Raw genomic sequence first — 72089 nt, forward strand, 5'->3', positions numbered from 1 at the left:
GTGCCTTATCTGACGGCTAAAAACAGCGGTTACGCGAGACATGCGAGATCGGGACACGAGATCGGGACACGAAGCTGTCCCCATTTTTCGCACTGCGCGACACGTGTCAACAGGCGGTGACCGCACGTCGGCTCTCCCGAAAAAAGGCCAGTGCTTCTCTCACTACTGCCCCGCGGTAAAATTATTCCCTCTAGTGCCAATTGACAAAAACTTGTCATTTTATTCAATGCCTAGGTAGAAACCAACGGCAGAAACGCTTTCTAGCCATAATACAATACACTGTGACGAAATACGTCGCACATGGCCAACGCGAGCCTGTGTATTTCGAGGAATACTAAGTTGAAAGCATCAACCATTGTTATGATTTTCAGAAACTCAAAACACGCCTACGAGCCTTGAAAACCGGCGCTGCACCACCTCAACTCGGCGCCACTCCCTGGCTGCTTGCCTACCGCGAGCCCACTAGCGACTGCAGCGCCACCTCGCTTGTTTGCAAACATGGAGGAGGTGTATATCATGGATATATATGTTAAACAAATATCGGCCTAATATCCTCCTCTGGGGAACACCTAATGAAGCGAGTTTAATATAGGATGTGAAATTATTTATTGCTACTTAGTGACAACGGTGACCAAGGTATCCTTGCAGAATATTAAGGGCTGTGCTACGGATGCCCTAGAAATGTAATTTTGCTGAAAGCAAGTCATGGTTCTGCGAGTCGAATGCCTTTGTTAAATCGACAAAAATCCCCATAACCAAGATCCTGTCCTCGATATCTTTACTATATGTTTTTTTTTGGCCGAGAAGAACCAATTCTGTAGAGCACCTTTTACGGAATCTATATTACGATTCTGTTATGAATCTTAACTTATCAGAATAATTTGGAAAGTGCATATGAAGGACACATTCAAGGACTCAAGAAGAAACCGGTAAGATAGGGATGGGAAGGTAATTGGTTAGACTATTTTATCACTCTTCTTGTAGAGCATGGACATTTTTTCTCTTTGTAGTTTGTCATGGAAACTACCAGTAGAGACATATGTATTAAAGATATATGTCAGGGGAATCGCAATTGCGTCTGCGACAAACTTTATTGGATGTACCTGAATGTCAGAGTTATCACAGCTGCTAGTATTCTTTATCTGTCTAATTATGGACGAAATTTCAGCCTCAGTAAAGGGTTGAAACATATAGAATGTGCACTACTATCCCTCAGGTAGCGAGAGTGTTTCGCTGCTACTGGAAAAAAGAACAATTTTATTAAGTATTCGTTGATAGCTCTTGCAATTAAATTCATTATTTCTGATTACTATTCTATTGATAACAACTTGAGTCAGTGTTAAAAGATCGCGTTAGAAACACCGAGTTGATTGTTTTCTATGTCCCACGGATCTGTAAAAATGTTATTGTAATAGTAGTTCTTTTCGCGTTTTAATTCTTTGTTGAAACTATTACGGTACTTTTTTTATATTGCTTAAGAGTCCCAGCCTCTGTAGGCAAGATATTTCTTGTACATAGCCTATTTAGCTATAATTTTTAAAAGCACGCCACTAGTGATCCTCGGCTTTCTACTTTTCCTGGGCGAGAAGAAAGCTTTGTATAGAAAATTGGCCTCGTAAATTGTTAGAAATTTTTTGACGAAGATTTCAAGACCTAGGTTTGCCTCATCGTTTCTGATCGTTTCTGTCTGCAAGACATTGTTGACAGTTGTTTAGATTTCCAGTGGAGATATTCTTTAAAACAGGAGGTACCGAGGCTTTGCATTGTTTTAAATGGCCAAGGTATATAGGTAAGTGGTCGTTGAAATCACAGTCTGTTACTTCAGACTTTGCGTTTGCTATGTTAGAACTAATCATTTCTTGTTGACCTCGCCGTTAGCGGTGCAGGACACAAATGGGGAAAGACAGACAGGTCGTTACTCTTGAGTAAAAAGAGAAACTTCAGCCAGTGCATATTGCGCCAAGTGTGTAAAGACGGTATGTTATGGTGAACCATCAGTATGTATCAGCATCAGAAAGTATACCTCAATATGTTTTGCCGAAAGACAATTCGTCTTTTAATATGTTACGCTTATGGACGCCGAAATACCCTGGCGCTCAATTGTGCAGGCGGGTGCAAAAATAAATTTAGCTCAAGTATATGGAAACTACCTGTTGACGGCTCTCAAGGCGCTCAGTAGTTAAGGACAGAAACATCACCATGACAATTTCCAGCTGCTCTTATTCGCGTCGCCTAAAATGCTTACGGTCGCTCTAGAGCACTATGTTTATGCATCTATTATTTGTGGCGTTTTTAATACAGCCGAAAAAGTTGAGGTGAAACTTAATATTTTCTAGGATCCATTTCCATGCGGAAACAAATTAGTTTAACACTGCGCTTGACAATATTTGCTGCACAACAAGGCACTTAATCTATGCAGCAAGAGACTACATTTGTATGCGTGCGAAGCCATGTGCCAGAGATGTACCGCACCGGCAAGTAGAATTGGCTGGACGGTGTTTGCTAAAATCTGCGCGCGTAGACAACCTGTTCTCACAGCACGTCGTGTGCCTTGAAGTCTCTGCAGTGCTGTTGAGTACAGAGCTCTTTTAGTGAGCAGCGAAGGTATTTGCCACTCGACGTGCTGGGAATGCTCTCAATGAAATGTACACCGGCGTGCAAGTGCTTGTGGGCAGCAAGATTGCCTGAAACGAGAAAAACATAAGAAGAATGAGAACCAGCCGGTGATAACCGATGTGAAGTACATAGCACCTTAATTCATGATTTCAAGAAGCCACAATGGCCCACTTCAGCACAGCTCGGCAAGCTTTGGTTTCCCTCTTTTACAGCATAATGATTAATGTATTTGTTGGAGATGTCTCAACAGGTAGCTTTTCAGTCACGCTTTGAGACGATTGCGTTTAGCCCGCAGCATAATTCCCTTTAGTTTTGCTTTCTCGAACAAGTACACTTTTTTATATTTTTGTGATGTCTCAGCCACAAATGTACGCAATTATCAGTCTCTTTAGGCCCCATATAGGCTATCAGTCTCTTTGGGCAACATATAGGCAATTAGTCTCTTTGGGCGATATATAGGCAGAAAATAAATAAATTAGAAATATAAATGCGAAAAAAGCACAAAGCGAAGGGCTGAATTTTGGAATACTGGTACGCATTTTTCGTATCAGTCTGAAGGGAGTGCAGCCATCAAATCTTCCGCGTCGCGTGTTTCAGTTTTTGAAATGGTGCGGTTGGCGTTTGTATACATGGAGCACTTCAAAGTATTCCCCTGCTACCAACAAATGATAATTAAATGAATTTCTTGTTGAAGCTATGTCGGTGGCTGTGATATGAAAGTCCTCGTTTGGTCACGCGAGGTAATAATAATCCCTGATGTTTGGATTTCATTGTCTAGTGGTCTTAAGCCAGCCTGCTTAAAGAGTCGAAATGACAACAAACGACGTATCAGGAACAATCGCGTGTTGCGCAAATAAACGCACGCGGTAGAATGCTTCTCCCAGCTAAACGGGCGCATTGTTCGAGCTGAAATTTCGCACAGAAGTGGTATTTTTCGGCAGAATTGTTTCATCCTACATTTCTCAATGTGTTTCTCAAAGTTTAAAAACGATAGCGCAGAATGCGGACGTGATAATTCGTGTTTATGGCCCCTCGTAAACAAAACAAGCTTTGCAAGCTCCATGCTCTACCCGTCGTTCAAACAAATATGCGGCATCAAACACCAAACAGCGAACGTTGACTTTGTGGATTGTGTTGTTTACACCCTCCCGTTGCCTTGTGGCAAGATGTATGTTGGCCAAACAGGCTGCTGTTTCAACGACTGGCTACGCCAGCACAGCATTATTGTTGGAAATTCTTCCGGAAGCTGCCTACAACCATTAACTGCTGTAATTGCCGTAATTGCGGTCAACTGCTAATTGCGTGCCATACCATCGGATGAAGTCGAGATCAGCTGACCCGGGAGATCACAGACGTACAGAGAACAGCATCTCTGTGAAGTACTTGTGTTAGCTCACCTTCTCTTTCATAACTAAAAAAAAAAGAACTGGCATTTCTGCGTATATCAACGTAATCCTGCACATGGTTACTGATTCTGTTCTGGGCAACTACGCACTGTTATCGCGCACGCGCTCTCTCATTGACACGGGATTGCTGAGGACATGTATAAACCACTTGCGTTCTCACAAAATAAATCAGTTGGAAGTAACGCTTGTCCGCGTCTGTTCTTTCTTCGCCCGTGTGTTTTTAGCGCTTTGGAAAATGTCATATTTTCACTACCTAGCCCGATCCGCTGGACTTCTGAACGGAAGGAGCAAAAAATGCAGACCTCAGACACTTTCTGCCGCATTGAGGAGATTATCTTCCGTAGTCGCTAACACGTCAACATGATGTTATAGCGTGCCGTCGTGGTCCTGCCGCAGAAGACGAGGACAGCCCCAGCACGCCTGCTAAGCACACGCAGACTGGATTTCCTAGTTGCTTAAATGCATGCCGGTGGCACGCTGTCCCGTTCCCGCCTGGCTGAGCGCGCCCAGCCAATATATTTGTGGAGACCCGACGACGACTTTTGTCTGCGATTCGTCTCCACAACGTTAAATCTGTCCACGCTGGATATCGCGCCAGGTAGGAAGTGGTGTGTTTGTCTGCTAGTTGCGAAGGTCGGGGCGAATGGACATCAGCACCACAGTGGCGAGGACACAGTAAATGAAGTGGAGATGAAGCTGTGGTGAATTGAGGGATAAACACTTGGTGCGTCGGACTGATTTCTTTCCTTCTTTACTATGACCTGGGGACCGGGATTGCGCAGCACTATGCTGGTTTTGGGGACGTGATTCTGCAATTTTGTTGGTTAGCATGGAGCAGGCAATAGGCAATTCGCGTTTAAGTTTCTTTCAGTGTGGAAACTCTAAAATCACCACCAAAACTTTTGGACCGAATCTTGAGCTGCAATCGCTATTTGATAGATGGACAAAGCTACGCGCACTGCACGCACAGTGCAGTAGCGACTAAACTATGACAATTTAGTGCCGCAAGAAAGCAACGTACCACAGAACGTGTTTCTGCGTGAGAGACAGTCTTATGAAGCGGTTCCCGGATGTCTTGGTGACTTCGCATCAGCTGTCACCGCAATTACTTCCGCAATTTGTAATATTGATTTGTATATTTTGAAAAGATAGTCTTTACTGTCATTTACTTTGAAGAGTAGTGCACATTCTCAAAAATAAAATACGCGGACATCTAGAGGCGCCTTTTATGAGGCCATCCTTGCAACTTCCCGCTAGTTACTGCGATTTTCTTTTGCTGCCGCCCAAGCAACCGCCATGCGAGAGGAATTGTTGCCATTGGAAACACAAACACCACTTCTAATTCTTCAAAAGTTCCAGAGAAATATTTTACTCTAAACGCAAAACGAAGCATGAGTACTGCTCCAGGCAACATTGCTACCGCATGCGCGTTAAAGCCTAAACGTTTCTTCAACATTCTCCACCACTGTGGATCCCAAAAATTCCTTCTGAAGCGCATCGTTGACACACGACTGCTGTCCGTATAGCAAGTCTCTTCTTAAGGTGAGCTGTTCACAACCAAGTGAGAGCTGCTTGCCGTGACCTAATGTATCTGAGCGTTACGAGGAGGTTACCGATAGTTGTTAGCGTGCTTAATGAAACTTTATACGATTTCAGCAGCGCGAACACGGTTAGGAAAAGACAGAAGGCGGACAGGACAGAGCGCTGAACTATCAACTTTATTTCAAGAATGCCCAAGGCCCCGCTCTTAAATACACACGGTTCCTCACAACGAAATCTACCCGCCCACTGTCAGGGATGTGATAGCAAAAAGAAATGTGTTCCCCGTTTCAAAAGAACATCTGTGCTAAAAAAGCATAAAAACCAGTTGACGCGCGAAATTGTTGAAGCTGACTACATCAGGAAGTCTAGGGAAGGTCGTGTTAGCACTCCTTCAATCTCCCTGTCCGAAAAAAATGTCGCCTTTCTCTCTGGTTTTATTTTGATTTCACCCGGTTTTAGTGGCATCTTTTACATGATTTCTTACGTTTTAGCTGTGTTAGTTGTTGGCGTTCATTCTTAGTTAACCTTTTAAGCAGTTGTTTTCGCCATTTCACCTAACAACCTCCGTTTCCTCGGCTTTGTTATCCCATCGTGTTGTAGCAATGTCATTCCTGTCTGTTTAGCTTTTTTTGCTTGTGTTTTCTTCAGACCTCATGCACCCTTAGCCCTGTTGTTCCATGCTTTTTACATGTCTTTCACTGGTTTTTAGTCTTTTCTTTGTTAGCGCTCATGCTCGTTGTATCCTTGATAACCCGGGAAAAATTGATAATATACTCGTTCGCGCTCTGATTGCGTTGTGCTTAGATAAATCCCCCAGGTGGGCGCTTCTGTGGCATGTGTATTTAAGAGCGGGGCCTTGGGCATTCTTGAAATAAAGTTGATAGTTCAGCGCTGTCCTGTCCGCCTTCTGTCTTTTCCTAACCGTGTTCGCGCTGCTGAAATCGTATGGATTCCCACCAACTAGCCCGCCAGATTGCGTTATTAATGAAACTTGCCTAAGTAATGGTGGTGTTACCAACTGTACTATAGGTGACGCCGGCTCTTAGTATGATGGTGAACTGATATTAATGGCTCAATGCAACTTTGGCCAAAGAGCGCGCTGCACAAGGTATTTTTATTTATATTTTCTTTACATTGTCGCAGAATTTCATCCCAGAGAAGAAAGCACGCGGCCAGGAGATAGCATATTTACCCACTGGAAACCGGCCTGTACCTGGCGGCTCTGGGGAATAGGAACCCCCATACTTCCTGTATACGAAACAGCAAAGTATTACAGCTTGCTCGCAAAGATTTGGAACAGTGAGCATGGTAGTGGGTACTGCTTTTACCCAGGGCAGTTTCACCAACTCAGGACATACTAGCGGCAATGTGTCCCTCATGTGGAGCCCCGTCCAGGGGTCTTTGAGATTGTAAAAACAAAAAACGAAAATGAAAACAAATTAAAGTCACACTAACAAATGCATTTTTTCATCCTTGCTCATGATATCTTCATCCTTGCTCATGATATTGTTCGGGCTGCTACAGGACACAGATGACCGCCAGCAAGAGTGAAGTGGGATTCCTCTGCGTATATGCCACTGTCCACGGAACACGGAAACCAAAGGGAGTGCGGGCACATTTTCACGTACGAGGGTTATGTAAGTACGTGTGAGTGTCAAGTGCCGACTGTACTAACGTGCATGGTGCATATGTATTGCGACAGTTATGAATGGGTGACAGCGTGCGCGACCTTCATTCAAGACGAGTACAAAATTGTTGCGTGCGAGTAATTAAATAAAAAAACAAGCATAGTGTGGTTATTTCGATCAGTCGCGTCAGATTTCGAAAAGAAACCCTGTTGTGATTGTGAATCTCCAATAGACACCCATGTACCACTGTGCTAGAATCTTAAGAGCACGAAGAGTACGTACAAAGCACCAAGCGAATAATCAGTACTATTCTTCCATAGCCACTGGAGTTCTCCCACAAATACTGTTCCAAACTGGCCCTAATAATGGGGTTTTTGCGCTTGTAGCAAATTAAATGAGAGTTTTTAATAAGTATAAACCGTGTTCTATAAAAGTATTTCTAAGAGTGGCTGTCTAACACCGTGGTAAAAGGGTTGCGCTGGCTAAAGTTAAAAACACCCTAAGATTACACACATCAGACAATATTGAAGCATGTCTTGAGATACGAAACACCCTCGAGACAGACTTCATAGGCGTGCTTTTTCGCGTACACTGTTGTTGACGAGACCGCTTAGCTCGTCGATCCCAGGTTAGCAATAACGATGCCATCGAAGCTCAGCACAGCCATTCATACCGGCCACGAGTTGCTGCAGCCTTTCTGCCTCCCTATGCTCTTCGAGGCTTCCTGGTTGGAGGCGACGCCGGGGCACCACGAATGCCCGCGCCGCCTCTCCGTACTGTTGGTGCGGAACCCCAACGACGACCGCGTGATCCACACCAGGGTCTGCGGTAAGCAGCTCCTCCAGCTCGGCCGGGGCCACCTGCTGGTCCATGCACTTGATCAGCTCTTTCAGCCGGCCGCACACGTAAAAGCGGCCGTCGGGAGAGTAATAGCCTACGTCGCCTGCAAAGGGAAAAAATATCGGCTAGGCAAAGAGTTTCGTGGTCGGCGTTTTGTACTCGACAAGTAATTGACGGTATTGGCGTTCTCACCTATCCGTCTCACCAGGACAAATAACAACCGAAGATCAAAAAACAGGCAAAGGACGGAGCAAAGGCAACGACGGTTGCTGAAATTCTAGCACCTTTGTTGCGAGAGGTTCACAAGAGTGGTTCATCATATATATGCTGTCCGACAAAAGGACGCGTCTACGTATGCAGGATAAACCCATCTCTCTGCATGCTAAGCTCTTAACCAGGCATGCCTCCCCTTTACTGAATACAGTTTTTCTCTCTCTCTCTCTCTACTAGAGAATCCAGTGGGAGCCTTCCTCACACAATTGCCCTCAAGTCTAGCTATCCGTTCGGACTCTACATTTTACCGCGTGACACACTGTTTTCATTTTCTAATGACAACAGTAGAACCAAAGGCCTGAGTGCAGTTACGCGTATTAGGAGAGATGAGGTGGTTGCTAGCAAGGAATTCATCATAGCAGTTTCCTTCCCGCGCCCTTTCCACATTGTTAGCATAATCTGTTAACATTTTCTTTACGCACCTCACGGTTTCCCCTTGATACAGCTCTCCCAGCATGAATGAGAAGTGAAGCATTTTTTTTAGAATTAGGCGAGCTTGAAGAATTCTAATCTATGAAGCTTGAAGGTAAAGCAGGCCAAGCTTTTTTTTTGCGCTATTACTTAAAACGGTGACGTAACCTCCAGTTGAAGCGGTCATGAAGTGCAGGCTTCTTCTCACAGCCTATCGTTGAGAGAAGAACCTGGGTATTAACGTCATACTGAGGAAGATTTCAGACTTGCGGTGCCTTCTCCCACCCACTCCCGTTCGTCGTCGGATGCCGCCAAACGACGCTCCGTGGACTCAACCTTCAATGAAATTTGATTTATTCTTTCGAGCACCCTCAGTATGACGTCATGACGTGGCCTCTACCCAGTGCTGGGCACTGCAGAGCAGCCTGAACCCCGTCAATGCTCCATCGACATTTGCTTTATTAGCATAAACAGACTTCGCATACTTTTGTTGCTTCAGTTTGGAGGCAAGCCATTTTGCCTTTAGTCCCGAAAGAGGACGAACGTTTCCGGGGAAAGACATTGGTCCCAAATGGCTAATTATAGTTTGTAGTAAATGTTACTAGAGGTATCTATCCGTGAGGAAAGTGTAACTGTACGTGCTTAGTGACTAGTCTGCCGGGGCGCTGGCAGGTCTGCCAGTCGTGCGCAGAGTACGGAACTGCTTAGTCAGCGGTTAGGCGACCGCGCCACTGTAAGCCTGTTTACTTTGCTGAACCTCAGTGCCAGAAGCATATGGAAGAAATGCAATGAACTAGAAAGTCTTCTTATCTCACAAAACCTAGACGTCGTAACCATAACCGAAACTAGCTGAATTAAGCAATTCCGGACATAGAAGTAATACCTAACACCAACGAGATAGTTCGACATGATCGCAGCATGAGGGGAGGGGTCGTAGCCATAGTTATAAAAAGGAACTAGATTCCACACTAATTCCATATAACACACTCATCGAAATGGTCTGTATACTGCTGCGGGTTTGTCATTTTAGCCCAAGGTTTAGGCGTGAAATCCTAAAGTTAAAGCGTCGCATCAACCACCTAGGATCGAGACGTATTAAAGCAGGTCCCACTATAGTGCAGTGCGTTCACACGGAGCACGAAAATAAATCACTCCAAGCATAATTTTTAATATCAAAATGCGTTATTTTCTCTCTTCATATACTCGAAAATTATGTGTACACTTAACATAGAAGACCCGCTAAGCAAAATCCGTTCGAACCGAAGGGAAATAAACTATCCTTATTGCATTGCATCAGCTTTCAACAAATACTTTTCTTCAGTTTTTACAGCAGACAATACTCATGACCCTGAATTTTGGTTCCGAGGCATTATCTTGCCAGACTTATTATTGCCTGTGGAGTTGTTGCTGCCCTACTTAATTTGTACAAAAAGAAGTCTCCACGTCGAGTCGGCATCTAAATTAGTTTCTTTAGCGCTATGCAAAATGGTTTAATAAATACCTGGCTCTAAACGAAAGCCATCTAAATTCATGTTCCAACTGACTGGAAGGTTGCAAAGGTCATCCCCATTCACAAATCTAGTGATAAGCTCTGTGTGACTAATTATAGGCCGGTTTCACTATTGTGTACTTCAGGCCAGGTTATGAAACATTTGATCTTCAAGCACTTGAGTTCCTTTACAAAAAGAAATAACTTCTTTTGTAGTAGACAACACGAATTTTGGCGTGATTTGTCGAACGTTACACAACCACTCTATACAACTAATGAATATTTAGCATGTCTAGATAAGTGTGAGCAAATCGATGCTATTTATCTCGACTTCACAAGTGCCTTTGATTGTGTTTCGCACTGCGTGCTGATGGTAAAGCTCCGACATCTACTTCAAAATCAGCGTCTTGTCCAATGGCCAGATCCGTATACCTTTCTGAACGACACCAGTATGTCCAGATACCTGGTTGCAATTCACTATCAGCTCCAGCTCTGTCAGGAGTCCCCTAGGGCTCCGTACTTGGCCCGCTATTGCTTTTTAAGTATTTAAATGACCTGACTTTTATCTCCCCAATGCGGTGCCGCTTTTTCCCAGGCAATGCGTTGTATACATACCAATTCAAAAAGCAGAGGATCACTGCATGCTGCAAAATTACCTGTCAGATCTTTCCAAGTGGTGTCAGACTTGGCAAATGTCTTTAAATACCTCTAAGTGTCCAGATATGACAATAACATGGAAGAAGTGTTTTCTTAATTGCACATAAAAAATTAATGGTACAGCTATTGGTCCTGTAAATGAGCCCAAATGCTTGGGAATTGCATTGAACCGTAACTTAAGTTGCAACTCACGCATCGGGCGCAGTCTTGGTCTTGGTATATGTAAATGATATCGCTGAGGGCATTGTATTCCTTGTCCGTTTATTTGCTGACGATTGTGTTGTGAATGACAAATTGTCACTGATCATAATGTTTTATATCTACAAACAGATTTAAAACCTACTCAGACCTGGTGTTCAACTTGGAAGATGAATTGAAATTTTAAAAAGTGCGTTCATGCCTGTTTTAACAAAAAGAAAAAACTATTGATTCCCGGTATATGATTAATAGAGACCTGATATGTAAAGAGGCTATATATAAGTATTTAGGCGTAACACTCTCACTTGATTGTTCATGGAATGCACACGTTGACGACCTGGTGCGTAGAGCAGGTAGGGCACTAAATTGTATTTAAAGAAACTCGAGATGTTCTCTTGTCCGTTTCAAAAATACTGCCTAACTGAGATGCGTAAGACCTCTTTGAGAATATGGCTGTGTGGTTTGGGACCCTTCGAGCTAGACGCTTGTTGAGCATACAGAAGATATTCAAAACCGCGCGGCCAGGTTTGTCTGGGGACGATTCAGAAGAAACGACCGCTTAAGGGCCATGAAAGATCAGCATAATTGGGAGCTGCTTGCCTTCCACCCGAAGAAAACTAAGGCTTAAATTGTTGTTTACAATCTATCACATTAAAACCGGTATTAATAAAGAAGACTACGTTAAAGAGCCACACTACGCCTCCAGGCCCATAGACCACAGCTCTAAAGTTCGTGAGTATCATGCCAGGACAGGCACTTACGCAAATTCCTGTTTTGTTAAGTCGATCGGAGAGTAGAGTCGACTAGCTGAATCATAAGTGTGCTGCGTGAATGAAGATGTTTTTTTCTATACTGTAACCTCCCCCCCCCCCCCCCCCTGCTCTAACGCCCTCGGGCGCTGTGGGCAATGTCTGAATAAAGAATAAGGTATAGTTTCAGAGGCGTCCACCAGGCTTTGGCTGTTAAGAAATCATTTGAAGCACTTCAGAACTAAAATGAAATTAGCAGCTTACACTGCATTAGTACACCCACTGCTGGAATACTCTCACGTCGTTTTTGACCCGCACTCAAAAGTAGACATAAATAGCATTGAAGAAGTTCAATATAAAGCACTTAGATTTATCTACAACGCATATGGAACACATGTTTCCATCACTAATCGACTGAGACGATCTAACTCCAGACAATTGAATTCCGCGGCAAGTCGCATCGCTTAAAAATGCTGCATAGCTTCTTTAATACACAAGCAACAATGACCTTTGATGACTACAGGCAATGTAACGCATCACGTCCGATACGCGGCAAACACAACTCGTCAATCGTTGTGCCACAGTGTCGAACGAAGCTTGCCAGTTTTCTCTTTTTTTCCAAAGACGATATCCGAATGGAACTTGCTTCCGCGTGACGTAGCCTGTTTGAGAAAGTTTGAGTCTTTCGTACCTGCTGCCGTGTATTTTTTGACAAGCGTAGTGTGTTCATAATTTTCCGCCTCTTTTTCTTTAGAAAACGCACTGTGTTTATGCTCATTCCGTGCTCGCTTCTTTCTTTGCTTTCTCACATTGCAATGTACAAAGATGTATCCCCGTACCAATCCTGTCTTGGCCACCATAAGGCAGATGGTGGTATTGAATAAATAAATAAACAACATTTGCGGTCACTACTCTCAATAGGCAGTAAATTTTCATAATATTTGTTGGTGCTACTACCTTCTAGAGGTAGCGAATGAGGTAGAGGTAGCTTCCTTGCAGTTACCACCCGCAGCTACTACCTACGTACTAGCCTACTGTATGTGACTAGCAGTTACCGCTCACAAAGTTAGTTACTTCACTGCCTTTTTAGGAGAGTAGAAGCTGAACAAACAGGTAAATTTGTGCCTATGAAGACCTTCAATCCGGTAAACAGATTTACAACTTTTATACAAAAGGGCGTGCCACATACTGAGTGAAATAAAAATAAAATAAGACAAATAGTGACGTCTCACCAGTGCGAACGAAGCCGTTCTCGAATGCGTCAGCCGTAGCTTTCGGATTGTTGATGTAGCCTTTAAAGGCGCCTGGGCTCTTCACACAAATTTCTCCAAGCTCGTGTGGTCCCAAAGGTTGGCGACTGCCCTGCTCCACGACCTTACCAAAGGAGAAGTGCGTTTTAAATGTCATGAGCTTTGATTTTCCTCCAAAGATACATAAGCGCACACGTCCAACCGATCACTATTTCTCACGTATGAATTCAAAGGACAATATTCCTCTGTACGCGATAATTGAGAGGACCCTCGATTCCATTACAAATGGAGTCTGTTCAGTGAAAGTGACGTTCTTTCCTCCATCTGCTAAAATTGGCAAGAACATATAATGAAATAAGTGCAGTTTGCAGCATGTCTTTGTTCCGCTGTTCATATTAGGGGTAATGAAAATAGATATCAGTGTTTTCTCTATACCGTCCTCATGGCAGATGCTGCGAGCAATATTTCCTCTCTCGGTTGTCAATTCACCGTGCACTAGGGCAGCGTAATGTGGATGGTTTAACTTCCGCTGCATGTTTAACTTTGTTTTTTTGTGCTTAGGTTACCGCGGAAGACAGCATTAAACGCTCATTAACATTCTGATTAGATAAGAAAAATGCTTCAAGGAAGTAGGCATTAGCACGAAATGCCTCTTGATCCTCTTGTTTTTCAATAAGGCTCACTTGTAAGTGAGCGCTGTGTTCGTCACTTCCCGTCTGTCCTTGTCTGTGCGCGCTACCAGTACCTGCTTCAATGGATCACCAAATAGCCCAACAAAGGACTACTCTAGGAAACCACAGGCAGGACTGTCGATACTACGGGACAGAGAATCATGACAGGGAAAGCGAGGAGGTCAGCGTGGGCTGAAATCTTTACACATTGAGTGGGGGAGGAACCACGCATAGCTGCGCTAATCATACTACTGAGGCAAAGGACAATACTGAGCTTCGCGCATGATAGCCTTGGATGCTTATGCTCCACTAAACACAACACAACAAGCAAAGGGGTTCAAAATATAGGCGAAAAACAAATGGCGTAATGAACAATAATGGCGAAAAGATGATACTGAATTGAAATATTGATACTGATATTTATATTGATATTGAAAGAGGTTTGGTTAGCTCCTGGCTAACAATGAGCCTTGTTAGGACTGTTCGTAACATAGCGTTATGAGCAAAATCACTCTGAATGAGTCTGATGTGTTACTGTCTCCAACACCGAATGCTTAATATGGATGTCAGTTGAAATACTTCGGCCTCCAATACCACAGACCTGATACAAGCCTATAAGTCCATGATAAAAAACTGCAAACGGCAAAAAAAAAACCCTAACACCTTAGCCGCAGTATTCTGCGATGGGTGTTCAAAGTAGTACCTTCTTCCACCGCGTGATGTAAAGCGTCGCCATCGCCATTTTTCATCTGTTTCTACTGCGCTTCCATACGCTCGGCAGCCACCAACGCTGCCGCCGAGGCGGCGTAATTTATCCGTTTGGATCAAGAGATAGAAACGCTGGACTATGTTTTCAGTGGTAGCTTTATGTACCCGCACACAAGGCGAAAAAGCGGCTAAGGCAAAGATGGCGCTAAGGCTTGTGAAAAGCAGGGGAGGGATGGTGCTTCTGAAGTAGTGAAAGCGGCGAGGAACGGTGGGCGCGCACCCGGCGCGAAAAAGAGAAACGACTGAACGCGGCGACATGTATAGCGTCAAAAGCGGCTGAGGAAGCCCAGCGCGCTCTCCGGCCGGAAAAAGTGGGCTCCTAGAGCCCCAAAAGCAGATAGCAAGACCATGTCCGCTGCCTCACTCAAAGAACAGAAGCTTGCGAAGATGGTGGCACGTTAAGCAGCCAAAGGCCCTGGCCAATATCGGTGCGCGGCTGCAACCATCAATGGGCCGTCCGAGAATGCCCTTCGGGTTTCTTGTAATAGATGTCATGTTTGCACACACTCATGATAACCGGATAGACAACGAATTTTGTGATGGCACAACGGGTGCCGCGCATTAGTTCAGTTAGCCACCTCAGTGTTGCCTGTGCATTTGAGCTCGCCTGAACAGCGCCATCTCCTATACAACCTGTACAGCCGCCGCGGTGGCGCAGTGGTTATGGTGCTCGGCTGCTGAACAGAAAGGCGCAGGTTTGATCCCGGCCATGGCGATCGCATTTCTATGGAGTTGAAATGCTAAAGGCTTGTGTTGTGTGCAATGTCATTGTACATTAAAGAATCCAAGGTGCTCGATATTATCTGGAACCCGAAGTCTCTCATAGTCTGAGTGGCCTTGGGACGTTAAATCCCATCAGCCAAACCTTCTCCTCTGCGGAAAGAAAAGGACCACAAGAAGTCATCAAAATGAAAAACTTTATACCACCAAGACTCTCGTCTTGTTGGTATCAAGTTTTTCATTTTGCTGCTTTTACGCGTCCTATCCCTAGAAGCTGCTCTCTTCTTCGGCGACCTGCAGCGGTGGCCAGTGGCAACGGTGTCCGGCTACTGAGACCAAACACGCCAGATGAATATTTCTGTGCAATCCTTGAACTTGTTTCTTTACTTATCAAATTTCTTTTTAAAACCGTATAGCCGAAAAATTACGAAGATATCGCACACATGAGAACACATGATTTTCGGAATACAGCACTACCTTATGAAATTTCGACTTTAAGAAAGCGCCATAACTGGTGATTGCTTTTGCCTTTATAATTATAACTTTTCTCTTAAATCCTCCACTTTCATAATGATTATAATAATCCGCGCTGAACACACGGCAGGACTATGGCCTCTGTCCATTACATCCTTGATTTTGGTGTCTTGAGTCAGCCACGACAACGACAGTCTAGCAAGCTTCCTGAGCCCGTCGAAAGGGGTTTGCTGTCATGGTATGCACTCTGACACCTTAATGGACCATGGGTTTTCATTTCTTTCTTCGTTACCTGTCCTGCCTATTGGCATAGCTTTTTAAGTACTCCTCAAGAAACCACCAATCCACACTTGCTTTCTGAAAGTATTTCTATATTTATCACGCTTAGTCTTTGTTTGCTTCTACTGATCTTTTTTTCAAAAATTTCGAAATACGTTCAGAGAAAATTGGTGCTCTTACTTGGTCTTGAAGCCTCGACAATTTGCTTCCTTATTCAATTGGCTCTGATTCATAGGGAAGCCATGGATGTACTCATTTCTGAGTTCGAACTCTGGCTTTCAGCTTTCCTAGTTACCACACATCAAGACACCGAACTACTTTACAGTTTGAATGGAAAAAAAGCTGTTGAAGTTCATTCTTTGAGACGAGAGGTTCGCAATTAGTCTGCCGTGCAGTTTTCGTGCAAACCTTGGAAAGCAGTCTGCCGTGCAGTTTTCCTGCAAACCTTGGAAAGCAGCAAAAAGCCAAGTTGACCTCTCTGAGCCACTTCTGATCCAAATCTTGCTCGGAGCTGTCAATATGGTAACTCTGTCCGCATTCTCCGAACTCGTTTTCTACTCTCGCTCCTTCGGTGAGGCTGCGACTGGACTTCAAACAAACGCCGACGACGTAGCTGCCGTTTTTGGAAATGAACCTTTACTGCTAACGCAGTGAAAGATAGCTGCCAACTCTTAAAGCCGCGAACAGGTTTCGAACTAGTGCCAACACACAGAGAACATCTTCGTTTCCCAATGCCTCCTAATTGGTAGCCTCTCGCGCTAAGTATTCTGAGCTGTCGTCTTCGCCATATTTCATCGCTTTGTTGTGCGCTGCCGAATGGCAACCAGCAGTAGTGCTGCCGCACTGCCGTGAAGTGAAGGTGGATGAGTCACGAAATAGAAAGTAACGCCTCTGTCACCAACGGCAGCTTTCTGTAGCCGCTAAGGAAGGTAAAAACGCGGCTGAAGCGTGCCATAAATCGGCACTATAACGCCCAAGAAAACCAGATGAGCTCTACGGCACATCATTCAACGAAAGCATCGGGGACGCTAAAGGCACCGCGCTGTACGAAAAGATAGGCGGCTGAAGGTGGCGACGCGTAAAGCAAAATTAGTGGTGAGCTAGGCTAGGTCTAGCAGATATAGGATCTTTGCGGTACACGACTGCTCCTACAACCACCCATGAGACGTCATAAAATGCACTGCATCTTTCCTGCTATGCATTTCGTGCTTTATACCTTTTCTCAGGCACGAAATAGACAGTTTTTCTAATCGCTTTCATTTCTTATTACTTTTTGGAATATGTAGCAAAACATACGGCTGCTGGTTTAGGGGGCCGCAAAAGGTCGCGCCGCGCTCCGGCTCCTCCAGAGCGCGACCCAGCAAAAGTCACACATAGCATTTACTGGGTGCCAGGACACACCGACATAGCGTGGAACGAACGTGCCGACGAGATAGCTCGAGGGTATACGAGCCGAGCTCCCTCCCAATCGGACGATCTACCCGACCGAGTCGGTCCTACGTGCTCAGACATTCTCAACTACTATAAGGGGGTAAAGATCCGCTATCCGCCGCCACATCGTGATCTAAATCAACAACAGGCAGTGTACTGGCGAAGACTGCAGACAGAAACATTTTCAAACCTGCATATCCTTAGCAAGATTTAGCCGACGCAATATCAGGACACTTGCCCGTGGTGTGGTAGCAAACCATCGTTGTACCACATCACGTGGGAATGCACTAAGAACGCTAGCTTTCGTAAAGAAGCGAGTGCGGAACACTGGAAGAGCCGGCTCTCCAGCGGCGATCTGGGTTCCAACAAGGTCAGATCCAGCACGCCCAACGAGCTGCGAAACTCTCCGGAGCCCTGGAATAGGGGCACCGAACCTGTGAGAAGAAGGAAGATGGACCTCTTCTTTCTCGTCAGCTACTAGCACAAGACCTTTCTAGAGCAATAAAAGTCTTTCCTATCCTATCCTAGGGGACAGCGATCATCAGTCTTAGTTGACTTCACGCCCCTTGAACTGTTTTTAATCCATTCTGTCTCATTAGCTAGGGCACCTTGTATAATCATTGATTAGAAAGCAAATTTCCGCAACAATCAGTAGAATTCTTCGTCACCCAGTGCTGCAGCACAGTTCCGTTTCGACTTCTGCAAGCCAAGCTACCAAGTTAACATAGAGTTTAAAAAATAGCTTTATATAGAGGCAAGTTATAAAACTCGATTTCTAAACCCGGCCATCTCATGCGCCCATAATTTAGCAGTTAGTAAACTGAGGCGCTGCCAAAGAACACCAGCCTTAACTATTGAGAAGGTTTTATGGCTTTTCTACAGCCTTGAGCTGCTGATGATGGTTGAAACGCTGATGCGTTTTCCTGTCACACTAAAAATTTTAAACCAAAAAGCTTGCATGATTTCGAAAAAGGAGACCCGCGGGGAGTTTCAGATAAGGTGCGGCAGAGCGGCAGAGCTATGATTTTATGAAAGCGACGAGAAAGAGGAAAACATTTCCATGGCCTTAGGAAACGGCGTCGGAAGCCGTATCCCACTTGTTCAAGAAAACGGGCAATTCTGTATTCTCTGCGCGCCGGCGCAAAACCCAGATTAGCGAACCGTCGTGGATGCATAATTGCGTCTTAAGGCTGAAGCTCTACGTTATATTCTTCTAAAACCATAAACGGCACTTTGGATAAACGCAAGCATTCTGTTCTTAGCTGCACTCCTCTAGATATTTTGTTAATATTCAGAATGTCATACACGGCACCCGAGAAAAAGAAGAAAATCCACTCGCTCTGTCTATGCGTTTACATATTCAGAAAAACACTTACCTTCATCTCAACGCAAGGTGCTGGCTTTCCGACACTCTCGTAGTCATCCAGTTGTGGAATCGAACAGGTGATGCAACCCGTAAGCTCTGTCATGGCGTACGCTGCAGAAGGAGGGGCAGTTTCCACAAATACTCTTGTGATAATAATGGACTGAAGACTTGTTTTTTTAAAGTAGCGTCACTTGGAAACAACGAAAATCTAATTGGCTTGCCCGATCATTCTCTCCACTAGGCTTATGCATTTAACACTACTTTAATGCCCTGAGAAGTTCACAAAATCTGAGCAAGTGCTTCCATTTTTGTTCGGCTGCCACCATGTGCTGCATGGTGCTAAGCATCAAAAATTACTGCGAGAAGGTTGGATGTTCAGAGCACACCATGTATTAATGCGAAAGCACTTATACGCTCACCAACGCCGTCTAAGAATGCTGTCATTCTACTTTCGGACGTTATTGCGATCTTTTGCTGCTGCCTAGCAACCCAAACTTACCCGAGTTGCTTGTGTAGTCTCGAGTACTTACTCAAGCAAACTCGGGTAAGTTCGGAGGAGAGCCGCGCTAGATGCGCGAGATGTTGCTCGGGAAGAGCGACATGAGTTGCACAATCCCTACCGGTGGCTGCGATACAAACAGCCACCTGCCACTAAAGTGCCGCATCGCTTAACCGCTGTGCCACTGCGCTGGCAGTTGCATGAGGACTCTATGAATGTTAAGCAGATAATCTGCGGATGTTAAGCAGGGAATGACCAATTCTGCGTATATGGGCATTAACCCACTAATTATATCGCGTCATACCCTTAAGGCGCAGCTAAAGAGTCTCGTTCAATTGAATGAACACCTGCTTTCGCATCTATTTTTCTTTTTTTAGTGCGAGGCAGCCATTGGTGTAAATTTACTCGCTTACCACATCGCGGGACTCTAGCTATCTGTATCAAAGGAAGATATTTTCATTCGATCATGCGGTCTTCGCTATTGGCGGCCGACAAAGGGCGCCAGTTGTCAAGATCCAGGAAAGCTGGTTACGGCATGGCTTAAAGGATTGAGACAACGACGCAATTTTTAAGGAACATAGTGGCAGGACTTGGATTTTTAATGTCACAAAGTTAAATGTATCGTTCAGCGGAAAACCCGGCGTCGGCGGCGTTGGGGTGTCGAAAAAATAAGCTGTTACACCCGCCACCGAGGTCACGTCACCTTGTTACGTTATCACAACCTGGCCACCGGATTGTGAGCAAACTGCTCGCCGTGGCAGGTGGCATTTGTTTTAATGAGTGGTCACGAGACGTTGCTGGGGAAGAGCAACATTGGTCTCACAAGCCCCACCGGTGGCTATGTTTGAAAGAGCTACCTACCGGGGCACTGGTGCATCGCTTACGAGCTGCACTAGTGCGCCACGAGCGATACGAGGTTCTCCCCACGATCCATGAACGTAAAGTAATAACCAGTTTTGCACATATGGGCGTGAAGGCAGAACCTAGGCGACAGACAAATAGCACAGCCTTTGTCAAAAATATACAGCCCGAGGGGTTTGCTTCCAAGCCATGTAGCAGCACTCTTTAACACATCTGGCGTTCCCTAACTTGGGAGGGTTGAGGACTTACGTTGATCCCGCCTTCGTGAGATTAGTGTTCCTCAGTATGCAAGAGGGCTCGGAAGCAGTCCCCTTGAGCTTTATACTTTTGACAAGGACTGTAAATCTGCGGGAGGGATCTGTAATCGTAACATATTGTAGTTTTGTCATTTTAGCGTAGGTGAAAGAAAAGACTGGTGGTGAAAAATGGTGAAAGAAGAGATTTTCTCCGTATCTGCAAAGTGATCCGCAAAGAGGACCCCGGGCCCCTCAGAGACCTATTAACGCTATCGCATCATACCCTTAAGGCGGAGCTTAAGTGTCCTTTCAAGCCTTTATGCTCATTTAACCTGTCTACATGGCCAAGGCATAAAGGCGCCTAAAAAGTAGACTGAAGAGGAGCGCGAGCTTTTCTAGCATGGTCCTGTATGAAGTGTTATCCGTATATTAAAAGAGAGACAGCACTCTGTAAGTTAAAGCACATTATGTACTAACTGAATATGTAATGCAGACCCAGTTGAGGTAAGAGTTGAGTAAAGTTTCACAGGTTCTTTCGTCTTCCTTATTGCACCAGCGGTGCCCCGCCAGAGACGGGTTAGTTTCAACTGGAAGACTGAAGCTCTTCGAAACAGGGGTGCCCGTCAGAGACGGTCTTGTGTTCAGTTGAGACGCAGGGGTAAAGCGAACACTTCAAATTTTATGTACAGTATTTACAATAGATACAAGTTAAGGCACTAGACACATTAAGCAGCAAAAAGGACAAACCACAAAAAGGTGGATCTGGCTAATACTAGGGGAGGCCCCTACTCGGCGTTGCCGAAGATGCGTTGCATCTCTCCTTAGCGCAGAACCCCGCTTCCGGCTCCGGGGTCCGGTTTTAAAGACCTAAAGGCCCGGCCCACATTTCGTAGCAACCAATCATGTTACACTGCTCACATGATTGGTTTACCTGCGAGCATGGCCAGCCCTCCAGCTTCCGTAGGCCAAAACGCCCTTTCCATTGCACAATAAAAGTGAAAAACAAAGACAAATACACTTTCGCGCCAGCACGTGCGCGAAACGGTACCGCGGGGTGGTGGACACCCGGACTTCCCGGCGCGTTCGCGAGCGGCCGCGTTCCAAGAAAGGAGACGCTCCGCTTTGAGTGCCCCCAGCCGCGTTCCGATGACCCCCGCGAACGCTACCGATACCTTACACGCCCTCCCCAAGATTCTACAAAGGGCTCAAATGCCACTTTTAGAATTATAAAAAGAAGGGATCGGTACGGGTCACAAAACCACCCTGTGGGTGACATACCGCAGCTGCACAAGTACTGGCAGCGACAAAACCAAAAGCACAATAATGCACACGCGCACCAACACATTACAGAAAATGCTTACGGGCACCAAGAAAACAAGCAAATTGCACACTAAAATACACCCAGTGGCATGCCTGCCGTGCGCCGTAACACAGCGTCCAAGTTGGTGCGTTGCACCCAGTTCACCACCTCCAAGTGGACACCCTCGTCCTGCTCGCGAACGAGCACACGCACACACACAGACACTCGCAACTTGAGCGTTCAGTAGCACTCGCACGACGTCCGTAAGTGGCCACGTGAGCCTCCTTAGTCGCACCGAGCGTCCCTGTGTGCGTTTCGAGCCACCACGCGTCTCAATCGATACGATCAACGCCCAATGGCTACTACGCTCATTAGGCCGGTGCCACAGCGGGGCAAGAACTCAACAGCTAGTGACCCCCAGGATCAAACACGTCCCGGTTCTCGATGGGTCTAAACCCCTGACCACACAACGCACCTAAGGGCACGCTCTCTCCGGCGCGCCGGTACGAACCGCGTGCTGCACAAGGAGCATAGCCCCTGGGCCGTCCAAATATATCAGTACGGTCAGTCTTGCTACATTTGATGTTGCGACCTGTAGCACGGTGCGTACTGTTACTGCAAGGGCAAACATTTAAATTGCCGCTCCCTACTTTATAGGAGCTTGTCGGCTCCGTAGCATTGTTTAACTCTGGGGCTCCATGAGCCCCCTCACAGTCATTCGGCCTGAATTTGTCTTGTGGCAAGTCGCCACACATTTCCCTGTCATCAGATGACCTGATCGGACGCACATCGGGCGCGTTCGACAACTGGACGGCGCTGCGTTCCATCCCGATACTTTTTCCACCAGAGATTCCAGTTTCGCGGAAAGCTGGCTCTCTTTTTACTTTTTCCTGGCTATTTTTCGTTCGCTCTTTTGACGTGTCGGAGGTCACAACCTCCGTCACCGAGCCTGCAGGAATTTGACCGTTGTCCTGTTTGTTATCGGACACCTTGGTCTCAATTGGGCCTGGATCATCAGAATTGGGCTGATCCTGTTCTTTGCTAGCCGCCCGCAGTGGCGAAGCTGTGATTCCTTCAGAAATCTCGTTTTCGCTCTCTGCGGCATTTCCCAACAAAGAGGCGTCCGCGCATATCGGCTGATTACCTACAGCGACCTGACTGCTCTTTCCTCCACCTGTGCTTGAGCAGGATAAGTCTTTGTCTTCCAGCACAGGCGGCCTCATCTCTCGGGACTCGGAGCAGTTCTCCGTGGCTGATTGACTGGCTCTTCTGCTCTCCTTGATCTTAGAGATCTCGAGCTCTACCTGCTGGCGTCTTGCTTCTATAACCTTCAAGACATACTTTACATCCTGAGGTTCTTCCTCGCGAAGCACCGCCTTTCCGCCATTCACTTTCGCGAGTTGAGCCTGAAGGTCCGCTAAGCGCACCTTCGCTAACTCAACCTGGTACCTCACATCGAGTGAGGGCCGGCTTGGATAGCTTTCCATACCGCCTTCCGTACCCCTCAGCTGTCCTACCGGCTCGAACACAGGGACGTGAACAATGCGACCAAGGAAACTCACGGTTTCGATGCGTCGATCCGCATTGCCAGCTGCTTGGCGTCGGAGTCCACCGCCACTTTCCTCGGACGCTGCGATGAGCTGTCGCACGCCGCTGGTCCGCCGCCGGTGACCGTCAAGTTCCCGACGCGCTGCTTCCTTGACCGGACGCAGTCCCGCGTCGCTGGACTACTGCCGTGGTCCTTGCGTCCTTGCCGCCGTGTCTCCGTAGGTCCGTTCACGAACGCTGACCTGTCGCCTTGTCGTCGGCTTTCTCCCTGCCTTGTCTTCTTCCTGCGCCGTCTTCCGAAGGCCGCAGGATCCTGTCGACTGCGCCAGTAAAGTTTCACAGGTTCTTTCGTCTTCCTTATTGCACCAGCGGTGCCCCGCCAGAGACGGGTTAGTTTCAACTGGAAGACTGAAGCTCTTCGCACCAGGGGTGCCCGTCAGAGACGGTCTTGTGTTCAGTTGAGACGCAGGGGTAAAGCGAACACTTCAAATTTTATGTACAGTATTTACAATAGATACAAGTTAAGGCACTAGACACATTAAGCAGCAAAAAGGACAAACCACAAAAAGGTGGATCTGGCTAATACTAGGGGAGGCCCCTACTCGGCGTTGCCGAAGATGCGTTGCATCTCTCCTTAGCGCAGAACCCCGCTTCCGGCTCCGGGGTCCGGTTTTAAAGACCTAAAGGCCCGGCCCACATTTCGTAGCAACCAATCATGTTACACTGCTCACATGATTGGTTTACCTGCGAGCATGGCCAGCCCTCCAGCTTCCGTAGGCCAAAACGCCCTTTCCATTGCACAATAAAAGTGAAAAACAAAGACAAATACACTTTCGCGCCAGCACGTGCGCGAAACGGTACCGCGGGGCGGTGGACACCCGGACTTCCCGGCGCGTTCGCGAGCGGCCGCGTTCCAAGAAAGGAGACGCTCCGCTTTGAGTGCCCCCAGCCGCGTTCCGATGACCCCCGCGAACGCTACCGATACCTTACAAGTTGTATGTACTTGCATGTTACAGTTTAGAGCCTACCAAAAGGCTCTTGGCCGGTAACCACGTATCTCACTGCGTTCCTCTGTGCCCACTGGAAAAGCTCAGAGAATGTAGTAGCTCGAGAGTACTGTGCGTGCTCGCAACTCCCAAGAACACATAAGTGCTCACTTGTCTGTGAAAGTGGTGCAAGGTTCTAATAGAGTGAAGCTTGAGCAAGCATATTGTGCAAACTGGAATGTCCAGATTCAAGTTATATAGAATTTTTTTTTTGCATCCGACACAACTATGCATTTCGCGCAAAGAATTGCTGTGTACGGGGAAAATTCCGTCGTGCGCGCTGGAGGTACAATAGAGCCCAACACGGCTGGAAGAACACCTTGCATGCATATTGCCTTGTGTTTTTTGTAATCGCTTAGATTAGCGCGCCAGTCAAACTTTTAGAAATGGATATCGCCAAAGTAATTAATACAAAAGCATGAAATGTCTTACAAGTAGTACAAAGGGGAAACTTTTAGATGAGAATCAAATAACCGTAGATAGATATACATTATGTCGAACGACAGCCAAGGTGTTGGCCTAGAAACACTGTTTCTTGACGTCATGTCTGTCTCGACACCATCCCCTCATGTCTCTTGACCTCAAGCAAACCGGAACCTTGGGGGAAATACCAGCACTATAACAATCCACAAGTATGAGGATGTTATAGGTGAAAAATTCCAGACTGATTAGGTTACTGCCGCTTACAATGCATAGTACATTGATAAGGCGCTAATAGAATCATAGTACCCTTTGGCCTCAGTCAACTAAAGGAACAGGCTGGTTTTCGGAGAGGGTACTCCACAATAGACCACAATCACAACTTCATTCAGGTAATATAAAAATGCGCAGAAATTAAGTAGCACTTATTTGCTTATTTGTGTCAGCTTAGATTACGAAAAAGCAGTTATTTCAGTCAAAACACCATCAGACATACAAGCATTGCGTTTCCAACATTATCGGACAAAATTTTGACAATTGAAAAATTGTAAGATTCTTTTATGGAAATATTGAAAGTAGTATTATATTCTTCTGATATGTAGCAAAATCTCTCTTTTAAAATGGTTCCATCGATCGCATCGAACAGTTAAGACTGCCATAGAAAAGCAAAAGGGAATGCTTTTGACGATAAGAAAAACGTTAATAAAAAGAATTCAAGACTGCCGCCGATCATCTGCAGGTGTATTGATTGTTATAGCGAAATCTTGCATTATGTGAAAAAGTTACATTCGTCGATGGTTTCCCGCTCAGAACAGCTTTTGCCTAGAATTTTTGGCTATGCTCAACCAGGCAACGAAAGAGGCCCATGTAAATTTCTTTACAACAGCTACAAGAATTGCGCAGCGACCACAACTCGCCAAGGGAAAAGTGTTAAAATACCTGTAAGGAAAGATGTCAAGTAAGAAGACGAAATCTTTCGCTTACACCACGTGTTGACACGAGACATCGAGGGTAAAACTTTGAAGAGCTGGGAATAAGAGTTAACCGCAAACACCTCAGAAACCTCATTTGCCGATTACATTGCCATTCTAAGTAACTCAGGGGAGGAACCGGAGATCGTGTTTGGACCGATGCAATAAAAGCAGAACGGTGAGGGTAAAATCTATATATAGAAAACTGATCTCTAGAGATTCCGGGGATGGTAACAATAGCTCACGATAGGCAACGATGTATTAGAAGTTGCATAAGAACACACCTATCTAGCGAAAGCGGTGATTGCAGATCCGCACCATTAGAGAGAAATTTATATGAGAATAAGCATCAGGCCTTGTCCATTTGGCACGTAAAGTGACGAACAGCAGCTTACCAATGTCGCCCAAGAAGATATTGCATATTAGCCTAATAGAGCCAGCACTAAAAGCGGCACGAACTTGCAGGCTGACGAAAGGCTCGAAATTAAATCGAGAACAACACAGCCAGCAACGGAGAGGATAATGATAGTGTTCATGTTAAGATGATAAAAAAATCATGAGGGAAGCACGGGACAAGAGTGAATTGCAGATAGCCTTGCTAAAGTGAAGCACAGGAAGTGCCCGAGTAGCACGCAATGGGGGCTTTAGTGAGTCCCACATGGGCAAGTGGGGCTAGAGCAACCGCTAATGCACCTACATCGGCCTCTTGTGCGGAATAAGTGGGCCAGGCTGGGCTTTGCCCCTTTGACACGGGTCCCATAGCGGCGTTGCTAGGCCTACCTCATGCCCCATTCCTACACCAAGCCCAGATCCGTCCCTTGTCGGCTACTTGAGGACAAATTGAGGTTAATTTGGGCTCAATGCTGAAACAACCTGTGCTAGCCCAAATGGGGCTGCCAACACGAAGCCGCTGTAGGTCCCACGTAGTCCATGGCGGGGCTTGAAAACGGACGACCCCAAATGCTGCCCACGTCAGTCCCACCTAGCTTATATGAAGGCAGATGCAACATCAATGTGGGTTCAGTGCTGAAAAAACTTCAGCACTGAACTTCAGCACATCTAAACGGGTCTGCCCACACAAAGCTTCTGTAACTCCTGCATAGACCATGACAGTGTTGGGAAATGGGCGTGCCCAAATGCTGCCCAGAACGGTCTCTTGTAGCGTTCATGAAGACAGATACAGCGCCAATATGGGCTCTACACTGAAAAAACCTCTGGTAGCCCAAATTCAGTTGCCCACGCGAACCCGCTCTAGGTTCCACATCGCCCGTGGCAGGACTGGAAAAAGGGGGCGTCCACATGCGCCCCAAATTGGTCCCTTGTAAGGTAGTTGAGGGCAGGCGGGACATCAATGTGGCTATATGAGGGAAAAAACCGCGAAAGGGGCTGCACACACGACACCGATAGCATCTCGCATCAGATGTGCCACGGCTGGAAAGCGGGCGCGCCCACAAGCTGCCCACATCGGTACCATGTTGGGGTCTTTGGTGTAAATGCAACCAAAATGCGATCGCTATGCGAGAAAAGACGCAGCAAGCCTAAATGGGGCAGCAGATTCGTTGCCGCAGGCGGTCTCACATCGGCTACAGCCAGGCTTAACCCACCGACGTGGCTCCATCGCGCTTTGCATGCATTTTTTTTAAAATTCACAAATTTCTAATATGCGGACTCATAACTTACTTTTATGGATAATTTTTGGTGTAATTCTAAGCCTCTTTACTCGCTTACTTCAAGTTACCTGGTTTGAGCTCTCGCACTCAACTAAACTGTGCAGAATAATCAGACCATGCGAAGGAAAGACTGTGCACCCACTGTCCAGGACGCACTAGACTACCTGAGACTCCGAATGTAATTATAGGCCGAAACAGAAACATGGGCTCTCCGCGCAACGCGAAGATATGGTGCGTTGCCTGCACAAAGTGCAACATGGGATCACTTCAGAAAGAAAATTTCGGTGGGTTGCTTATTTGTGGCTGCCACTGAAAAAAAAATTAGTGCATGATATTAAGCTTTCAGGGTACAACGGGAGCGTTTGGGGTGGGTCTGCCCCTAAAAGACCTACATTGGCCCCTTGTGGGAACCATGTGGCTGGCCCAATTGGCCTTGCCCCTTTAGAACCCACATCGGTCCCATACCGACTTCGGAGATATCAGATAAAATCACATCAGGTAAAATCGGACCGATGGCGGAGCTGGGCGGGCTACTGACATCAATAAATTCAGCCTATACAGAGTGTCCAGGCTGACTTTAGCCAACGGTTAAAAGATAAAATATTTGAGGTAGACCAGGGAAACCACCTATATATACCTACCAACCGGCTTGCGCATCATAGGCAATTTTTGTTTTGAAATTAATAATTTAGCAATAAAGATAATTTTTCTAAACGCGTAAAAACGCGTAAAAACGCGTCAACGGGTGGGCTCGGTGGCTGTGCTCCCGCACGAGTCACTAATCCTCTGTTGTTCATCATGCAGGTGTTCGCCATCGCTGCCAACGCGCTCTTCGCTGCTCTGCGGGCCCTTTCCCCCCCTACTGTGTCGACTACAGCACCAAGCTGCTGTGATAACGGCATCATATTGCTGCTTCCGCCTGACATCACCGCTTCATCCTGTCCGACAGCGCCACATCCTGGCTTTTTGTTCCTTCATGATCAATTGAAAGCCTCATCGCCAGTGTCATCACCCGCCGATACAAAAGTGCTGCAACCTCCGTCCCCGCTCTGTGGGCTCGGTGGCTGTGCTCCCGCACGAGTCACTAATGCTCTGCTGTTCATCATGCAGGTTGGTGACAAGTATTCTCTGTTTGCAAAAAAAACTAGCAATTATTTCTTAGTGCAGCTGCCGAGCCCGCAGTGCTTTGTTTTCATTGTTGCTGACTGCAGTGATGTTTTGCGTGCCTTGCTGCTCTTGGCAGGAGATGTAGAATCCAACCCAGGCCCTAACACTATCGAGGATGTGCTCGCTGAACTAAAAAATCTATCTCCCGGTCAAACAACACTCATTTCCGAAATACAGGGCCTCAAGACACAGATAAATAGCACTGAAGTTGCCATAACCAGCTTGACTAAGCGAATGACCGATCTGGAGGCCCATTTCCAAGCTCTTTCGGATCTTCAAACTGACTTTGAAGCAATGAAATCTGAGAGTGCTGGGATGGCCCGACAGATCGACATTCTAGAGGCTCGAATAGAAGATGCAGAAAACCACTCGCGTCGCAATAACCTCATATTCTATGGCATACCCGATATTCTATGGCATACCCGATACTAACGCATCCGAAAATTTTGCAGGCTCTGAGGAAATAGTCATCAACCATTGCCTTCAGAACTTGAGCGTAACAATTGACCCTGAGAACATCGAACGCGCCCATCGCCTTGGCCGTTACAAATCTAACCACACTCGTCCAATCATCGTCAAGTTTACTTCCATCTAAAATTAAAGATGCCATATTATCGAATGGTCATAAGTTTCAGGATACTGACTTCAGCGTCGGCGAGGACTTTTCCCTCAGAGTCCGAAATGCACGAAAGCACCTAGTCGCGTTCGCAAAAGAAAAGGCAACAAAATTTGCTTGGAATTTGAAGACATTGCATATTGGTCCCAGGCGCTACGTGTTCGACGAAACTACGAAAACAGTCAAGGAAATAGTAACTTGTCCCTCACAATCAGATTAGCAACCACCTCATCATGAACCGTCTAGAAACCGTACCACGAAAGCTTCTTTATCTAGCCTCTTGCTCTCCGCTATATACACTAACATCCGTAGTTTTATTCCTAAGCGTGAACTTATTTCCAGCCTTGTTTCGTCATCAAATAGCAACCTACTTATACTAACTGAGACTTGGCTGAGCGGTGACATAACAGATAACGAAGTACTTACTGCTCTACCTTTCAGGTTTTTCGGAAAGACCGTAACGATTCACGAGAAAGGGGTGTACTCATTGCTGTCAGCCAAGATTTATCATGTTCCCTAATACAAGATTCATCCGACCTCGAAATGTTGTGGCTAATCTTAAACGCAGCACCTAACACAGTTTTACTCGGCGTTTGTTACAGGCCGCCACACAGTAGTCACGATTTTTCCCGTCAGCTTAATAACGTACTAAGTGATCTGTCCACAAAGCATCCTAATTCACAAATCTTTCTCTTCGGCGATTTTAATTTTCCGAATATTGACTGGCATAACCAGCCCACACCTATAGCTAACAACGGAGAAACAAGAGAATTCTTAGAATTTTGCAACAACCTCAATCTTACTCAGGTAATACTTGAACCTACCCGCGTAACACAGAACTGTGCCAATATTTTAGATCTCTTATTAACCAATCATCCGGACAGCGTACAGCCCGTTACATACCTACCTGAAATAAGCGATCACAAAGTTATCCACGCTAACCTTGTCCTTACGCCAAACCGGCGCCGCAAATGCCTTAAAACCATTCGTCTTTATGACAAAGGGAATTATAACGCCATAAATAATGAACTTAATGCGTTCCTTCAAGTCTTCTCGTCACGTTTTCATTCCCGCAGTATTCAAGAAAATTGGTTACTGTTCAGAGACAAACTAGAAAGTCTAACCAATAGATTCATCCCCCAAATTAGTTTTCGCTCTAATTCACAAAAGCCATGGTTTACTAAAACACTGAAACGTTTGGAGAACAAAAAGAAGCGTCTTTACCGTTCAGCCAGGTCTCAGGGGACGTATAGCGCATGGGTAAAATATCACGAAGCTGAAAAATCATATATCATTGCTATGTCTAATGCCAAGCATACCTTTTTCCACTCGGACTTGCCGAATATACTCACAAATAACCCCAGAAAGTTCTGGCAAGTCATCAATCCGCATCATGCACCAGAAATAACCCTGACAGATGAGTCAGGCGCAGTTTTGACTGATGCTGAGTGCGCCGCTGTGTTTAACTCTGCCTTCTCATCCGTATTTACAAAAGAAACTGAAATATCATCATCTTTTTCAGCACCATCGTCGATAATAAGTGATGCTATGCCACCAGTTGTCTTCACGTCATCTGGCATTTCGTCCTTAATTGAAAACATGAAACTTTCATCTTCATCCGGTATTGACAACATTAACTCAAAGCTTTTGAAAAATACCAATGATATTTGTGCGCAATTTTTATGCCTACTTTTTTCACAGTCACTGTTAACAAGTCAACTACCACACGATTGGAAGAGCGGTAAGGTCGTTCCAGTCTTCAAATCGGGTAAAAAAAATTCGCCGCTTAACTACCGTCCCATTTCCCTTACCAGTGTACCCTGCAAACTCATGGAACACGTCATTTACTCCAGTGTCATGAGCTTCCTCGACTGTCACAACTTTTTTCATCCTGCGACATGGTTTTCGGAAAGGTTTGTCATGCGAAACACAGCTGGCCATTTTTATCCATGATTTGCATGCTAATCTTGACTCTAACCTACAGACCGATGCTGTTTTTCTAGACTATGCGAAAGCGTTTGATAAGGTTCCCCACAAACGCTTACTACTGAAACTTTCATATTTGAACCTCCCCTCTAATATCTTTAAATGGATAGAAGAATTCCTGACTAACCGCTCACAGTGCGTCATCGTTAACAGCCACAACTCTCGTCCTATTCCAGTAACGTCAGGTGTCCCGCAAGGGTCTGTCCTCGGTCCGCTTCGGTTTTTAATTTATATTAACGATTTACCAACGAATGTATGCAGTAATATTCGGATGTTCGCCGATGATTGTGTAATTTATCGCCAAGTTAATAACGCCTCTGACCAAAAATCTCTTCAGGACGACCTTAACCGCATTCAAGAATGGTGTGCTAATTGGTTAATAGAACTTAACCCTCATAAATGTAAAATCTTGTCCTTCACGCGTCGCCGCAACCCGCTTCATTTCCCATACGTAATAGCTAACGTCCCTGTACACCCGGTTTTATCGTACAAGTATTTAGGCATTACCTTGTGTAGCGACTTGTCCTGGAGCACGCACGTTACGAACATAATTTCATCTGCTAATAAAACACTTGGATTTTTAAGACGTCATCTCCGCCTAGCCCCTAAACATGTAAAGTTATTAGCATACAAATCTCTTGTTAGACCAACATTAGAATATGCTTCACCCATTTGGGACCCGCACCAAGCTAACCTTATAAATACACTCGAATCAGTCCAAAACAGAGCAGCCAGATTCATCCATTCATCGTATTCTTACAACATCAGTGTATCAGCGTTGAAAGCTGAATCCGACTTATTGCCCTTATCGCTTCGTCGCCGCATTGCCAGCCTTTGCTTGTTCCATAAATTTTTCCATAATTCACTAGGCCACGCACCCTACATCGTCCCTCGAGCCCGCATATCTCATCGCACTCGTCATCCTTTTCAAGTTTCCAGACCTCGTGCCCGTACTACCACCTTTGCCGCATCATTTTTTTCCCGTACTGCAACAGACTGGAACGACCTACCCAACGAAATCGCAGCCATCATGTGCTCATCCAACTTTGCTAATAATGTTACCAGTCATATTTCTTTGTGTTAACACTTGCTCACCAAAATATATGTACCCACCCCTTATGTAATACCCCTCGTGGGTCTTTAAGGTAATAAAATGAAATGAAATATTGACTTTAGGCAGAAAATCTGAATTGCAAAGTTGGAGAGCATCTTCAGAAACCCCCTTTCTATTTATTTTGCGATGAAGAAAGCCTCACGTGTATCGTTTTTCCGAGCTCCAAAGAAAGTTCGCGAAATAAAAAAAAATCACGTGACTAGCGCATGCGCGCGCCACGACTGTGCTGCTCTCAATCCTGGCTTGAGTGAACGAAATCAGCTGCTGGCAAGGCGCGACGACCTCATTGCTCCGGCAGGCCGATATGTCGACTGTGGTTGCGGCCAAACTTGCGCCGTCAAGCTTGCAGACTGGCTCGCGCGGCGTCGCAACCACCGTCGACATATCGGTCTGCCGGAGTAGTGGGGTTGTCGCGCCTTGCCAGCAGCTGATTTCGTTCACTCAAGCCTGGATTGAAAAGAGCACAATCCTGGCGCGCGAATGCGCTAGTCACGTGAATTTTTGTGTTTTGCGGACTTTCTTTGGAGCTCGGTAAAAAGACACACGTGAGGCTTTCTTTATCGCAAATAAATAGAATGGTGGTTTCTGAAAGTGCTCTCCAACTTTGCTATTCACATCTGCCGTCTAAAGTCAATATTTACGCATTGATAAAAATTATATTAATTACTCCGTAATTAATAGCAATACAAAAAATTGCCTAGATGCGCAAGCCGGCTGGTAGCTGTATGTAAGCGGTTTCCCTGGCCTACCTCAAATATCTCATTTTTAACCCTTGCTTAAATTAGCCTGGACACCCTGTATGCCGAATTCCATGCCACCTGCACTGTGCACAAACTCCCCGCAGACAATGCGCACCTTTCAGTACTTCGTACACTTCCGCAAAAATGAAGCACAGCACGCAAGATGTAAGGGCTGTTTAAGTTTAAAATCCTTTACGCTCTCGTTTTGAGCAGACCCAGGCGGACATCGTACGGAAGCCGCTCCGACCCTGAAGCCAAGCTTTCCAAAGCTTTCCGTGCGAATGGCATACAGCTGGGAACGCGCTGCATCAGCAGGAGCACCGGGAACAAAAGCGCGCTGTGCGGGCCCCCGAAGGTTCTGCTTTAAAAAAATGTGTATTGAGTTTGTTGGTATAGCGTTCCGAATTTTTTTAATAGAAGGGCGCTTTAAAAAAATGTGAAGGCTGCGCAAGCACAGCGTAGATCGGGTTACCGGCGGCAGTGCCTAGCATATTGTGTGTACGAGCGATTTCATATCATAATTGCATGCAAGCCTCGACGCCTGCCGGATGCGTTCATGCGCACCTTTTTGCTTGGGGCTACACAATGAACAAACGTGGGACAACTATAAGGAAGTGGATTGGGGGCGGAAGAAATTGGACGTGGTCCGGGGCGCGTGCCGTCGAGTCCACGCTAGCGGCACCGTGAATGTCATGGTTGCCTTTGCAGAGACGAGAACTTAAAACAAGGTTCAATTTGACCCGTTGCGCAGTAAGATTACAGGCCTGTGTCGTTGAATTGTGAGCACATGATCGGGAAGATATGCGCCTCTGGCTCGTTCGGTACTTTTGCGATGTCGGCGTCGTAGGAACTGTGCTATGGTGTGGCCTGACATGGTTTGGGCGAGACCCGTTTCAAAAATGTGGCTAGCACCATCTCTAAAACAGTCTAGACAGTGTTACGTCAGCACTACAGAGCATTTTATGCATACATCTGCTTTCGACTGGTAGGGACACTCCAATTTTCTATCATCACAGCTGTCATCTAACGATACGCTCTAGTTTATCTCCAGCAGAAATACCTTTGGCGCATATTCGGAAGCACGTCCTCGAGCAGAGGGTGGAACTGAGGATGCTTTCAAGAACAATCCCTTTCCGGCATGGTAGTCGCACTTATCGAGACATGCGCTGAAACTACCGCCTTCTCACTGCCATGATCTGCTTAGAGTATCTGGCTCGTGTAGAATGCACATACTATTTCTCATTTAATTAGAATTTTTACCGCGGCGTTTGATGTCCCACATATAATAATCAACAGAGAAATTTCTACTTTCCTACTCAGTGCATAGCAAATAGTGAAACTCGTATACTCACTTTGGATGACACCCTTTAAACCAAGCTTTACCGTGATCATCCGCAGTGCAGACGAGCTCACGGTGTTCCCGCCTACCACCAGTTTTGTCACGCTGGTCGTGTCCACATTCTGTAGATGCGGATGATCCGCAAGTTTCCCGACAAACGTTGGGTACACCATTAGCATAGTCGGCTGTAAACAAAGAAAAGAGCGAAATTTCTTTTTCGAAACCTGATTGCTCAAATTAGCCACCACACGTTGTTCCGAATTCAATTTGGCATGTGAGAACTGCGGGTGCGAAGAGACAATTAATCAATTCATAATTGCCCTCTGTTTGACCGTGAGTGTCTCCTCCTGGCTGCAACGCTCCGCCGCTTAGGTTCTCGTTCCCTTACAGAGGCCGAGATTCTGTGTCCTGGGCTGAACCCTCATCGCAAAGAACAGCTCTGAAGTCTACACAAGTCGCTTTTAAAATACTTGAAATAGTCAGCATTGAGTTCAAGGCTCTAAACTTTCAGAGTGTGCCCAGTGTACTCCGTTAGTTATGGACCACGGACACGCAAAAAAGTAGCCTACCTTTCTCTCCCCCCTTTATATCTCTCCCTTCGTCCCCCTTCCCACGTGAAGAGTAGCGTTTATGCGGCTGGGCCGCATAAACGACAAAATTTCAAACCTCATTCCTCGCGTGTGGTGGTCGCACTGATGGCCGATACATGCCCGGAGCTAATAGATTCGCTTGGACAAGCTTGCGAAACAAGGTCACCGAAGGTGCTGTAGAGCTTGCAACATTAAGTACGTAAGAAAGAAACGTAACACTAGACGGTTTTAGCATACCGGACGCGTATCAGCGGAGACTAATATCAGGTTATCGGACCCCTCCTGCGCACGCGCAGTGACACAGGTGGGACCAGGCGCGTGCGCAGGCGCAGGTGGCATCCGGTAAAGCGTTATACTTCTCCGCTAATACCTATTCGATATGCTATGAATGTCCACTAAAAAACGCTCATGGCGCATGTATTGCGCTCGTTGACGAAGGTTTCTAGCCAGCGCTGAAGCAGCATACAGCATAACATTTTTTTTTCAGGAAGAAGAACATCTTGAGAAGATAACACTGGAATACTTGTATCATGTTAGCCTTCAGCACAATACTATATTGTTTAACTTCTTGATTGAAAATGTAATGGCTAGAATCTGGACTACGAAAGCATTCTAGATCCGTGACCAGTTTTAACAGAATTTTTTCCAAGTTATTTGCTTACATAAAGGAGCAAATCTCAGCAAAACAAGCGATGACTGAAACAGTTATCTGGTGGGATATTCGAGCTCAAATTGTTCGATATTAGGAATAAAGCACTGAGAGCTACAAATCCCTGCCTCACGTGCACATGTTGCGAAAAGCCTCCGCTGTCTCTCTCGCACGTTGGCTGCTGCCACAAGCCTGACATGGAGCAACCACAGTCGATGTTGTCGTGCTAGTTGCCGCAGTTTTGTGACCTCGGTTTTAACCTTGCGGCACCTCATTGCAAGGTTGCGTAGTCAGCCGCCTGCATCCCTAACTTCTCGTTATGCCGCGTGTTTTCGCCCCGATTCGAATGTCTCGGGGACGCCCGCTGTGGCTTCCAAAATATTTATTAAATTTTGCTGAGACAGAAGCGCCCAATTATAAAATTGCTGCTTCAATTTAACTGCAGCATAATGTAATGTACTGTTTGAAACTTTGCTGTATGATCAGCAACGCACCTTGAGCACCTGCAAGATTCTGTATCAGTTTAATAGGGCGACATCGACTTGAAGCTACATGAAAGGTTGCTCCTTTTTGTAATGTCTCTAATGAATTAATAGTGGCGTACCTAAGAGAGTGCGAACCGCATGGGGTGCAAAGCTGGGATGATGCAACTGCAGCGCAGAGAGGAGGGTGGGGGGTACTCACTGGCTCCAATGCCAATTCGGCTACAACTGTCCGAGACCTTACTTCAAGAATGCTCGACCCTGTTATCATTCTGGGTTTGATGATCACTTAGGTGGGAACAGGGAGCACTTGGCTGTCTCAGGTTAAAACCAAACAACTTAAATACTAGGTCTCATACGCCGTATTGCTCCCAAGACTAGCGGAGCCTCCTTGCATGTCGCACGGCATCTGGCGTGTGTGATTCTGCAAACTGGCCTCCTTCACGGAGCGCAGCTTCAGCATTTAGCAACGACTCAATGGGATCCTCTCGAAGCCTTTGAGAGGCTATGAAAGTCATCACTTGACTTCTACGTATCATCCATATAGTCACTTTGCAAGTACATGCCCAGCTCAATAGAATGGGCTTAACTAGTGGAACAACGGCGTTAGGCTCGTAGGTTAAAGGCCACTTTCGCACTCAACACGAACACTAATGGCTTACGTTTCGTCGCATTCCTCGCTGCCACAGCCGCCCCCCCCCCCCCCCCCCCCGGTTCTTCCTCCTCACTGGAATTTTAAACAACTAAGCGGCAACAAACCAAGCGATATTTCTTGCCCAATGTCCAGTCATGCATTGTCGTCTCTTGGCGACCGCATTTCTCAGCAAGATTCCCACATGTCCGTGGCTCCATCGTTCTCTATGCGGATTCCAGTATCCTACGCTGCGGAATGGCAACTACAATCTTCTGCCGTTGCAAGCCTGTACTTGACCAGATGTCTTGGTTTTTGAACCTTGCCAGAGCCTCAAAATCTAAAAAAGCTTTCCACAGGCAGTCCAGTAATACCATATTCATTACTCCGTTTTGAACCCCCCAAGACGAAAGGAGTTTCCAGCGGTTAACTGCTCTGCGCCAGAGTTGCCACACTACTGGAAGACATTTCTGAAGCTCCTCACGCCAAGCAGCCCTTTTCCGCCCTTGCGTCTTTTTTATTGACCAAATTTGGAACCGCAATATAGGTGTTCCTGACATTCATATATAATGCATGCTATCACTCTACTGTTGTTCTGCCGCCGCGGTGGCTCAGTTGCTATGGTGCTCGGCTGCCGACCCGAAAGAGGCGGGTTCGATCCCGGCCGCGGCGGGTGAACTTCGATGGAGGCAAAATTCTAGAAGTCCGTGTGCTGTGCGATGTCAGCGTACGTTAAAGAACCCCAGGTGGTCGAAATTTCCAGAGCTCTTCTCTACGGCGTCCCTCATAGCCGGAGTCGCTTTGGGACGTTAAACCCCATAAACCAAACCAACATAATGTTGTTCTGACGTATCATAGTAGCACTATGAGTTATGCGACATGCCGCTGCAGAGAGCTCGAGATTAAATGGGAACATCCGAGGTTCTGTAACCTGCACCAGAATCTCAGTACAAAAGTGCTGCATTCCGCCTTTACAGATTACAGTTGCGGCGGCAGGCATCACATCAGTCGCTTTTGGTTCCGCAGTATGAAGTACAATGAGCAACCAGCGAAAGTGGGTGCAACCCGAAAAGTGCAGAGCAGGAAACGCATTGCAGGTTCACATCGTTGCTTACAAAACATTGAAGCGAGGGTAAGAAACGCCCGCATGTTAATTGTACGGGACTGCGATGCGCACTGATACAACTGACACAGTTCTGTACGGTTCGTAGTTTCGTCATACCAGAGGGGAAATGTGACGCAGTACGACACTGCGTTGGTGTCATTGCAGAACATTCCAGCTCCAAATCCGTATGTCTGCAGAACCTCTTAACCTTCATGTCAGATATCATCCGTGTAAGCGTTTCTTTCTCCAATAATTTCATTTTTTAACTATTCTGTTTTTATCATACGCCTTTTGTTTGTGGTTCGGCTCGCAAAAAATGTTGTATAACCTTTTTCCTCTCCAAAAAAAATATACACGCAAGAATGACTGAAATTACTACGCAGGTATTCTATTTGAACGTAAACTTGCGGGTATCTGTTCACTCGATATTTACCCTGTACGCTTCAACGGCGCCCAAGAACGCATCGATGTCCGCCTTTTGAATCAATACCGATGTACAGCCATGGGCGAGGTTACAAAATGTCATTGTGAAGCCTCCGATGTGCATCAGTGGTGCTAAGCTCAAGACCTTGTCGTCTTTGTAAAACAATGACTGGTCTTGAAGCCTGAAAGCAAACGTCGTAAATTAATTTTAACACTTTCTTCAAGTTATATTTATACACCCTGTTGTATGGAGAAGAAACAACGAAAACAGTACAGGAAATTGTGCCGCTTAAGACTGAAAAATGCCCCGCGTAACATTAAGCTATTTTGTATTCCTCTGAACCTAAACACGAATATGCATGCATAGTTTGGGACCAGTATACTAAATCTAATACAAAAATTCTTGAAAAAATACAGGAAACAGCTGTAACGTTTATCTTTTAAAAATATGCAAACACTGACTGTCCGCCGTCTTAAGCAAAAGTTTAAAAATTGAGCGGCTTGAACTTGAGGAAAGAAGTTTAGGTTAGAATTTCTTTGGGATCAGACTAAGGCTTTATTAAGTTCTTGCAGTGAGGTTACAAAAAAGAATTTCCAGATGGAGGTCCCCTAGTCAGTCACTGTATCAGGCCCTCCCATGATTGTCGTAAGCAACTAAATACACTGAAAGCGGCGAAGACAAGCAATGAAAATAAGAACAAAAAGAAGAAAGCAAGTGGCTCTAAAACCGGGATTAGATCCATGCACCGCATTCGCAGCAGTGAAAACACTGCAACTAACGCAACAAATGGAAGCTGTACATTAGTGAACTTGACATACAAAAGAGAAAAGAGGGACTCGTTATAATAAACGAGACGGAATCCAACAGTTACCGGAACCAAGGAGCAGAGGAGTTTCTTTAATTAATGTTGTTCATCAATGAGAGATTAATAAAGTAAATGCTTTAAAGATCATTGATTACAAAGCATAAGAAAAAACAACCACATGCCTAAGGTAGCATCCGAATCCACGACGTCCGAATCTAGCGTCCGATGCTTTACCAAAGTAGCAACGGTGACGGCTGTCCAATTTTCTGATTTTTGGGGGCATTTATGTGTATTGCAACCGAACATTGACAGTGTTCACCAGCGCTAACCTCGTCATCGGATCCTACCGGCTACACGTGGTTGTTTTTCTTTGGATTTCTAATCAATTATCTTTGAAACAATTACTGTATTATTCTTCCATTAATGAAGATCACAAATAAAAAAAACATCCCTTATCCTCCTTCTTTCTGGTGATTGTTGGATTCCGTCATGTTTGAGACATAACAACCCCTCTTTTCCCATCGCTTTTATCCTCTACAGCTAACGAAGGCCTCGATTCTGGCCCTCTTGATGCCCTACGTAGCATAAAAGGTTCTCGCACATCTTCCACCCTCACCGTTCGACCATGCTCCTACGTGGCACTCGCCGTAATACAGGACGTAATACGTCCGCCGCTATGGACGAGGGTGGCGCTGGTGAACACTCTAAATGTTCCGTTACACTACATATAAATACCCCGAAAGCAGGCGACTGGACAGCCGTCGTCGTAGCTTAGTTGGTAGAGCACGAGACGCGAAATTCCAAGCTCGTGATTTCGGATCCCACCGCTGGCATATGGTTGTTTTTGTCCTGCTTTCTAATGAACTATCTTTAAAATATTTACTTAATTATTCTCCCATTGATGAATACCAGAAATTAAAAAAAGCAGCCCTTATGCTCCTCGGTTCCGATGACTGTTGAATTGTGTCATTGGTGAACTTCGCGAGTGTACAAAATATACAATAAAAATATTGTAGGAAGACAAAAATTCAAAGCAGTAATTCTGATCAAGGAATGGACGAGGTTGCTCTTAAATCCAGAGCGGTGGCCTTCAGGTAGAATGTCCCTTCGCATTCAGGAAACGCTTGGTTCGGTCCTCAGTGCTGCCGGTTACCGAGCGCTTTTCAAGTGCTTAAAGTTTTCCCCGGGCCTGATGCTCGGCTTTTAATTCGGAAATGCTTGTTAAAAAGATCCTCGGCCAAACCGCTGGTTCGAAGTGACCTTTCGGGGTAAATTCGCCTCCTATTCCGTATGTGCTGCGTTCGATCCCCAGCGCCACCGTACACACCGGTTTCTTTAATCGCTGCAAGATTTCCCGGGCCTGGTGCTCGGATCTTGTAGGTTGAAATGCTTGGGGGAAAAAAATCCACAATTCGACTTTACTACAGGCAGCACACTTAAGTTCTTTAAATAACTTTAATTACTTAGAAGTATTTAAATGAGTAAAGTTCACATTTCAGGTTGGAATCGGATAACTAAACCGTGTTGCGTGAGGTCTGACCAACGAGCGCTATTTGTGCTTTATTTTCTTCCAGGTTGCTTCTTCGTGATTTCACGAACTTTTATGCCCACCCTGCTTGCTTAGACTGTACTGTCCAGTTTTTTTTTTTAAGTAAATAAACGAAAACGAAATATATATCTGCCCCTTTCATCCCTTGACTGTTTTCATGGCAGATATGGTCTAGGTGACCACCACTATAGGAGATCCTGGTATGGCGGATTTGCTAAGTTATAACCCACACACAGACGCTCAGAGAGAATCCAGGCATTTCGGTACGTTTGACGGCGTCTCACGATTCGAAACCGCGTCCCACCCAATGACAACGACTGCGAAGAGGAAGACAAAAACTGGCCGTTTTTTTTTTCAACTTTATACGATGCGGAGGCTAAGAATACATCTATGAATTAATGACATACCACTTTTCTAAACGAGTGCATCGATTTAACATCCTTGTTTGAGGCATACTGGGCTGATCTTTAAGCAACTGTGTTGCCAGCTAGAGCCATTGAAAATCGATAGAAAATGGTTTTAGAGCAGCATGTTCGCAGCTTTGGGGCATGAAACTGCTGAATATTGCTGCCACGCACGGACGTCTTATTTCAGATTAAAATTTAAAAGCGATGCTGGCATCGAGGCACCCCAGAACACTGAATTCGCGGTGGAGTCGAAATCGAAACCCAAACGCGAAATTGCCAGGTTGGGCCAAGTAGGCACAAGACCTACACTGAATTTCTACGTTAATCACGGCCAAAACACTAAATCCTTGTTTAAAACCCCCATGCTATGACCGGGTGACGCAGCAGGCCGCACTTTGTGCACATGCAACGTGCGGCCATGGATATGCAGTCAACTTCGTAAAAGGCCCTAACCATCCGCGTTGAAATGTCATGCAGTACAGCCTTGCAGATGTTTAATAATAGACACATTTAGCATATCGTGTGCCGTGCTACCGTTACCGTTGCCGGAATACAGGGAGCCCAGTGCGCACGCGCCGATTCGTCGCGATGCGCCAGACGTTCGCGCAGCTGCCGGGTGCCTGGCTCGCGCCCTCACGGCGATCTGCACTTGCGTACTGACGGCACGCGGGCTTCCAGTACTGCGGCAGCAGTAACGGTAACACGGTAAACGGCATCCTGGAGCTGTCCAATATCACGCGGTTCTGCCTACTGCGCGTCATATCAACGCCTTATAACGACGATGAAATCGGCGAGAGTTCGCGCAAACGCATGAAGTCCTTCCTAGCAATGGTGTCGTCTCTTACAGTGATCCGTTCACGACGGCACGCGCCCTGCCCCATTATGTTTGGAAAAAAAATAGTGTTAAGTAGAGCATGTGCGTGACTATGACGCGTCACTGCGACAAGGGTTCCTCTTTACTATACCGCAGCCTCTGTTTGAGTAACGAAAGGAATTAAACGTGTTTTCAAACAACTCTATTTTCTTACTACTGAAGTTCGCGCGTGCAATGTAGAGTGAATATAAAACAAAGACACGCGTGAAGCAATTGCCTGGAATGTGAACGTTGTTTTTCCGTAGCCCGCTGCGAAGTAGGAACAGAGTCACACAAGTTTGAATCAGCTTTGTACTCTGCTGTTAGTAAGTATGGAAACGCAACATTTCCTTCAAAGGCATCTTTCTTTAAATCTTCATGCCGGTTGTTTTTCAAACAAAGGTTATTGCAAGTGTATTCGTGAAGGGAATAAAGCAGCATTCGACGCTCGTAATGATAGAGCACTTTGTGCGCTTGCGCGAGCGCTCACAAATTACTTATTACTGTTATCAGGTGCTGCCATGCTGCCGGCTCGATGGGCGCGCATTACTATTACAACTCCGCATGGCTGTACAAGGCGGCAGCCTTATAAACGCTTGCGCTCAGTCTTGCTGCGCTTACCCATACATTGCCGCTTTTGCGATAAGATTGCGGTGCGTGATTTGCACGCCTTTAGGCAATCCCGTGGTGCCACTTGAGTATATTATCGCCAACACCGAGTCTGGGCCTGCATTCACATGAGGCTCAGGGTCGTCAAGAGCCGACTCCATTAGTTCCGAGAGGCTGGGTACTCCTTCAGAAGCTCCTGTGATGGCAATGATAGTCTGCAAAGATAAAAGAAGAAATGCGCTAACAGAAACACAGGCAGCCACGGTGAAGCGGAACAAATATTTTGTTAATTGTGGGGTTTTCACTTCCTTAAGCGGTAACATGGCCTGTGAGGGACGGTGCAGTGGAGGGCTACGCAATAGTTTCATCCACCCAAGGTTCTCTAACGGGCTCTGAGATCGCCCAACACACATTCATTATACAGCTAAATTTGTTATAGCTTTGTACAAGTCATTTAAAGAAACAATATAGCGAGTACAACGACAGCCATGTAACAAGTTACGCGAAGCGCGTTAGGTGGACACTGCCGTCACGTACCTCAAAGCGCGACTGAGGTGTCCACTGACCCAAGGAGCCAGTAATGTGCGTTTCTTTTCCTCGAAATCAACAGAGCGTTCAGGCTGCGAATAATACAGCACCGGAAATTGGACTGGAGTTCGTGAAGCGTTCCTGGAACGCAATCGAAACGAAGACCGCAAGCGGAGGAAGGCCGAGTACGCATCTGAGCGTAGAGACGCCAAAACTGCACTTTGAGACGCCCAACTAGGCAGTCGCCTCTGAAGCGTCAAAATGAGACTGCCATTCCAGACGTCTCGGCCTGTAATGCCAATTAGCTTTCGCTGATTTATGCGCAAAGCCGGTAAGCTTATGTCTGATAATTTTTTTTTGGCCGCCATCGAAATACGGTCGCCATGGCCGGAATCGGACCCGGGACCTTGGGATCAGCAGGCGAACGTTAATGTCACAGAGCCACTGCGGCGGGTGCGAAACGAAATATCCAGGACTTCTGTGCTAAAAGTAAACAAGGACTTAAAAACACAGAGTCTCCTACTCGAGTAAAGCCAGTTATGTGCTTTTGAGAGTCGTGTGGTCTAGTCAAGAGATTTTTAATTAAATAAAAGACTAATTATATAACTTTTTAGACAGTCGGTTCAAGAACAAAGCCTCACTTCAGAAGTCGTAAATGGTACTGAAACACAGCTGCCTGAAATATTGGCACCAAGGTACCATTTCCGCACCTTTATTTTCCAGCCTTAAAAGACCCGCGTAAAACCCATGTTCTCGCGCTACAGATGCTAGCACATTACTCTCGCCCAGGGCTCATGAAAAGTTCGTTCAGGGACAGCGTTTCGATGGAAAGCTGTCCCTGTCTGAGACGCGTCTTGCGACGCTCAAGTACCGATGTTTCGCCTAAGCTTGTGTAATTTGCGGGCTTTAAGGCCTGTAAAAAAGGCTGCGTACATGATAGTTTGGTGCAATTAGTTCATCCAGCCGTTTTCCAAGAGAATCTACAACTTCCGCATTGACAATTTATATCTGACACCAATATTTAGAACGCGAAAAAAAGTTTTCGCAAAGAATAAGGTTTCCAGAACGAAAAAGTACGGTTGACTTGGCCCGGATACTTTGGACAGCGCTCAAATGATTTACACTCATCTAGGAAACTATTTTTTAAAAATCATGGGTACTTTTAGTTAGTATATTTTGTGTATGATAGCGTTAGCTGCTTATGTGCCATAAAACACAACAAAGCATAATGAAAACTCATATGTTGTACTGGTTAAATTACCCGTAGAAAGAAAAGACGTTACTTCTGTTTCGCCTTTAATCGGCATTCTTACCTTTCATCAAGCTACGAGTAGCGCATCGTTTTCACGTAACAAACTCGAGGAATAAGAATATGTTCGTGTCTGATTCACTCCGACAAGACAGCATGTGACGATGATTTATTATCCAGAGGCGCACATTATCTGGTGCTCAAAGTAGAAAAAGACAAGAGCATATGTTTGTAAGCAGGGTAAAAAATATTGTCTAAATTCTTTCAGAACACTCCAATTTATGCATGCAGAGATGGGCTGCGACTGCATGACATGACACGTCTGAAAGAAAGAGCAAACTACAAAACCCTAAGGAAAATAATATCAACTATGATAAGCGTCTAACCAGTTTTCAATAGCATGCTTTCGATTTTCAACCCCAAAGCCGGTTCCGACAATTCAAAAACTGAGCTAACCTTCGATGGTTACAGCCTTCAATATTACATTATAATCTCGCGCCCCGGCCGCCGTGGTGGCTCAGTGGTTATGGTGCTCGGCTGCTGACCCGAAAGACGCGGTTTCGAAACCAACTGCGGAGCAGTCAAATTTGGTTGGCGGCGAAATTATAGAGCCCAGTGTAGAGTACGGTTTCAGCGCACGTTAAAGAACCCCAGGTGGTCGAAATTTCTGGATACCTTCACTACGGCGTCCCTCATAGCCTGAGTTCCTTTGGGACGTTTAACCCCATAAACCAAACCATGATCTGGCGCCCAAAACTAAATATATAAACTCGTACCATTTCTGTTGACTGAACATTCTTTCATCCCACGTTATCACGTACATAATGCCCACTTTTCCGTACAATTGACATGCATATACTTGGTTTTATTGCCTTTCACGGCTGTAAAAAAAAGCAGCTGCACTGAATAATTGTGAACACCCGGTAAAATGTTAACATTCGCACGACATCTATAAAAAGAAGGCTTTCAAGATACGTAACAACATAAAATATTGACCTGAACTGATGAAACACCTCTGCAAGCCTGTTCAGTACTTCTGATGTTGTCTCCATCACAGAAGACAAACTTTGGTTGCGTGTCAGCAATTTGACGGTGAACTTCTCCTGCGAGAAGAAAAAATAGTTAGCTATTGGAGAACAGGCACCACAGCAAAACCATATTTTAGTCATCTGATTAGTACGCCTTTTCAAAAAGGGTACAAGCTCGAGAACAAAGAGAATTCGGGACGTTTATCTTTATGCGATGACAATGCGTTAGCGCTGCTCTAAAAGCTTAAAAAGCTAAGGTTGCCGCCTCAGCGCAATAAGCAGCGGAAGGTGATTGGAATCGGCTTAATGGACCTCCCCCTTGCTCGGTAGACACCCACCAGGTTGTTCACACGGCAACCACCCTAAGTTTGTGCATTCCTCCGCCCACGTCACCGACTCCTCTGTCCACGGTATGCACCCCTATAGGTTCTTTCCGTAACAGTCACCTATAGGCCATTCCTTCCTCTCCCGTACGAATGGAGTGAGAAATTTCTCTATTTCCACTTTGCTTTTTATTGCTCTGCGCTCTTACTGTTGACGTCACGCTGTCGCTTTCTCGTGCCTTAGACCACTCGGACATCATCCGAGTGGTCTAAGGCCTCGAGTGCCCGTCATCACTTGTTTTGGTGACCTCAAAGGCACCTACGACAGAACAAAGAAGAAAATGAAAGGATATGAAATGCAGCAAGAGCATAAAAAGTCTTCATCGCACTCCGTCCGGCGAGTAAGAAAAACTACTCGTCAACGATTACAAATCTGGAGCAAGCTCTTTTCTGTTTGGCTTACAACCACGATAGAAACCTCGCCTCCATGAGTTACTAATCGAACCAAATCGCACGTCCGTTCAACCGGGCAGAACGAAAGAACAACTGCCAGATTATTAGAGGAAGAAATTGCGAAATCAGGCCGGAAATCAAAAAAATATCGCGTAGTCAGGCTACACACCAAGCACGACTGAAGAAGTACCCAGGCTGCATATTGGGCCATGGAACAGAACAGTTCCAGGTTCGGTCTCGGCACACTTTCTGTCATTCGATTAGGGTCTCATAGGCTATCTAAATGTCCACAAAGCCAACTTTATGTGTGCTCAGTTCAAGGATGTGTATTATCTTGAGTATAAAAGAGCGTCTCTTTGCTCCCTTGCGCTCTCCCATTTTGCCCCGCTAGGTGGGGCAAAATGCTACATTCTGAGGTTTAAAATGTTAATAAATATTGCTGTGTTCCTCTTCAGCTGGCCTCTTCATAATGGGTGCGCGTGATGCCAGGATGGTGTTAAATAATTTCGCTGTATTTGTTCTTTGATACCTGTGAATAATAAAATGAAGTTGATGACTATGCAAATCTGTATCGCGTTGTGCCTCTTTCTCCCGAAATGGTTGCGATTATGCCGCTACAAAGTTATGTTCGAGGCCGGTGTAGTGCATTCTTCTTCTGCTGCCATGACTGTGGCACTTGAGGCAAATCATTCCCATTCGTTGCTCTGCGCTAAAGCGCTCAGGGTAATCATCATCATTTCAACATTTATTGAACCCTTAAAGATCCCGTCTGGGACATTACATAAATCTATTTTATTTTGCCACGCTGATTAGTCACTGCAGAATGGGCTTCCGATTCAGCACAGCTGTGGGTGCAATTATGTTAGCAAGAAATATCATACACCAGATAGGCTCCGTTCGTAAAAGTGTGCCGGTGGACCGGAACGCGAAGCATACCGTGTTGTTATAATAACGCCACAGCTTTGTTACTTGTGGCAGTGCGCTTTAGGCCTGAAAGAATGACGGTTATGTGCCTAGTGAAGTAGTGGCGTTCCCTATGTCATGCCGCGTTGTGTACATTTTGTAATTAATTGCTCTTCCCAGCTTGTAAAACCTACATATGTTCCTCAGCTGCTTGGAATAAAGCCAGTTGATAATCAGCGCTCGTGATGTATCCTCACTGTGCCCCATGCTTGCGCTGTTTCAAACACGATCGGTAACCAACAAGCCCACATCGCAACACCTGTGCCTTTGTAAGGGGAGGCAGTCCAAAGCTTCGATTGCACGCTTCCGATGCAGTCTCGGCGACCATAGATATATGTTTTTTTCTCCTGTGTCCGCCACAGAGGACACTCCCATTATTAAGTTCCAGTGAAAATACCACAGCTAAATTATTTTCCTGGTAGCGCCATTCAGTATTCTCAATGCTTCAGTAAAGACTTAGTAGCTTGACTTTATAATTCCTCTGTTTCTGGTGCCGGCCAGTCGACCATGTTTGTAATCGCACAGAGGCTGTCATTTCATTAATCGCCAACGAAGAAGGCAGTACGGCTATTCATGCAGTAAAGTGATGAGGAAGGCCACCACAAACCTTCGGTGAGATTGGTCTTGATGAGAGCGGCGGTGCTACCAGCGAAGAAAGTGCCGCATATGGCGACTAGGAGCTCACAGCTGTTTGCGCCGCGGTACGCGACAACATCACCGGGGCGCAGGCCGAGTCTCCGAAGCCCCGCCGCAACCCTGCGGCATACATCCAACAGCTGGCCGAAGGTGTACCGGGAGCCAGACTTGGCATCCACCTGTGCGAACACATGTGCGAAGGGTACCTGAACTCGGGGGAAGTACTCGCACGGCACAGGGTAAACCATTAACTTTCAAGAATTGCAACCTAAGCCAAGGTAAGAAGTGACGGCGACAGCTCTAATGCATCGTTTATCGAGGCAATGAGAGCGGTCACAAGTAGCGGGCCAGGCATACCGGGATACCATCACAACACAGAGGACTCTCAGAAGCAAACACTCACCTGTCTACCACTGTAGCATTCTCAATGACTAGGAGGGACAATGTGGTAGTTTTTGTTGAGGATACAATACGCCGGCGCCTCTTACCCTCTAAAAGCCCTCCTTTGCACCTATCATTTTTAAAATAAGCGTGGGCAGGGGAAACTGGCTCTGCGGTGCTAACGTTTCGCCACCTGACTCCAAACTCCGCGGAGAGAGTGATGCATAGCGCTTCAGCTAAAATAATTCAGTTAATTATCACACTATGGGAGCGCAAATCCCAGTCATGGCTGCACGCATCAAAGCTGCAACTGTCATTTAATGGAATGTTCGAATAGCTCATATCGTTTTAAAAGCACATGTGATTGAACTACTGAAAAGTTGCTCAAATAATTAAAGAACACCCGCACACCCTTACGCACCTTTACACCCAAAGGAGCAGCAAAGCCCTTGCACCCGTGCAACTTGTAAGAGTGCATAGGGGCATTAACGGCGCTAACGTGCTCAGCGCGCACTTAAAAAAAAACAAAAAGGGTGTGGAAAGGGTACTAACATTAGTGTGGGCCTTTAAGGGTGCAGTATTTTTTTACCCTGCAGTTGAGTTGATACTAGCCCGCCGTTAAATTATTACAAAATTTAGCCTCAGTCTTCCGGCATCCAAATTAACATTTTTCTTCTTGCTAAATTGAATACTGTGCACTGCGATAACGATACTTTCATGTTTTCCAGAAAAACATAAGCTAAATGAACCTTTCAGAAATAAAGCTGACAAATATAGAGGCTCCTTCCAGACTATGTTTTTTCAATATTCCTTGGAGTTCATTCCTGGAGTGTGTGGCTGGTTCACTCTAAGATTAGTGTCTTAAAGTACAAGCTGCCCTTGCAAAACAGATTCAGCCTAACGACTGACGACCTCACTTAACAGGCGTTCATCCCAGCGGTATATGCAACCACTGCTTGTGTTGTTTTTGGCAGCCTTACGAAGCATTATGGAGACTACATGCGCGTACACTAAATGGCCTTGAAATAACCTCTGCAGAATGAATGAACAAGGCACGCTTTGAAAAGGGTGAAAGATGAGCTTGGATAGGTGTATTTGCAATGGTATTGGTTTTCAATGCATAGTGATCGAGATATTTCCGCATTACATGTTTGTGGTCGGCATTTTTTATTCAAAAAATACCCGTTTACACCACGTCTTTTATGAGAATTGTTGTCGGATCTGGGGAGGTTGCGATACGCACGGCGCAATTAGCCTTCCTGTTAACTTTGTCGGTATCATGGCATTCCATTTTTATTGCCTTTTCAATTTGTGCCAACGCAGTGGGGAATATGTCAAGCCTATGTAAGAGATCTTACGCCCTGGTCTAAATGTTTGCTGGGCCTCTAAGTGATTGCGTATCAGTTTCAAGCGCACTTCTGCCTCTAACACCAAAAAATTCTGACTCTATTTAAAAGTGTCCGAAACCAGCTCGCCCGCGCCTGTGGCTCCCCCACTGCTTAAAAGAGCACGATGGGAAAAAAAAGGGACGACAATTAATAGCGAGGATGACGGAGAAAGTCATGAATATATACATTCGTACTGCGCGGATCCTTGCAAACAACCTCTCAATGGTCCCTAGAAGATGAGGCCATGTACCGTAAACGACTTATTTTTCCCTTCTTAGAATGCAGTCGTACGTAGAGAATAATTCACGGGTACTTAATTCCTCAGAGCAGACGTGACACGACCCTAAATGCGTCTCCTTTCTCCAAGGTCTGTAAGCTTTTTCAGGCTGAAAAAGCTATAGGGCTCATGCTACGTTATACCCCACTTTCATTTGATCCTTCTGAGCAGGAACTAAGAAGTGCACAAAAAAAAAATGCCCTGATGGCTATTGTTCCTTCAAGAGGACATATTTGGAAGTAATTGGAACGCCTGCTTTCTCGGCCGTAATATTATTCCCAAAAAGCCGCCGCGGTGGCTCAGCGGCTATGGGGCTCGGCTGCTGTCCCAAAAGACGCGGGTTCGATCCCGGCCGCGGCGGCTGGAATTTCTTTGGAGGAGAAATTCTAGAGGCCCGTGTACTGTGCGATGTCAGAGCACGTTAAAGAACCCCACGTGGTCGAAATTTCCGGAGCCCTCCACTACGGCGTCTCTCATAGCCTCAGTCGCTTTGGGACGTTAAACCCCATAAAAAAAAAGAAATTCCCAAAAGCAGCACGGCAGAGGGACCTTACTACTGCCCTTCGCACTTGTTGCTTCACATATAAATCATGCACGCGCTGATCAATTAGCCATTTTTTGCGCACTACATGTCGACAATTTGGCGAAATTATTCGCGCCACTGATTTTTATGAACTGGCGCGATTCCTGAAAAACGGCAAAAACAGATACTTATGCAAATTTTTCGTTTACAGAATTCAACGATCAGACTCAGACGGCGCCAAGAAGATCAACGATAAAACATCTTTGATCAAATGCCGCAACATACCTATCTGGCAAACGTTGAGAACATTTCGCTCCTTTAATTCTGTCACCCTATTGTCGGGAAATGTCACATTGATTTAGTAACTATGCTTTGCGCCTGTTTATCAATGGTTAATGGCATGCGAACATTCTTGTCATTAGATCTGTTATTCGAGAAACATCGCACACTCGCTGTCGTTCCCGGTGACAGAATGGGTATGGCTCATAATTGATATGCCGCAAATCAACCAACAGGGGAAAGGGCTGTGAAGAAAAAGGGTCCCCTATCTAAACCATTCATGATTTGATGCAACAGTAGCTTGGTTTGGGCTAGTTGGTAACAGGTTTTTGAAAACAGCGCAAGAAAGACACGGGCGTCACAGATGCAGAAAGGACAGGCGCTAACTTGGAACTTTCATCGTTAACTTTCACCATTAAAAGCCATTAACGATTTATTTTACCAAACGGCCAACAAAGACTAAAAATACCGGCTACAAAGGGCAAGCGCCATTTTTGAAAAGAAATTGAGATGAGAATTGTGAAGTTTGTGATGGTCTGCCATGCGCAAGTAAAGTGAAAACATATTATATATTGCTTGCCTATAAAGATAACATCGATTGCTAATTTTGCCCTTAATTGTATTACACCGCCATTCTGTTAACCAATGCTGTTGAACAGAGCCAACGAAGGGAGTGCTGTGCTCACCAGCGCAGTTCGGTCCTCGTAGTTTTGCCAGGCCTCAATGAAGAAAGTTGCGAAATTCACGTCCGGTACGATGGTTCCTGAGACTCGAGACTTGACAACGCAGTTTTCAATGACGACAGACACCCTTGAGCTGGAGAGCTGTTCTTCCGAGGTTGAGGGCATCTTCAGCGCACGGGCTTGTTTAGACGTCACGCGAATTTTTTAGTTTAGATGAAGGCTGGTTCCTGTGCAGTTTTGCTGCAACGAATTTTGAAAGGTCTTTGGTACTTAGAAAAAAAAATACTGAGCAAATTAAAACAAGGTAGGGACAGGTAATGGAGCAAGTACATTTGTAGATGTGGAATACTCTTTTATAGCGGCCACTTGGGACGTAAAAGTTCGCTACCAACGTCACCGCAATCCACCTGCTTGCAGTGACGCGCCATCTGCTAAAAATATTCTTGGAACAGCTGGCTGTGCAAGAGCCTGCAATGTTGTGTGGGCGGTTAATTCCTAAGCCTAATATTTGAAGAGGAGTGTAACCTCGTTATTTTCACATATTGGTAACAAATGCAAGTTTGCGCTTGCTACTCTGATGTGTGAGCTGTATCTAGCGAAAGCGAGATTTAGAAGGCCATTCTCATGCACCCTTACACAGAGAGCCGAGTAGTGACTTTGTTTTGGAGTTTTACCCACGCGCTAGTTCACACATACATCCTGACCTTCAGGCCTGAGCAAAAAATCAGTTTTTCAGCTTTAACAAAAATACATTTCTCACGTATGGGCGTTTCTATGAGCGTGAAGAAAAATAATATAACAGCCGTAGATCCTGTAGTTCTTTTTCTATGACTTTTCCTCTTAGTGCTCAACTGCATGCTCACTGCACGCTTCTTGCTTTTCTTATCATTGAAGCAGCGCCTACTTCTACCGTGTATTGTGTTTTTACTTTATTAAGGCGAAAGCCTTTAATGCCTCATCGCTGTCGACCGAAGGTTGTCAGCAGAGGTGTCACGCTTTTCTAGTGAGACCAGAAAAAAAATCTTCATGCACGACGGGATTCGAACCACCATCCCTCCGTTCCGCAGCCGAGCGTGCTAATGGCTATGCTACTTCCTGCTAACGCATATGTAGTTCTCCTTGTCTTGGACGCTGGAGAGTGTTTGCAGAAAGGCGTTGAATCAGACGGATGCCTCCCAAACACCCTCCAGTGTCTCCAGCATTTAAGATTCACAATGAACTGTGTACTTATTTAAAATCTTAACCCCACATGAGTGACACAATCTGCAACACCACACTTTAGGTCAACAAAGTGCCCCCTGAATTTTTTCATTGTTAAAATGACTGGATGCAGCTGCGTATTGGCCTCGACAGATTTCAAATTGTACGTCTTCTTATGCAGTAATAACGATAAATGGCACACTGTCATTAATACTGATAATGTTGTCGGTGTTCCAAGCTATATTAAAAATATGCCTTTATTTTTATACTTTTATTCGCACTTTGCACGGGACAAAACAGAACAAGAAAGAAGAAGAAAAAATTTAAAAATGCTCATTCAGCCAAAAACAAGTTCGCATAATAAAGGCTTCAGAGCAGTCATACAAATGGCTGAGCAGGATTCCTGCAATCAGGGGTGAAACAGAGCGATACACCCACTTGCACAAATTTGGTGGGAATCTACAGTCAACTAGAGAGAAATAAAAAAGAAAACATCATATCAGTTTAGGAGAATGAAAAGGTTGGAACTCCGGTTAACAGATAAATTACGCTAATTGTCAGAGATATTGTGTCAGGGCGATATCGCAGTTCATGGAATCATTTAACACTTCAGGGTGGTTACGTTACATCGTTCGTTCCCCGTAAGAAATATTAACAAGGACCGACTTTCCAAATTTCAAATTTGTTTGTTATATACAAAAACTTTTTACATAGAGAGGCTAATTAATTAAAAAAGTTAGCATTATTTCGTTATTTCTGTTTTAAAACTTTAGAACAAGCAGTGCATGCCTTGTTTTGTGCGGTAACAATGCCCTATTTGGAGAAAAATGGAGGAGATGATTCCCAGTAAGAAGGATTAGCTATGTTTCTTACCCTTGTCCCCCTTTTTCGCAAATTCGTGTGGGAGAAAAAGTAGAGAGGAATAAATAAGAATCTTTAGCTTCGACGGCAAGAAGTGCCTGTTGATGTAGATGACTCTCCCAAGATATGAAAGATTATACATTCGCATTTACATCGTCATACCAAGTCAACCGTCCTGATAAAGTCGCTTCTAGAATGATAAAGGCGTTCACTACCACCATTTGATTGCTGTTCATCATGAGATTTTGAAAAGATGTGAATTTTTCGTGGGGCGGAAAACAATGGCCTTTGTTTTAGGTGCGTTAATATCTAGTACATGTTGTAAGATTTGGGCGTGTGGCCTTACCTTGAACGGCTAGTTCTTCCGTAAATGCGGCTGAAAAGAGAAGCGTTGTATCGTCGGCAGACATTACAAATTTAGCAGTGCCCTCTAAGCCAACAATGTCATTTATATATGTGTCAAATAAGAAAAACTCTAAAATCATTTTAAGCGCTAGCTTTAAAGGCCCCGTTCACCCGAAAATCCGGTGTCGGCGGGGGTGTTGTGAGCAAAACATCACGGGCATGGCTCTAGAAGGTGGCCACCAGAGAACAACCTAGGAGGTTTGTGGGCCACCTAGATCACTTGAACTTGTGGCGCCATCCACCGGATAGTGAGCAAACTGCCCACCATGGCGGATGGCAGTTAATGATTGGTTGCTGAGAGCACCTGACATCGCAGGGCAGTGGCGCATCGCTTAACCGCTGCCGCACTGCGCCAGGCGGGTATGGGGACTTGCACAGGATTGCATTTTTTTGCTATTAACGTTTTTGCGATCCTCAGAAGCCTTACCCATAGGTTTTCTATGTCAGTCTTAACTACTCTATGCGAGCGACGGAGAAAACTTTAAAAAATATATTTTGCTGCACATCTCAAGAAGGGACAATTACTTTCAATATTTCCATAACGGTACCTTATAATTTTCCAATATTCCAAATATTTGTGCAAAATACTTGTCTAGAACGGCAGACATGCCTGATCCGAATCGTTCGGGGCAAAGCTCGCGACTTCTAGAGACAGCGCCAGGATCAAGACTGTCTCAGTGTGAGCATGCGCGGCCACAATGGTAGCATTTCCTGTCTTTCCGCGCCTTGATGGCTGCTGCTGCTTTGCCAGCTGCTTTCACCATAGACTTTCTTAATATAACTAGAGGGAAAGCCGCTGGCGTTACATTTCATCCACCATGAAGAATCTCAGGAATGCCGGGAAGACAAAGTTTCTTACTTGACTTGGCTATTGTTGCGCATGGATTCAGCAGTAAAAACACCACTGTTCTCGAAGCAAACCACAAAGAAATGCTGCGAAAGTTTCCATACCATCCGAACAAAAATTTTCACTTGCGTTAAATTTATTGAAGAAGTGAAAAACGCATTATCGAAATAACTTCATCTGCACACAGAGGAAAGCACCGCGGCGCAGCTAACATTTCGAGGGGCAATTGCTTTCGGCCTAACACTAGCCAAGCTAAACACGAATCCTCGCCTTCTCGGCATTCAAGTGCATTGCGAATGAAGTGCTTCTTAAGAAAGTCGCATAGACGGTGACGCCATCTCTCCCTGTCGGTAACGTTTTGAAACTCTATGGTTGTCACGAACCAACGCGCTGGCTGCGATGCCGGCTGCCAAAGCAAAGTGACGAGGCTGGGCGCGTGCTGGTTCGTATTTCGTAGCGTAAACTACACTATGCGGGTTGGAAGTAAAGCCCGTTGATAATATAAAGTACCGCAAACCTAAGAACTTTGCCGCCGCCGGGCGACATCCTCACTTCCTCCTCGCCTCTGCGCTGCCGGGCCGCGGGCGTTGGCTGGGAGCCAGGTTTTGCTTCACGCCGATTGGTCTCCTTGCCGTTGCCCATGGAAACGCACGCCGGTTGTGATTTTGCTTGCTATTTTGTTTTGCGTGCGCGTCATTTTTCGTCCTGCCTGGTTTCGCTTCACGCCGATTCCTGCCGTTGCCCACGGAAGCGCGCGCCGGTTATGACTGTGCTTGCAATTTTGTTATCCGTTCGCGGCATTCTTCGTCTTGTCTGCACGCAGCGGACGGAGCACGCTTCGTTTTCTGCAAAGCCCCTTGGCAACAGTTTTCTGTGCTGAGCGCTCGCAGTGTGCCGGTTTGCTGTGCACCTAACTGCAGAAATAGACGTGAGGATGGTTTCGCCGTATTCATGATCCCGCAAGGAAAGCAGGATGGCTTGCGGAGGAAGCAGTGGCTTGATAATATTGCATGCAAAGACTTCGTTCCGACCAGAAACCACAGAAATCACTAATTAGGAGTCACTAATTAGTTGTCACTATTTAGTCCTGTACTACCTCCAGTTCAAGTACCGCTCATGATTATATTCTGATTACTTTAGTCCTTTTGTTTACTAATTATCTTTCACTAATTACGGGTACGTAATAAGGCGTCCCTAATCAGTGTTCTAGTACCTCCAGATCAGATACCGTTCGTTTAGTAGCATTCAGATCTTTTAATTAGCTAACCTTCAGTAATTAGCTGTTAGTAATTTGGGGCTACCATTTGGTCCTTTAGTGTGTGCAATTGAAGTACCGTTTATTTGATTACATTTGGTACATTTTGAGCCATTTCATTCATTAATTTTACTCAAAGCTTTGATGTCTCCAAATGAAGTGCTAACAATGTCAGTTAAATTGAGTGCACTTTTGCCGTTCTGGCCGCCTTTATTCTCTAATAAATTTACGAAATCATCATTCACTAATTACCAGTCGCGCGTTTCAACATCTCATTTCGTGGCACTATGAAGCTTCAAATCGATGCAAAAATGTGTTTCGCCGAAGAACATGCTTTTCAGAGGGGCACAAACAGAAACCAAAATACCCACAAAGTGACTTCCGGCACTACCAATGCTTTTACTGGCATCTATGAAGATCTGGTAACTCAAGGCGGCCGCCCTCAAAACGCAAGCCAGCTTTCGATGCTGCGGATTGGCTACGTGCGTCTGGACGAAAAAGCGTGACGTGTGCAGCGCTGAGAGCCGGCGGGTGAGGAGAAACGAGGAGGAAAGCGCCGCGCGGAGGAGAGTGTCGCTGCTTTCTTTTATCAAGGGGCTTTAGTTGGAAGTAGTGTTCCTGTATATGCTCCATATACAGGAACACTAGTTGGAAGCAGCTTCGCGTGCCCTCTGCGCCGACCATATTCCGCATGCGCGGCAGCCGCGTGATGTCACGAGAGGCGCATCTGCGTCTCCTCGCCGCCGCTATGCCGCCGCCGCCGGCGCGCGCGCTTCTCTTCGACGCTCCGCCGGTAGGCACAATAGTAGTAGTAGTAGTAGAACTGTATTTTCAACCAATGGAGGAGGCCCCCTACTCCCCGCCCCTGGCAAGCAGGCTCAAGGGGCGGGGCCGGGGCTTCCCCGACTAAAGACAGGCGAAGTTGCAGTGTTTCTTCGCGGCTTCCGTCGACAGGCGGATGACTTGTTGCTGGTCGGCGGGGGACTCGCTTCGCAGCAAGGCCTCCCAGGCATCTCTACTTTTAATGCTCTTCCTGACGCCTGGGGAGTCAGGACATTGCCAGATTATATGGTCAAGAGTGCCCCTATCTCCACGGATTTTACACTTATCATCAGGTCTATCGTCTGTTCGCGTGAGGAACAACCAGACTGGATTTGGAAAATTCCCAGCTTGCAGACGTCGCCAAGCGACAGCCTCTCTGTTGCTTAAAGTTCGGTCCGGTGGTAGCAGTGACCTTCTTCCAAATCTATAGTGCTCGACGATTTCAGCGTAGGTTTGCGCGCGCTCATCCAGTCCCCGACAGTCGGGTGGCTCTACGGTTACCCGGAAGTAGAGAGAAGGAAGTAGAGAGGCTAACTCGTGTGTTGCCTCATTGCCTTTGACTGATTCGTGTGCGTTGGTCCAGATTATCGTAATTTTACAGTTTAATTCCGAACTTGTTAAAATTTCGCTTCCCTCTTCCGAGACCCTTCCAGAAGCGTGATGTCACAGTCTCGGCAGACGCGTCGTAGCCGCGTGCGCCCGCCGCTGTGTTTACGACTGCCGCGCGCTACTGCCTGCGCATGCGCAAGGAGGGAGCACCATGCGTATATAATGCGCGGGACATGCGGTTGATGCAGTGCGCTCTACATTGAGGTTAAAGAGAGTCGAGCCGCTGCCAGTCGGCGGAGAAGACTGGAACACCTCAATTCCTCAGACCCCGAGGTTCTGGCTTCGCATTTAGCAGCTTACGCTACGTATGCACAGATATGGCTTTGCCCTAAGAAAGTTGCCCGCACCCTCACTCTTCTATGGGAAACTTCTTTGCGCGTGCTAAATGCCCGCTTTCACCATGTCTTGGCGATGTGCTTGCATAATTCGCGAATAAAATATGAATTAAGAAACGCAAACATGTCCGACCCGTAAGTGTCGGCCGGTGCAACGTGCTGGTATTTGCGTGAATTAATTGGTAGTCAGTAGTAGTCATTCCTGCATGCAATGCGCAGCCACCACCAGGCTTCCAAATGAATCAAATGCATTCTTCGACGAGCAGGGTTAAAATAATTTGTGTTTATCGAAGTGCTTTGCGCTTTTCAAAGATAAGTGTCTCCAAGACTCCTGAAGGAAATGTGCAGAGGGGTCATGGCAGCATACTGTTGGGTTTTAAATTCACAAAAAACTTTGTTTCCCTCTGTCACATTTAAAAGCAGAGGTAACACAGGTTCCCGCTGAGCAAACCCAGCTTGCTGCGTTAAGCAGCTCCGAGTGATAGCGCAAACAGTGTGGAAGTGTGGAAGGAGCGATGGGGACATCAGGCGTATCAGGCACCAGACATTGTACTCAGCTCGCTTCGAGTCATGCGCCTTCGGGTTCTTCAGATTTCAAATGAACTTCGCGCGTAGGTGATAACCACACCACCAGAAAGCAATCAAAACCTCAGTGAAAACGTAAGCATAAAATCCAGTTCGTAGCGAAGTCAGCAAGCCACCAGATGCCAATCCGAAGCGCCTATCTTCCCAGCATTGCTTGGGCGTCCTTGGTGGAAGAAGTAGCAGCAGCTTTCCGTCTAGTTAAAAGTAAGAAACTTTATGGCCTAAGGCCTGTCTCCAAAATAGGTGTTATCTCTAAACGTCACGCGCGTAGCCAGGAGCGTCCCCGAGCACGCAGCGCGGGTTGGTTCGAGCGTTCAAGACAGAACCTTTACACGACTGCGTAGGCCGGGATACATGGAGCGTTTTTACCGCGGCAAGTCGGTGATTTTCGCCCGACGGCACGCACTCGACGCCCGGCGTCGAGAAAAACGCCCGCCGCCGCCGATCTGCGCCCGCCAGATATTGACGCGCGGCGTCCGGTGAGACAAACGTTGGGTGAGACCGGAAGCGGCGGCTGAAGCGAGCCAGCCAATAGGAGCGCAGAAAGCCCGCTCTTCCAGGTTGGCCGCCTCTGCCTGCATGCAAGGGTGGAAGAGCGGGCTCGTTGGTAGTTCATCTTGAGGAAAAACACAGCGCACTCCTGGGGCGCGATTACGAGTTTTTGTCTCAATATTGAGACTCTGACGTCAAAATGACGACACCGCGAGATGCGAACGCGAAGAACCAATCAGCGGTGGCCAGTGAAGTCCCTAGCTAGGGGCTTTAGCGGCTAGTAGCAGGGCTCCACCCAGGAAGCATTTAGTTGCGCAATGGGGGACCGTATGCAAACGTTTTGCTGTAAACAAGCCGTTAATAAAATGAGCAATGTTTTATTTTCCCAACAAACTGTATTTCAAACCTAACAACATTAAGCAAAACAAGAAGCGTTCTCAGTTCTGCAATTAAGTTTGCTCTTCAGTCACTTTTGCTGCCGCGAGAGCGCATTGACGCTGGAAAAGCGTCGGCTAGGTGGCGTGAGCTGCCGCCTGATTCAAAGGATTCAGCTACATTCAGCCTTATCCCTCCACCCACATATTCACCCATCGTAAACATGGCAGCCAGAAAAAGAATCAGCTGATTCGACGGCTGTCCTCTTTTTTTACACATTACGTAGAATCAAAGTACTGCGCAGACGTCTTAAGCGCGCGGAAAAATCTGTTTAAAGGCAGTGATTGCTACGAGTCTGCCGAGATCAATTTGGAAGGAGCGCTTGGTTCGAAAACCGCCGAAGGCAGCTTAAAGGCAAGTTCACACTGGCGAGTTGCAAACGTCGCGCTAGTATTCTAGGCGACCGATTACGGTCAATTAGTTACGGTTTCCGAAGTACATAAAAGCGGGGAGGAAGCGTAAAAAATCGATTTAAGCCTGTCGCGCGACCTCCGCGACTCGCCAGTGTGAACTCACCTAGCCTGCTATCGACGGCAAATGTGCTCAAAGGGCGATGCTTGGTTCTATTTATTTTTGTTCAGAAAATACCAGGCGACCATGAATAATCACACTGCAGCAACTGCCTACACACGGGAGCAGACCGGTGCAGCTGCTAGGAGCTTGCAATCTCACTGCGGGAATTAAGAGCCTGCACGCGCCCGGTCACTGCGCCAACAATCACTCACGACGCCTCGTAACCAACTCATGCCGCCCGCTTCGAGTTAAGCACTTGACATGCGTGTTGGTGTTGTTGCCGTTCGGTTCGGATGATGCTCGGATGACGCCGCCGGGGATACTGAGGTGGCGAAAGTTTATGCGAAGGAAGTCCTCCTTCGCCGCCGCCTTGTCTTGGGGGTCTCGCCGGAAAGCGCGCACCTTCTGCGACTTAACTTTGACAGTGGTCTCCGCAACTCACCGCAAAATATTGCTCACAGTCGGTTGGGCTACGCCGACGTATACTTCATTGCCGACGGTGTCTTGAAACCCACCGGCGGCGAAGGCGCGCACAGCCCTTGCCGCTCCACTGACCGCGCACTCACCCGCACACCTCCAAGTTCAACGGCGAGTTCGTCGCACAGCCATTGTGCTCCTTCCTATGTCAAAACGCCGAAACAACTCGTCCGGCACGTCAAAACCGTCTTCATGCACCTTCTTACACCGTTGCTCGCGCGGCCACCGGCCACGTAAACAACCGCCATTTTCTGTCTCAAGCGGTTTGAGACCACTCGTTCCAATCCCGAAAAATCATCTCAATCGGCTCGCATAATTAGGTAAGCAACGTCAACACTTCTGCCCGTTTTATGACGTCGGCCGGTGACGCAAAAAAACAATATGGCCGCTGGTCACGACCGACCAATAGGAACGGGGCAAATGAGACACTTTTTGAGACACTTTCCGAATGAGACGATTTCGAGCGCGCCCCTGCCTGCTGCCGCCAACATGGCCGCCATGGCCGGCGAGCTACGCAGTGATTTGGCTCGGAAATGTTATCATCAGACATCAAATGTCGCTTTTTTAGGAGAACACGGCTGAATCTTAAATCGTAATGTCTGCGTTTCCTTCCTGAAGCGAATATGTCGAAGAAAAACGCAGCCGACGGTATCCGCGGCTGAGCGGGCATCGAAAGGTAAGGGACCGCATGCATTCGGGCAAGCAAATTCTTATAGACACGTATGTACGCGCGCTAAAATTCGTACAGTGGTGTCGAAGGGAACACTTTCGCGATTTTAACAGTAGGGTCAGTGTCACTGCTTTTTCAGACCTCCTTGCTCAGTGGTGTTTGCCACTTGTTGATCACATTTGCTTTCGCGTCGAGGCATACGCGGCGGCGCGCCGCCGCTTCTACGCTCCGTGTGTCTGTAGCAGGGCGTCGCGCAGCCGCGACGTTTTCTGCCGCGCGAATATCGTCAAAAAAAACGTCGCATGTATCCCGGGCTTAAGGGACCCGTTCTGCAAAAAAAATTAAAGGTGCTTTAGCTTTGGTTAAACCGAGTGAGAAGCGGCAGCTTCACCATGGTTTAGCCTGGCAAATTATTGTTATGCTGTTCGTTGAGCGTTTCTCGGCACGACGCCGCCTGGCGAGACGTTCTTCCCGCTTCTGCGGCGTCTCGGCTGCTCTCTTATCCCTCTCCCGTTCACAAATTTTCCGTAGACTCTCCTGGCGAATCGCAATGCTGTCTGGATCGTTAGATGAGGCCAAGCGCCGGTTGTACTAGTGCGGAGACACTCTTGTAGAGCATCATACTCTATGACTCTGACTGCTGCACGACTCCGCAGCTGCTATTTATGCTCACCCGAATGAGCGACGTCACGGCCTAGCACGTGAGCACCCCATGTGGACTTCGGGCGTAGGCGCGCCGCCGCTCAGGCGCCTGGCACGTGTACGCCACATGCGGAATTCGTGCGAAAGAGCGCCGCTGCTGCAGAACCTGACGGCACGGCCTAGCACGTGAACACCGCATATCGACTTATTCCAAGGCGAGCCGGCGCCCCTTCCGTCATGTACTCGGTTAAAGATGGACTGACGTCACGCCCTATCACGTAAACGCCGCGTTTAGGCTCCTCGGCGAGCCAAAAGTCGATCACGTGACCAAATTTCGGTTGACGTTGATGTGACCGTGAAATGACTTTGAACTTGACCTGTGCAATTACTTCAGCATTGGTTTCCATTCACTATCCATCGGTTCTCCAAACTTTTAAACTGAAGGTTTGACCTTAGCTGAGCCTTAAAGGGCATCGACAACGCACGGCGATCTCAGCTCGAGACCTCCAGTAGTGAAGCTGCCGCTTCAAAAGCCGTTAGCTTCGTCGTCGGCGTTCCTGTTGTGACTCAAAGTGGCTGTTACAACAGGCACCCATAGATGGCGCCAACCGCACCAGCGACGCATCGGATCTCAAGCGATCGGAGCAACCGCGAGCAACGCGCCAAGCGTAGGTGCCGCCGCCCGCCGTGTTCCTCCTCACCCTCACATAAACACGCAGAAGACGACGACTCACGTTACTAGCGTCGCCTTTCAAGCCACTACGCAGCAGACCCATCGCTGTATCGATTACTTGGGTTGCATCACGGTGTACCGCTGTCACAATGGAGACACGTTCGTACGGCTTGGTTAAGCAGGGCTGATTATGTATGCCGTGTAGTCTTTTAGATAATTATTATGATTGTGAAAGACGAAATGGTGCCTACGTCTGCGTGGGTAAGAGGAACCGCTGTTGCTTCATATCCTTAAAGGCAGAGCTTAAGTGTAGCCTAATTTTTTCCCACTGCAGCGCTGTTCACCGGTTAACGGTGATGCATCATTCACCGTCCACATCGTTTAACGGTTAGAGTACATGAACGTTATTTAACAATGCATATGCCTTATCTGCACTTATAACATCGCAAAGCCCTTTGAAACGTCCCTTACCACCATACAGCCCCTAGAACACCACTGCTAGGCCATGGTCAGTTCGATCAGCGCCTCCTCTATTTTTACAATGCCTGCCGAGTAGGGCCGATCCGACCGTCCAAAACCCTCTCCTGTCCTCTTTTCCTACTCTCCCCCGTCGGCTAGCCTTCGCGCCTGCTGTGCGTCTGTGGGAGAGAGGACCATCTGGGTGGCGCCAGACAACGGAAAGCGGACGAGGCCACTTTGTTATCATTTCTATCTTTCTTCGTGAGGCGGCGCTCTGCATCCTTCATGACTAGAGTCACTGGAAAAAATTTCAGAGTACCGCAAAGGTCGGAATTTGACTGGCAACACTGAGCGGCCGCTGCCATTTACCTTCCAAGCCGACTGCGTCGCAGGGAGGTCGCCGTGTTGGAAGAGCTTGATATTCGGTGACGTATCGGGTTGAGTGTCCACTGAAGCGCAAATACTTCGTGCTCGGAGACGATGGTTGCTCAGAAGAGAAAAAATATTGTTATTTTGTGCAAAGTAATGCAGCCAGCGGTTGTTTTGCTCCGCGGTTGCGTTTGCTGCAGGAACTGTGCTATGATTGTGAGCAGCGTCTTAGCGCTGCTATCGGGAGCTTGTGCACGCCTTTTTCCCCTTCCGCGGAGCAAGCCACGAAGGAAACATTTCGCCACTCCGAGCAGCAAAGAGACAAAGCTCGTGCTTTTGGGCAGTGAGCATCGTGGACCGCCATGGGACTGCCGTCTCGTTCAAGCAGGACGAAACTACTTGACGTTAGCTTCTTCTTCCCATCCACTCTAGGCTTCTCGAAGTCTTCAGCACAAAAGTGGTCCTGCAAATGTTTGTTGTTCAGTTAAAGAGTGATGCTGGTCACCCGAATGCTGGGCTGCCGAAGTAGGCTCCCAAAACTTTTTCGAGTGAAGCCCTGTTTCAAATATGTGGAACAAGAAAAACATGGAAGACAGCTGTAACAATGAGTTGAAACACCCAAATAAAGAGGCGAAGAAAAAGAATACGTTATAAAGGTTTCTAAGTTTACGCAGTGACACTTAAAATAGCTCATTTTGGACGTAAACACGCATGTCGCCGCAAACACGCAGCTTCATGGATTGCTATCATCTGACCCATTTCTATTTTTCTACCAGTCCCAACACAACTGAACAGAAAGCGGTCGTTATGTGAACGTAAGACATGCCCGACCATACTTTTATTGACTGCGATCGTCACGGTCCGCGAAAAACAAGTGCCATGGGTCGAATGACTCGAGGCGCGGAAAGATCGTGCGAGTGCTTGGTGCACGTTAGGACGTGGAATTCTCGCGCGATAAATGTGCCTTTGCGTGCCACAAGCACGGAATAGTCGGAAGAGCCGCGTGTGTTGAGTAACAAGCGCGTACACGTGTACCCGCGTCAAGCGGGCAAGCCGCGAACGATCCCTGCGCGACGGTCTTGCTGTGAACTCCTATTTTCTTAGCATCCTATCGCTAACACCACGTGCACTGCGCTTACCTTCTAAAACAGCACCAAAAAGCACAAGCAAGGTGCACTTACGCCGCACAAGCGTGTGTTTTTTGAAGGCTTGAAGTTCTCCCGGCCGATTCTGTGCAACCACGCAGAACGACGCTCTCGGTCATTTTGCCCGGTCGGAATCGAGAAAAAAGTCTTTCCGGACTCAATTCGGTTGCTGCATCCGAAGGCGCAGCAGCCAGGCATGATTTCTTCAGTATCAAACACGAGAGCGACAGTTGCAACACGAGAAACGTCGGGAACCTGCGCTCTTCTCAGCCGGCCCGACCGGCGCTTGGAAGGTATATGGCACCCCATGATCACGTGGTACGGTTGGGCCAATGACCGCGTCGGCGGCGCGGGGAAAAGAAATGCGGTACTCTGAAATTTTTTCCAGTGACTCTATTCATGACTGCCTGTCCGGTATGGACGCGTCATTGAGCGCGCTGTTCGTGGCGCTGCTCACCGTGGAGCGCTGGTCATCGCGAAGCCGCTGCAGGCGCTGGTTTTAAAAGGAGTCACAGAGTGCGGCGCAGCGGCGTTGGCATTGCAACGGAAGGCTGCCGCGGCTTTGCCGAATCATGTCGGTCTTTTAGCTAAGCTAGAACGCTGAAATATTCCGGCAGAGGAACTGAAACTGCTTGGCGAAAATATGAAATCAGATTGTAAACGTATTTAGTAATAAGTTATGCTATCTTGGCTTTGGATTCTATCATGTTCAGTAAGGAAAATTGGAGAATGCAATGAAGAAAGCATGGCAAATCTTCACGACAAGGCATTTTTCAAGACTACCAGACAACAATAGCTTACAAGTCGTAGCTTTACTTTTGTCAAGATAAGCTGTCATTGTTATGACGACTAGATGAAGATTATTCTCTATCCTTGGCAGCCTGCAGCTACGTTTGTTTTGAGAAGCGAAAAATGAACTTAATTCGCAAATATACGGCGCAGCAGCTGCTGCCAAAGCAATTCGGAAGTTCTGCCTGGTCCTGACTGCAACCAGGCGCTAATAAAACGATGCAAAACAAAGGAAAGCGCCTGAAGAAAAAGAGGCAGATAAAATGGAAATCAAGACCTCTTCAGTGCGTGTTCAGGGGCAGTCACCGTAAAGGCCGAACCGCAAGGCAGAGTTTCTTCAGCGCCGCGCCAGCGTCTCTTATATAGGAGTTGTCGTTCGGCGCCGCAAGAGAGGGCGACCAAACACATGAGGGCGTACGAACTGGCGTCGCCACCCGGGCGTTAGCCGTGTTTTGATTGTTGTTGAGCTCCGCTCGAGCACGAGATGCTTTGTCCTCCTCGTGCGTATAAAAGTGGTTGCGCTACAATGCAGACTTCTTAAGGCTGTAAATACCTGCTAATACGAGCAAATAGACACCAATTCTAAAAATGTAAATGGCTATAAATACAAAGAGTTGTATATACTATTACTGTAAATTGTTGTAAATATATGTGAATAAATGCACGTAAATGTCAACTTCTTTTGTACTGTCTGTGCAGCGAAGTTCCTCAGCTCCACATAAACGAGCTTAAAATTGCCCACTCTTCACACAAAACTGAAAGCAGCAGCCCTGCTGCAGATAATTATGCGGTCCCCTTTTACTGCTGCTGCGAGGACACCTCGTCAGCTTCGCCGACCACAACATTTACCCGCGCAAAACAATTTTCGTTAACAATGGTGCCACGAAACGAAGGAGCCTAAAAACTTATAGCACTCTACTCGTCTGGCAAGGAAGAGCAATAAGTAGAGGAAGTACCTCAAATAGCGCATCAAGTATGCCAGCCGCCATCCTCAAGGGATAGGCGGAGCGATCGCCACAGGCCACCCCTGCAAACGGCGAGCTAAGCTGCCGCTCCAGCCGATTGCCGTTGGAAAAAGCGCCGCGCCACGGATGAAGCGAGAGCTACACAAGAAGGGGTAGACAGCAACAACCTGACAGACGTTAGGAGTCGTAGTAGGACAGCGCTATCACCACCGCGCGCCCATACGCAAGCATGCCGCAAGCAGTGCTACCATCTGGCTAGCGCCGCAGCGCGGCAACTAACTGAAATGAGGTGTACCGACGGCTCCCATTGCGAAGCGGGCGATGCGGCTGGGATTGTAAAAATAGAGGAGGCGCTGGTTCGATGGACGACCCAACCCCCCCTCCTTCCTTCATGCTTCTATTCCGTTCTACGCTTTTAGGTTTACTTTCTAATGGGGGCCTGTCCGGATTAAGAAATTCTTAGCAGCCCACGCCGCGTCGCACCTGTGACCGCCGCCTCTGCAGACTTAGACACTGATCGCCAGGATAACAACAATAACCATGGGTTGGATGGCTGGCCTTCTATTCACGCGGAAATTTCTCTAGCTTCCGCCAGCCACGGGATATCAGGCAGGTGGTGCGCTGGATGTTAACGGCTCTGCCAGCTCCAAAAGGCGCGGACGCGATGACCATATAGACGAAAATATACCAGTTTGGTTACCTTGATTTTAGCGTTTCGCTTAGGTCTAAAAGTGTTTTCGGAGCTGTCCCCACTAAATATTTTCCCTAGCACAACTGGGCATCCTAAAATTAAAACTGCGACCACTGTTGCTACTCTGTATCCCATAACTGTAGTAGAAATGCCCTGAGTATTACAATAACAACACGGGACAAGAGTGGACGAAGCGCAACTATCAAAGGAATTTTATTAAGAAAAATGGGACCTATGAAGGAAACGGAAAACATCAAGAAGCATGAGTAAGATCCTTCTATCCTGCTAACTGCCAGGGAGATGGCTTTTCTTCGAAAACAGCTCCTGCCGTTTACACAAGATGAGGATCTTACGCATGCTCCTTCATGGTCGCATCGCACGTATAAAAATGCCGCCTAGCCGGGCACTTCTCATTATTCAAGGAAGCAGAGAAGTCGGTACCGTCCGTCAAGCCATGCCAGAGCTATCGTTTTACCATTGGAACCATGTGTTAAACCTCGCCTAACGTTTTTTTTCTATGGAACATGTGTAGAAACAAAAATGGCTGGCAAATTAACTTGCGTTCTTTGTAATTTAATAGTTAAATTAGGCGCATGCAGTAAACCCGGGTAGCTATATCGGCGTGAATAACTAGCAACTACGGTAAAGTTATGCATTTTGATATCGGAGAACAAAATAAGACCACCAGATAGTTTCAAGCAGTTGGTATAATCCAGGTTATTTTTTTCCAGAGAGGGCAACAACTGAAAGAGGAGCAAATATGTACGTTCACTCGCTTATATTTTTAAACAGTGCATATACTCGGAAATAAAACAACACCACTTAGCACAATGATCAAGAACACGCTTTCCAAAAATCTACACGTTCACCGCCAATTAAGATTTCGGATAATTCATTTTCTCATGATGAGTGCAGGCATGAATTAAACACCAGTTTGCTTAATTAATACAGCCTTAGGGAGAGGAATAACATGTGTTTAGATTACTAGCTTTGCTGTACGTGTTTTATTTTGCGATTAATGTGAAAAATAAATTTGGAGAGTACAAAAATGCAGGACTTAAGTATTAGATGATTTTACTTGTTGGTGGCTGTGCCTTTATTTTTGAAAATAATAATCACAAACGGAAGGGGAAGATGGGGTCAAGTCGGCTGCAGCAACTGCTGTTTACTGTCTTAAGAATCTCATCCGCGGCCGGCGAATATAAACAGACAGGGGAGGAGATAAGGAGGCTGAACACGGAATGGACCGATAGCGAGAAAGGGTAAGGGGGAGCATATATAAGTGAAGTCCGGTCGGAATGAAGCGCGAACTCGCATATACGTTCAACATTCCTAGGCCAAAACTTTTAAAATTGGAAATCTGTAAGATATTGTTATTGAAATATTGAAAGTTTTGTTGCATTCTTCTGATATGCAGCAAAACCTTTCTTTTGAAGTGTTTCCATCGATCGCATCGAACAGTTAACGGTGCCATAGAAAACCAAGGGGAGCGCTTTTGACGATACCAAAAACGTTAACAGAAAAAAAAATGCAAGACTACCATCGGGTAATCTGCGGGTGTACTGTTGTTTTAGTGCAATCTTACGCTGCATAAAAAAGCTGCGTTCATGAACGGTTTCCTTCTGAAAAATGCTTTTGTACAAAATTTTTGGGTATGGTCGTACTTTTATAATATGCAGATAGAGATTCCTTTACAATCACTTTATGAACATGTACTCCGGTACACCCTTTACCCGGACGCATTAATCAGGTTAGGTGCATGCTACAGCTGAAAGAACGCAGGTGAAATATTTTTTTTTCTGTAAACAGGCACTGTTCGCATTTCATACTGGCCGGACTGTACAAGGTCACGTTCCCCGGCACATAAAAACACTAAAAAGTAACCCCACTCGCGTACCGGCGAAGGGGAACAGGTGGGCACCACACACGCGCGCGGTCGCTGTGCACGTGTGCGCTATCGGGGACAAAAGAGCCTCGAGAAAGGCGAGTCCATTTCGCGTGCCAAGGGGCGCTCCTCTGGAAGATCGCACTCTGTCTCCCTTTAGCTCGGTGACAAATAGCACGCATGTTCACTTGCCAAGCTGACCGGCTTCGGGGCGTATGGCGCCACTTTCATAAGGAGCCTAAAGCTATTTTTTCCTAGCCTAATAATCTTCTCTAGAGCAAACAACACGAGGTACGCAGTCGCCCCTCTGCAGTCGTGCAAATATTTGCAAATATTCACTGCTTTGCCACGGCCATCAACCCTAAAGAGCAAATAGATTTGATTGCATTAGACCAGTCAAACGCGTTTTCAAAGTGTATAAAGTGAAACTTGTTGAAAAAATGTACATGTTCGGAACCGATACCAAAATTGTCAGGTAGGTACAGATGTACCTGCACAATAGGACTCAATTCGCTGAGATTTTACATGTCACTTATTCATTATTCCTTATTTTATTCCTGCTGTACAAAAACGACATTGCAAATGATATGAATGCCCCAGTTCAAGTGCGATTATTCACAGATGATTTTCTGTTATTTTGTGGCGTGAAAAATGTGTATGACCAGCTCCTCTTAAACGAATGCTTGAAAAAAGATTCATAGTGTGCCTATTGAGTGGGATGTAGGCATAAACTCGGGGAAGACATTTTACATCACCCTTTCCAAGAAGAAAGAGCCCGTAGTTTTTCCATATGCGCTTAACAACCCTGAAATCAAACCCGTCACCAAAGTGTAATATCTTGGCGTCACCATTACTAAAAACCTGAACTGGAATGAGCGCATCAGTTTTCTTTGCGGTTCGATGCAACGCAAGCTTGACCTTCTACAAAGAAAATTACAGAACGGTAACCCAGATACTAAAATGCAAGCTTATAAAAACCATTATCAGACTATCTTTAGAATACGCGAGTATAATCTTGGATCCTCATTAACAGTACCTGACAGATAAACTCGAAAACGAGTTCAAAGGATTAGAGTTAATTTATTTTTTTCGCTTACCAACGCCGCCAATCCGTAACAGCTCTGCTTGGTCTGCCACAACTTCCAATATTGGCCACAAACAGAAAAGTAGCCCGACTGAACTTTATTTTTCAAATATTGTATTAACTGAAACCTGGATTCTGGATTGTACCTGCGACCTGTCAACTGTCAAGACCTGTCAAGACTGTCAACTCAGATTAATCACCCTCACCCTATTATGACCTACACAGCAAGAATTGATCTTTGTAAATGTTCTTTCCGTCCAAAAACAATAACAGAATGCAATAAATTCAGGGGGCACTTTGACTGTCTAAAGTGGGTAGAGGCGAAAGCGTTTTCCGCACCACTTTGACTGCTTCTGTGGCACTGGTGGCGTCACATGTAATTGAGTGCTAATTACTAAGTGACGACAAATCACTAATTAATGGTTAATTACTGATTTGTGCCTGAATACTAATTAACTGCTAATTAATGACGCTTAAGCTTCGCCTTTAGGAGTGCAACGCGACAGCGTGTTGTAGCACTGCCAGGGAGTCCACGGAACGCCACCAAACGTTCGGCGCGATGTCTCGGTTGCATCTGCGTACGCTATGCGCAGATGCAACCTTTGCTGCAACATGTCTTTTTTCAATAAACTTCAGTTGCTAGTTACCGCTCGTCCTGTCCTCTTCTCGATCTTCAGTCCTGTCAAGTTTGCGGTTATCCCTCCTCCCCAACATCTTGCCCTTTGAACGCTTTTTGAGGAAAGGAAAGGGCGCAGTAATTCTCTGTCATCTCGGTGGACACCTGAACCGCACCGTAGAGGAAGGGAGGAAGTGGGAGTGGAAGAAGAAAGATGGGCCGTAATGAAGAAACTGAAAATTGTATTTGAGGAAAGGAAATTACGCAGTACCTGTCTCACATATCTCGGTGGACACCCGTCGAAATTAAGGGGGGCGCTTTTTTGACCTAAAATGTGGTCACTTATTTGTGGCTAAGATGTTAAGCTTCGCCTCTAGAGTGGAACGCGACAGCGTTTTGCAACGCTTCCAGGAGTCCATAGAACGCCATCGCCCATTCGGTTCTATGCCTCGCTCGTCGGCAAATTGGTTTTTGAGGAAAGGAAATGTATGTGTCTCTCATATCTCGGTGGACACCTAAACCTCGGCGGAAGAGAACGGAGCAGGTTGGGAGTGAGCGAAGACACCGTATTCACTAGACGCACCTTTGTTCTTCCCAAACCATCGAGCTGGCATGGCGGAGTGGATAGCATGCTCGTCTCACACTCCGAAGACCGGGGTTCGATTCCCGAGCTCGACCAATTTCTTACTCGGTTTTATTTATTTATATGGCCTGACTTGAAAATTTAATTAGGCTAATTGAGCAGTTAATCAATTAACTAAGCTCAGTCCCACTTACTTGGAGCATCACTATACGATCCCTTCAGTTGGTTGTCTGGTTACTAGCCGAAGTAGAATTGGCCCTGTTTGAAATTCGCGCACTTTGACGTCACGACCGTTTCGACCAACTGAAAAGCGTGACATTTCTGTCGACAACTGCTGCTTACAACGATGAGACATTAAAGGCTTTCGCCTTAATAACCTGCATTCGCAATTACTTGCACACACCATATCAACAGAAAATTTTGTGAAAAAGTCGGAAGCGTATGTTTTCTAACTTGTTGTCAAGCGCATGTTGTAAGATGCTTATCGCTATCTTTTGTTAGTCCTCGGATTGTTTATTCTAGTCCCTCCCACTCTGTATGCTGTGTAACTTGGAAATTGTTCCTTTGTGTGCCTCTTTTATTTATCTAACTCCCGCCCTGTAACAGCCTGAAAGGGCTAACATAATTTCAAATAAATTAACTTCATAAATAAATAAAAATTGCCAGCACCGCGCTATTCATGTCTGCTGGGGCCTTGTTTTGCGTAAGAAAATGAAACGCCGCTCCTGATACATTCTCGGACGACCACCCCTTCTAGCAGGCAGGCAGGTGGCGATAAAAAATATATCGGCGCCACCGATGCACTTTGTGCGAGGGCTCGCTGGTCTTAAGCATTCCAGTTCCCCATAGTAAACGCATATGGACTATACACACTTTACATAAATCGCTACAATATCCTGTAATTCTGCGTTTCGTTGTTTTGCGGATTGTTGAAACGTTGGTCAGTGTCCAAGAAGCAGCTGCTACATTAATTGAACACGTAATTCGAAGCACCTGCAACTTCCTTCGAAATATCTTTTAAAAAGAAACGTTCAAAACAGAGCTCGCCCACAGCCATAACTACCGCCAATCCTACATTCCAATGGGCTTTAGTTTATTTCGTCGGTTTAACGTTCCAAAGGCACTCAGACTATGAGGAACGCCGTATTGGAGGGCTGCAATCAATTTCGACCACCTGTGGCCCCTGAACATGCACTAGTGGGCTTCTTCGATTATCCGCCTCTGGCAGCCCGCGGGTTGCTTGCGGGCTGCCCGAGCTCGCTCGATTTTCTCGGATTGCTCCGCCCACTTCCGGTGGCTGCCCGGAACGCGTTCGTTTTTCTCTGGCTGGGCGGTTTCGGGCTGCCAGCCGGCGGCCAGACTCGCCAGGACGATTTTGTGCTGGCAGCGCTCGGGCAGCTAGCAGACGACAGAGAGGTGTGCGGTAGCGGGAAGCTCGCGCGGCCATTTTTATATGGACTAGAAGGACCGCGGTACTTCATGCGATGTTTTTTGCGATGCAGGCGCTTGTTTCGACTAGGCCACGGTGCATATCGACTGTGTCGCCTGCAATGGCACCTTTTGCGGTAATTCTCGCTGTGTATTGA

General features: G+C 46.4%; 1 protein-coding gene and 1 pseudogene across 1 annotated transcript; one reads left to right on the forward strand and one right to left on the reverse strand.

Annotated features, from left to right (window-relative positions):
- Positions 1-1431: 1431 nt before the first annotated feature.
- LOC149357993 (uncharacterized) lies at positions 1432-51307 on the reverse strand. The gene is made up of 10 exons (XM_089576705.1): positions 51100-51307; positions 47537-47744; positions 45159-45265; positions 42398-42600; positions 38172-38343; positions 34295-34466; positions 18779-18879; positions 13042-13183; positions 7866-8135; positions 1432-2684 (listed from the first exon to the last, which is right to left on the reverse strand). Exons 1-10 carry the CDS (start codon positions 51259-51261, stop codon positions 2533-2535), a joined length of 1689 nt encoding a protein of 562 aa, XP_089432831.1. The 5' UTR covers positions 51262-51307; the 3' UTR covers positions 1432-2532.
- LOC149357994 (uncharacterized) lies at positions 28118-29322 on the forward strand (annotated as a pseudogene).
- Positions 51308-72089: the final 20782 nt, after the last annotated feature.

This window comes from Amblyomma mixtum, chromosome 3 (genome assembly GCF_055824585.1).
Source record: "Amblyomma mixtum isolate Tamu chromosome 3, ASM5582458v1, whole genome shotgun sequence".
In the NCBI taxonomy this organism is placed as follows: domain Eukaryota; kingdom Metazoa; phylum Arthropoda; class Arachnida; order Ixodida; family Ixodidae; genus Amblyomma; species Amblyomma mixtum.

Coding starts and splice junctions, on each gene's coding strand:
- LOC149357993 (XM_089576705.1), bottom strand. CDS start 51,261: ATGCCCTCAACCTCGGAAGAACAGCTCTCCAGCTCAAGGGTGTCTGTC. Junction 38,344..42,397: donor GCAAAAGCGGCAATGTATGG/GTAAGCGCAGCA, acceptor GTTTGCTTTCAG/GCTTCAAGACCAGTCATTGT. Junction 8,136..13,041: donor GAACGGCTTCGTTCGCACTG/GTGAGACGTCAC, acceptor TTCCCTTTGCAG/GCGACGTAGGCTATTACTCT.